The 72,089-nt window shown below is 43.7% G+C and overlaps 1 protein-coding gene across 1 annotated transcript; it reads right to left on the reverse strand.

Moving 5' to 3' along the window:
- Positions 1-26,771: 26,771 nt before the first annotated feature.
- LOC124221499 (glucose dehydrogenase [FAD, quinone]-like) lies at positions 26,772-29,696 on the reverse strand. Its single transcript, XM_046631590.2, has 7 exons — positions 29,573-29,696; positions 29,142-29,370; positions 28,909-29,037; positions 28,271-28,827; positions 27,679-28,141; positions 27,232-27,602; positions 26,772-27,132 (listed from the first exon to the last, which is right to left on the reverse strand). Exons 2-7 carry the CDS (start codon positions 29,347-29,349, stop codon positions 27,022-27,024), a joined length of 1,839 nt encoding a protein of 612 aa, XP_046487546.1. The 5' UTR covers positions 29,350-29,370; positions 29,573-29,696; the 3' UTR covers positions 26,772-27,021.
- Between the last annotated feature and the right edge of the window lie 42,393 nt (positions 29,697-72,089).

A 72,089-nucleotide genomic window follows, 5' to 3' on the forward strand; every position in this document is an offset into this window, starting at 1 on the left:
GTCGTAAGGTTACACGGAGGTGCGTGTATACCTATACGTATATACGAGCCCTTCTTTATTACCTGCAGCCTCGCCATAGATCTATATTTTCGATCACCCCCATTTTTCAGCCCCCTCGTAGCTTCTTCGCTCTGCCGGGCCATTCTCGTCGTTTCCTCTCGGATCCTCTTCTCTCCTCTCCTCTCTCCGTTTACCCAAGATTACACTACGTATTTACTTAGATTTGAAGCGAGACAGTGCTCTTACTGATCAGCCGTTCGCCTAGATACACATAAAACACTCGTGTATATCTTTAAGGATCTTTCCAATATTACTTCTACCGTTAGGTATAGATCCGCTTGCTCGAGATGCTTCGTGGAAAAAAAGTTCGTACTCGTATATCGTAGTACTCGTATATCGTAATATAACGTATACCTTAATATCGTTTTTGACAAGCTCTCGAAGCAGCCGGGATCGTAAGGTGAGACGAATTTTTCAACATTGACTCTATCGAAGTGTTCGTAAAAATTTTTTTCTTACCAAGTTCAGACGGTCTCGAAAGCTATCAATTGTCAATAAAGGTCAAAATTGTCGTCGATAATAATCAATGGACGGTAAAAAAAAAAATTCGTAGCTTGCGGTATTTTCTTTCAATTATACAATTTTTCGTCCGTAAAAAAAAAAAAATAAATAAATAAATAAATCAAACAAAGAATGATAGCCAAAACTTCGGTAGTTCAGAAAATCTTCTTCTCCACCGAAAATACAGCAAAACTATCAACATTAGGGCCGTAGTAACATTTTCCTCTAATTTCGTAGGCTGGTTCAGAAATGATAACAAACCTTCCCTGTTCTACGGAGTGGGCTGAACGTGATTTGACATGCTTATCCTCAGGTGTTTACCTTTACGGGTCCGGAGAAATAACACTCTATAGGTAAACATTCGTCGACTATGTTGGACATGTCGCGGTTTATACACATACCAATATATATATATAATATATATGTGATGTTTAGTTCCAAACTCGAAACCCTTCTCATTAATACTAAATACAAATGTTGGCCTACCTAGCCTATATACTCAAAATGTTGCTGGACCGCCGTCTCGCTTTGGGTACATAAACTTTTTAGGATTCAAGCTGGAGAACTCGGCCAAATCGTGTAAACATATATCATGTGTGAAAACCGAAACCTGGGTAGATTCTCAGCGAATATATCAGGGTACGAAATATTGCATCGTGATAAATTTCGATCGCATTAAGTGTTACACTTACGATAAAATCACCGTAAGAATAGAAATACTTTCGTGCCTATCTCGTTCTTTGTTCCACGATTTAATTGGGTGTCCGTTTTCACATGATTTGGTCAAGAGTTTATGCATTCTTCTGTTCATACGTGTCAAAAGAATTTTATATAACGAAATTCAAGCACAAGACGACAGCTAGAATTAAACAAGTGGTTTCAGGCTGAGCGTGAGCCAGCCCTAGAATTTTCCGTTTCACACCGTAGGTTCAATGATCACGGGACAAAAAAATATTAATATCCAGTTCGAATTTTGAACTACAAATTCAGATCCGTGATTGACGACTCAAAAGCCCTTGGATACCATATTGCATGAAAATATGAAGATTTCTTTACTTTGAACCATTATAATGGATCCACCATTATAAGTTTTGTAATTGTGACCTTAGGTTCGTTATTGGAGACGAAAAAATCTTACGCGTACTGACTTTCACCAAAATTCGAACGTTATTAGATTTTTTTTTACACCATATTGGATTCGCTTGTTTGGATTTTTCAAATCTGATCTTAAATTCGTGATCAGCTTTCCAAAAACCTTGCCGTATCAATTTTCATTCAAAACTTAAAGGGAGCCAGTTTTGAAGAGAACAGAACAAAAAAAAAAGATTTGCCTCGTCTCGCCAGTTTCGAGTTTTCATTTATTGTCTCGAATAGTTTTTGTTGCTCGGGTGTTCGCGGACATTGCTTAGACATCGAAACGGTTACTCGAATGGACGTGGTGTGTATAGTCGATTCAAGCTTCTTTGTACACACGCGCTTAAACCTCCATTATGGAAGTTCAAATTGTCGCTTCTAAAGAGCAAGAGACAGGCAGAGACAGTGTAGCTTAAAGCACTTATCACACCGCGCTATCGACTCGTTGAAAAAACGGCTGGCAAAAGAAGGTGTCCTGTGATCCTTGAGATCCAGGAATTGTCCTCCGGCATCGAGCGACTCGTCGACTGTTTGTTTCGCACCCAGCACACGTAGCAGTCTAGTCGCCTCGCGTCAGAATTACGAGCTTGCACTCAATGGATCGCGTTATTCACTTGATCTCATTTCCAGCCGGCGGTGGCACGCGGTTATCAGATTCGGCAATGCCGCCGCAAAGAGGGTACTTCGCTGGCAATTTGATTACGGAGATGAAGATGAAGACAGTCGAGACTCGCGGGGCGAAATGTGATCCAAGAAGAAAATAAGGAGAGGACGATACCGCGTGGGGAAAATGGCTTCTCCACCTTTTACACAACGCGCACGTGAGTAAGCCGAGTCATAAATACGCTTTTTCGCGGTCTTTGGAGACCCCCCGAGAAGTACCGGGGAACGCACAAGGTTCACACTCTTCGTCAAAAAAGATAAAACGTCGCGTTGTTTTTAGCTGAAATTTTTACATCGTCGTTTTGCTCTGCTACCAAAAGCTCCAAAGGTCTTTACACCCATTTTCTTTTAGATACGTAGGTACGGCAATTTTATTATAGTTCAATTTCACGCTGAAAATGATACGTATGCAAGGTTGAACCTCGCTGAGTATTGAAAAGTATCCTCCAGTAAATGGCTGGCTTTAATATTGTGCGGTAGCTTTTTTCTTAGCTTTAAAAATTGATCAATGTTTCGAAATTTATACGAACATGATGTTACGGGGAATTCTAAATAACGAAAAAGAGTTTTTACACGGATGATCTCATCGAGACATATTCTAAGTCTGAAAAAATTAACGAAATGTTTACGGACGAGAGAAAACTGAGGCATCGCATCCTGCCGCGTTTCTTGTCGCCACACATCCGGGACTAAATTGAGGTGGCAAACTAGATTTTCTCCTAGTACGTAAAAGGCCGTCTCGTTTTGGCTCGTAAATTTTTTTTTTTCCTTTGGAGTAATATCCGAAGCGCTGAGTAAGTACGCCTGGTAAATGTGAAAGGAAATTAGAGTCAGGGACAAGGCAACAAGTATAGATCGGATCGAGGAGGGTGGATGACGCTTGAACTGTACGAGGCATTTCACCCTGAACTGACCTACGTCTGACCCTCACTATCGGCGATTTTATTTATTTTTAATTATGGCGTAGATTGAGCAAAAAAAAAAAAAATCATCTCTCACTTTTTTTTTTAAATTTATATTCAATTCGATGTTTCTCACTTCTCAATTACTTGTTTCACCCGAAGCTTCGAAATTAAAAGCCTGCCCACTTCCATGTTGGTCTAAAAATTTTCGTTTGTTAACGAAGAATTCATGAGCAAAAGTTCACATCAAACGATTGAGGCGGTTCGTTCGAAAATTCGGTTTTCGTGTTTTTCAGAGCAGTAAACATCAAACCCGTGGTCCAAAAAGTCTAAGATCCGGTGAAAGATGTTTCTTTTGTACACTCTGCACCATACTTGGAAATAAAAAAATTTGTCGATGTTGAGGGTCATACGTACGTGTCGGCTTGATGTAAAATGCCTCGTATATATCTCCAGACAGATAGTCGAAGGACGACGTCGTTGTCAATTAGGATCTTGCGTAGCGCGTAATACCGGTGAAAAAGAAAAAGACAAATCAGTCTCTCAATTAATTGGCTATTTTTATTACAACCACCGCCGTGTCGAAGATTCCAAGGTCCAAACAGCGGGGTTGCAATCGCCGGGTTACTTGCAGCGACTTTAGCAATTCTCGGTATCGAGAATGAAAAAGAAGCGAGAGAAGCACGGCGACGACGGCAACGAATTTTTTAATATCCGTGGGAATTGTTGAAAAACAAATGTATGGAACTGTTTAATCTTGGAATGAATATAAAATAATTTCGTTTTCTCATTTCTTACTACGTCATCTCCGAATACTCTTTGACAATAATTAGGGAAAGTATAAGAGAGTAGAGAATAAGAAGATATCAGATAATCGGTAATCGTTGATGAAGGTTCAGGCCGTCTGATTTTCATTCGAGTCTATCGATATTCACTTATTGTTCAGAGTTTTGATTATATAAACGAATCACTATTTTCCTTCTCACCAATATTGTTTCCCTATACATTAATATTCGCTAACTTTCCACGAAAGAAGAACCCACAGGAATTCTCGATGGTAAATTTTTTTTAACCAAAATATACATCAATTTGAATGTCAGACAACGTGAAAAATCTACTTTAGCAAAAATGAAACATCTGTCTGCAAAAAAAAAAAAAAAAATAAAAAAATATAAAAATGAAAAAACGTTGAAACAAAATCCGCATTGCCTAAATACGATATAGAATTGCTGGATATCACAATGAACTTATACCTTCGATTATCGTCAGCAATTTTTCACGATCCTTTTCGAAATTTCGTATTTGAAACAAAAAAAAAACAAATCGTAACAAAATCTGGCTAATTGCAAGTTTGAATTTTTCTACGCCATGGGACAATCTTTCGAACTCCAACGGGATGAGATTTTCCCGGATGCGAGGTAATTTGGGCATAACATATGTATATATATTCGTGGAGGGTTGGGGTCCGGCTTCATTGATTAGGGGCTGGTTGAAGGGGACGTTTATTATTTACCTCACCGCCCTAAAAATTCAGGGTAACCGGTATAAACGCGGCAGTAGCTGCAGTGTCTCGGAGAACGAGGGCGACGACAACGGGTTGGTATTTATAAATTCGTTTTCATAAATTTATTAAACGCTGCTATGCCGGCCGGGTTTCGCCCCAGCTTTTCTTCTGTCGTCCTGCTTTCGCGTGCAGGTGAGGGGGGCGGAGGAGGAGGACGATGAGGAGGGTGAAGAGGAGGGGGGGGGGGGGGGGGGGAGGGGAAGAGTTACGGCCCTGTTCTGTTTTCCCGTGTTTTCATGAATATTCCGGTGATTAACAGACTAATCCGAGAACCGGGCAATATTTGGCGGTAAATCCTCGGGGGGAAAAGGTGCGTTATATGTATATGTATAGTCGAGAGCTCACCAGAAACTCGTGTTGACCGTCCTTATACTTCGTTTGTCAAACACCGTGCGGCCTCTGACCAACCCTGCGGGCTGGTTAATTCTCACCCCGACTTCCCTACTCGGATGCCCCGGCGGTCGAGTGATGGATTGCGTTGAAGGCCGAGTCGGAGTCGAGAAACGAGAGGAAAACGAAAAAGGAAACGGTAATAATCATTCGGAAACCTCTCGTATCGCAAGGGAAGAGCAAATCGACCATTTTTTCGTATATCACGCATTGCCAATATTTCGCAGCGCTGAGGCGGAGGGGGAGGGGGTGGGACGAACTTTTTCACCGAGTCATCGCCAACCTCGAGTATTGTTGTTGTTGTTGTTATTATTATTATTATTATTATTATTGTTGTTATTACTGCTATTATGATACAATATGAGAATCGAGAAGGGATTGCACAGCTGATCTCCGAAGAGAGACTCGTGTATGTTATACATGTATATGTATGTATGTATATATATATATATATACAAATACCTCCTGATATACGTGTCAACGTCGCGTAAAGTAAATTCGCGTACACAGAGGGAGAAGTTTTCTTTTTTCTTTCTTTCCTTTCCTTTTTCTTTTCGATTGAGCCATACCGCGGGTATCGATTACAAGGCCTTGTCGGACGAGATGAGAAGCTGACGGGAGGACGAAAAGGGGAGAAAAAAAAAAATGTCATCTTCGCGTTCATCCGTTGGATTAGCGTGACGTTGAAAGGTCACGAAAAGCGAGCGGCGAGCTTTTGACGGGAAGAAAATGATAAAAATGATAATTTAATCAAACGAACAGGATCCGAGGTACTTGGAGGCCTAGGAAAAAATCACCCCCTTGCACCCACTCGCGGAAAAAAAAAAAAAGAAACGGAAGGATAGTCAATTACCTCTCGGCAAACCGGTGGGAGAGTCAAATCGATCCCGATCCTATGGCTCACTATATACAGCGATCAAAGAGGGATCATAAACGACGAATTTGTCGGATGGACAACTTTATTCTGAAATTCAAAAAACGATCGCCTATTGTTCGAAATTATTCGCGAAACGGGGAATCCGAGCATTTTCCAAAATATCGCGACGTGCGAGGTGGTTTAGTTTTTTTTTTATTTCTGTTTTTTCTTTTTCTTTTTTTCACCGCTGCACGTGTGTCGGTTGGCTATACGTACATCGTAGCTCAGTTGAGTAACCTGGGCGCTATTTATACGAGAGCGGCGAATTACATTTTACGCTCCGTGAGTGGAGCTTCAAAAGTTATACGAGGGAATATGCTTCCCTCGTAACTTAAAATTTGCCTCGAATTTTGGCCTCGACGTGGACGGGGAAAATGGAGAAAGGGGGTGCACGGCAAGGGGGGGTGGGAGGGGATGACTCGCTGAAATATACGAGGTGATTTTTTACTTGTTGTCCGTTGCGGCTGGGCCGGTTATAAGCGCGTCGTTTTTGCCTAGAATTTTCGAGTTTAGTACACTGCCGCGATTTCGAGATTGAATTTCTTCCAGTAATTTTTTCATTTCTCCACCTCTTATATTTTACACCATATTTCCCGACTCTCTCAACACTCGCTTTCTCGTTCGCTACCTCATATAACGTCCCCAGCTGTATGGTTTTCACCTCTTTCTTTCTTCTTTCTTTCTTTTTTTTTCTTTTTGACGGTATATATTATATATAATACACATTTTTTTTTCTTTTCCATCTTGGTTCCGCGGAAAGCTCGGGCTGTGATCCACCGTAAATCAACCCTGCACGTGACTCGCTTAGGATATGTGCGCAGTGTCCAGGGAACGAGGAAATACGAACTCGAACTGGGAATTTTTCAAAAACTATCCTCGATGCGGGTTCGAATCTGCACTCTACACGTACATATACATATTATTGTATGTTATTGTCGGTGTTTGATTATTATGAAGCTTGGAAGAACGGAACGTATCCGCAATATTCGGCGAGGCGAATTGAAGAAAAGAATCTTTAGTTACCGAGTAAAGAAACCGATTTTTGCCGGCAGAATTTTCCTAGAGAGAAAAGTATTTTACAAACACTATTTTTAATTTCGTATTCTTCAGTCTTTTCGATTTCCTAACTTCTTCATTCGTCGTAATTATCATTGCTTATATTCTTGTTCTTGAATTCCACCGAAAGTTTTTCTTCAATTACAAAATGACCCCAACAAAAAGAAATACGAATGTTTCGCTCGATTCTTCGACATCTTGAAATACCTAGCTGTATATGCACACATTATGCATGCGCACGCGAATCGCAGAGTCAAACTTTGCCACGCGAATTCGAACTGCAGCTGCCTCCGTACGATGAGATATGATCGAACGTATTCTATCAGAAAACCTTTCTCATTTTTATTTTTATTCATTCATTTTTACTCGACCGTCACGTGCGCTCTCGACGTTTATACATGTATTCTATCCGCCAAATCGATTCGGCCAAACCAGTCTCTGTCCCTCCACACCTATGCACTGCTGCACCCATCCTGCAATTCTAGTCATACGTTTCTCTCCTCCGTTTCGAGCCAAAAAGCATCCATTGTTTATTCCTCCGATGCGCCGAGCGAGCCTTCTTTTTCCTTTAGATATATCTGCTACGATATTCCAAGCGAATGCAATAATTTCGCGAGGTTTTGCTTTTATACAAGTTCAATATTAAAGAGAAAACGAATCGACGGTTTGTTTCCTTCCCTTCGATCGTCTTTGTATAATTAATATCTCGTTTCGTTCTTTCGAAATCTACTGCTTGCAATTTTCACTGCAGTTCTCCAAATACGGACTAAATAATTCTGGCACAAAGTACGTTGCCAATTCAACAAAAAAATCCATAAGTAACATTATGTTATCAGCCTACATTTATTCCGATTCTTCGGAAGTATAGTCCTCAAAATAATGAATATAAGAGCGATACTTGCAGTAATTCTCTGGCCGCCTGTTAATCATTTCGATGATTATATTCCACGATGTACCAACAATATAGAAAAAAGGCAAATACGAAGAGAACAAAAATACATTAGTAGTTTAAAAACAGGTTTTAACAGACGTGCGCGTGAATTCATCCGCATCGTTACTACAATTTGTTACCTTGTCAACAACTCAGAAGCGTAGGTGCAGGCTTCAGGCATCATTCCGAGTCTTACGATTAACGGTTATGCTCTTTAATTGCGGTCTTAGAACGAAACCTCGTTTGTCAAAATATATCATCGACTGAGCATCATCGAAGAGAAAAGAATCCAATTGTAAGTAAGAAGTAATTTTCCATTCTTTTTATTTCTTCTTCTTCTTTTTTCTTATTTTCATCAGCATCGAGTTAAACAGAGAGGCGGTTCCGTCACGTAAATAATTTCAACCTAATCACAGATCCGTTCCAACGGTGTGTAAATAAGACCTCGTACGTGGACCGTAAATACGATCTGGTACCCTTTAATTCCAAGTTCCGGAGTATCGCGAACCGACTATACATGTATATGTATCATGCTTGCGGGAAAAGAGAGGAAAAATCCGTAGCGTGTAAGTCGATCGTGATACGGAACTGGGGAGGTATAAATTAGAACGATAGAGAACTAGAACGGTGTTCCACGATTAACAATTGTTTATACCGTGAAGAACGCGCCCAGCGTTTCTTAATTTAGCTTGTCGTTATACGCATATGCTCAAACATTATGTCTGTACACAGTACACAGATTTATTCATGCGTTGTAAGTAAAGGTTACTCGAATTTAATATTTTTAATAAGTTATTTTTCGAAATTTTAGATATTGTTGATGGAGAAAAATTTATTCATCATTTTCCTGTGTCTTTCAACAACGGAAAGACAAATTTTTTCGTCACTTTCTTCCTTGGAAATATTTATCTTGATAATTAGGAAATTTGTGCGATTTTTTTTTCTTCCTCTAGGATATTACAACTCACAGTAATGCGATTGTATTTCATTAAAAAAAAAAAACTCAGCATTTATGATGTGACACATCGGGGTTGAAGAAGGTGAATTTTTAAGTTGGACTGGAGGTCAGAAACTATTATATTGCAAGAATTAAAAACGAATCGAATTGTATTAGGATTTACAAATTTCTGTTAGACTCGCAGCTTGCATTAGAAATTGCAAAGAAAACGCAAGCTCAACTAGTTCAAATGATGCAGGTAATTGTCACCGGTAAAAAATTTAACCTCAACAGATATCATTTCACAGGCTAGAGATATAGAATCGCACGTGTGATAAAATCTGTAAAGATCGAAGCTGAAGAAACTATTTTCCCGCATTTTATTCTTCCTACTTGTGAATGAAAAACATGAAAAAAAAAAAAAAAAAATACAGAAACAGTCAGATCGTCGTTCCGCGGGGAGGTTTTCTTTGCATTGCGAGGGGTATGAAATGCGAAACCTTATGTTTGAGTATATTTTTCGTTAAGGGTAGGAAAAGTGTTTGAGGGTAGGTGGTCCGAAAACCTCTTCCGCGTCACCAGATACCAGGGACGGGTAATTTAACTCAACACTGGCGTTGGCAAAAGGAACAAGGAACATGCATTCGCGGTTGTACAATTCGCGCTTGCGGTATCGTTTGTCAAAGGGCGTTTGGAGTGCCTGCGATTTTCGGAGGGTTGTTCACCGGCGCGCATCTGGATCGCATCTACCTTCCGGTTGGGCGCCTTGCGCCTCAACTTCCGCCTCCGTTGCATCCACCAGTCGAGATCAATTTGGTACCACTTTCCAGAGAGAGAGAGAGAGAAAGAGTTCTTCAAGGTCACTTGGCTTCATCCACCCCTTCGTTTACTGACCATGAAATTCACTCGTGATCACGGAGCTTTAAAAAGCTCAGGCAAATTCCGTGGGGGAAATATTGGAAACTATATTATAATAGAACCAGATGTGCAAAAGCTCCTCAAGCTATAGCTATCGGAGATCATTCCACTCCTTCGGTGTCCAGAAAAGAGCTTTCGAGAATCGGGAAGGTGAAATGTAGCGAGCCGAACTGGCCGGCGAACTTTCCCGCATACCTCCTGAGCTCCTGTTACTCTCGGATGTTCTCGTTTCCGGTCGGGCTTCCTCATGGGATCTCAGGAGCCGGACTGTGGGGAACAATTTGTGCGATGGGAATTTTGGCCTCGAGACTCTTGGGGATACGGTAAACGATCTCTGCGGTAAAGTTTTCGTCGGATAGTGTACGAGGTTGTTAAACATTGCGGTAATTGGGAGGCGGGATTGAAGTTCCGGATTTGAAAGGTTCCAAAAATGCTGAACTCCGAATTATTCGGTGGAAAAACTTGAAGTAAAGAAATCAAACTTTGAGGAAACAACGAAGATTCGAATGGCCGGAAACCCGACGTCTTAAAATTCCGAAAATTCAAGTTGCGATAGAGTAAAATTCTGAAAATTAAAATATACTCACAGAGGACAGTTTACTCAACGAGAGGATGTAAAGAATGAGAAAAACCGGAAATCAGAATGACCAGGGTTCCAAACGTAAGAATATCGAAAATCCAAAACAACGGAAGATGAAAGTGGTGAAATTTCACCAAGCCAGAAATTCCCAGAACTGAAAACCTTCGATCATTCAGAATTGCAATGTTTCAGATTATTAAATTTTCTCATTTTCCCACTTTCGCAATTTTGCCTTTTCGGAACCATGCACTTTCGGAAATTTGAGCGTTGGGTTTCGGACCATTCGAAACTTTGATATATCGTCAAAGTTTCATTTCTTTACTGTAAGTTTCGCCACCAAATAATTCGTAATTTGGCGCTTGCGGAACTTTTCAAATTTGGAATTTCAATCCCGCCCCTAAATAATAATCGACCAAACCCAAGCCCTACGTATAAATGAAAGGCTGTGAGATCAGCTGACGCTAATATTTGTCGGGATTTCAGTGTTAACAACAACACTTGAATTAATTAAACAACTCACCGCGGACGATTTTTACCGCGTTCAACGATACACGAAGAGCGTGTGCAAGGGGGTGAAAATGGTCGAGAGTACGAAGTTTGTACGGCGCAGAGAGCTGGGCTGACAAAAGCACCGCGTCCCGATTGGAAAATTATTCACTCGTCAATTGGCTACGCGAAGCGAGAAAGAGAGAGAGAGAGAGAGAGAGAGAGAGAGAGAGAGAGAGAAAAGAAAAAGAGAGAAAACGTGTGAACGAGAAAACAGAACGAAATGATGACTATTCGTTCTCATATCTTTAATTGAACTCTCGACCCTGCAGCAGCGCTCCGCATCTACTGCACCTCCAGGGCTGCTGCAATGGAACCTCTGGACACAATCGATGGGCGAGTTGTACACAAATTCAAACCCGGGACCCGCCAACACAAACACACATCGGTGCGATATTGCGTTCGCGATATTGCAACGCAAGCTTCCCCATATATCTTGAGGATTGCACACGGAGTGCTGCTGCTGCTGTTGCTGGAGCCGTGAGGCGCGAATCCGCATACCTCTTATACCCTCTGCGAGTTACAACCACGCCACGGATGTTCTATCCCTCTCCCCCTCCCCCCACCCTCTCTCTCTCTCTCTCTCTCTCTCTCTCTCTCTCTCTCTCGAGGGATTGGATTTTAATTGAAGATAAACGTGATTATTGTACGGAAATGTTACTGAATCCTGTATTACCCTTCACGTAACCGCCAGCTCATGTATTATCTTGTCATTATATCATTGAAGCTCGCCGTGCAGCTTAATTGCATCGAAAATTATCGCGAGCCGTGCCGCCGGCGGTGCGAGCTTCTCCTTATTTTGGTTGCTGGATTTTTTTTTTAATACGATACAGAGTAGACGCTCAGTTCTATGTTCTCGTCAAAATTTGTTCGGCTGGTTTCAAATTACACGTTTGAAATGGGGGATGAAAAAAGAAACGGGGAAACTGAAACGAATGACTTCATAGACGAGAATGAAGCGAGCAGTTTCTCAAATGCGTTCATTGCGACTACAATGACTGTGACTTCATTTTGAAATGAAGGCAGTAGATCCGAGGGATAAAATGGATTCGCGTTTCGTAAATGCTCGTAGTGAAATTTCGGCGATATAATCATTCTATCCTGAATGGATGTTTGTGTAAAATTAATCTCCTTTGAACACTTCTGACAGATGATGAATGCCAGTTTCGTAATAGAACTTGAGAGAAAGGGTTTTCCATGGATCAATAGTAGCTTTTTACTTTGTTCATTGGCTTTTTTCTTTCGCGCTTCGTAAAACTCTAACTTCACGCATAGCAAAAAAGTTATTACCAAATCGAAAACGTTCAACCATAACCTCGTTGAACGCCCAAGGTGAAAAGTGCTGAAAAGCGTCTGAAATCAGACCTAAACCGTTTCATCTGGCTTAGATAACTCAAGTAGGTGTCAGGGTCGTTTTACCCGATCGGCATTACGGCGCGGGTATGGATGTATGCATGTATACATACATTTATGTATATACATACATTCCTAGATGCAAACGATGAAAGGATAGACATGAAAACGTTGGCTTGAAACTTTGCGCGGCAGCTTTCAGGCTTTCAAAAGTAAGATCAAGTAGCTGGCGAACGGCGGCGGAGTTCGGCAAAAAAGAAGGCAGGACGAGGGTCTCGATCGAACGGTTTATCAAGAGGGTGAAAGAGCTGAAAATTTGCTAAAAGTTTTACTCGAAATTTTCCGTTCACCTTGACCCGGGAGCTTTGCCTCTTCAAAGAACCGTTCGTTCCCTTAAAGCTGTGGTGTGAAGCATTGGCGAGTATTACAATACGCAACCTACAATTAGATCCAATTTTTTTTTTTTTTTCATTTTCCACGGTGGGCAGGAAGTTTCCGATCGTCATCATCGGGCTGCAACAGCTTAACTCGATCGGTAATGAATGATATATATATATCGTTGAAGTTACGGGGTTACATCGCGTATGCATGAGCTGCACGGCTGTCCCGGCATCTATGCACGGTGGTTAAGTTACAAGAGTGTTATTGCACCTTGGGGTGGGTTTTTGGAAAACTTGGCCGTTAGTTCACGGTTTCTTAATTACTGTGAATGAATTAACCCGCCGTACCGACGATCTTGTGGTAATTTTCACCCACCGAGCTAAGGAAAATCTCCGTCTTGGGGGACATGTAAACTCAGCGTCGACCATCGCTTCTGGATTAACTTCTTCAAAAACTTATATTTACCTGTCTGTTTATTTTTCGTTATTTGAATAGCCAAACACGATCCTGCATCCGCTTTTGAACCAAATTCCGCATGTCGTTCTCGGTACTTGGGAAAACTTTTCAACCGTATCGGTATAGCTGATCCACCACCGATCCCCCTTCCCTCCCAATGCCAACGGAAAATACGTCGGTTAGGCGAGGAATCTAGTAGATACCCATCAATATCACACCGTGTAACTGTCTAACAAAATATTTATCCACCAAAAGAAACTCGACGAGCAAAGTGATTCTTCAAACTTTTACAGAGCCAAGTGCTCGCCTTCCAACCGACTGCTGAACTTATTTGCGTGTAGAGCGCGTGAATTTTGGGAACGTAGATTCGATCGTAAACCTTTTTGCCCCGGTAATAGGACCAAAATAAGAACACACGTGTCTCGGTGTTCCGTTGAAGGGAACTCGGTGGCGGAATTCGCAAGGGTTAGTTTTTTAGTTAATAATTAATTGTAGTCGCTTGAAAAAAAATTTTTTCACTGGACTTGACGAACTGGAAAGTATTCTATAACACTTGGTGAGATCCGGTGAAGGTTCGAAAGCCATATAAGATTTGAATGAATCTTGAGAGATTTGATGGAATTTCCAGGATCAGTGCAGCTGGTACAACTGACTCTAACTAAGAGAAAATAATCCCTCGAGATTTTCTTGATCTCCCAATGTTGGTTAAAAGATCGTCCTTGATACCAACAACTACCGACAAGATGAGGGCTCGAGTTGAAAATCGATCGCGTCTCGCCCCGTGTTCTCAGGACGAGAGCTAGACTGTTCAAAGAGACTTGAATAGTGGTCCACGGGACATGAAGAGGGAAAGTTATGGAGGTACGATAGGAATCGTGGGCGCAGGTTCGCGTCGCCTAATCCTATCTGATTTTGGACTAGTCCCAGAGTAATTCGGGGGACGCGTAATACAGCTGGATTATCGCGTGGATGAGCACTCGGTTGAGAAAACGTTCTTGCAACCAGCCGAAGGACAAGCCTCGCCTCCCTCGCAGTTTTCACGAAAAATCGCAGTTGCTGATGGTCGAATAATTAGGAACAGGTAATTTTTATCCCGTCTGGTAATCCGCGGCCAGGCGAAGCCTCGATGACCCATTTCCGGAATGTACAGAAGCCGGCAACAAGCCACGAGGGAAGGATCATCCTCCCCTGGAAGAAAACTTTTTCCCGAGTTCACGGTGTAGCTTCGAATTTCTGGCTTAGAGTACTCGAGCTCACTCCCAGCTGGAGGTTGATGCTTAAGCCAGCTCGAGCGGGTGGAAACTCCGGAGAAGGAATTATTGAATACCAAGGACGCAGCCTGTGGTCTGGCCACCAAGCGTCCTCGTAAGCCACCGAATTGGATATGACTTTGTAAATTCAGCGGACGCCTTGCAGAATCCAACGGTCGGTTTTTTCCGCCAAATCGGTGGCGTGATCACCGGCCGTAAGAACCCTTCAACGATAACTCGTCGGCACAAGATTTGGCGCCGGGAACAAGACCGGCGGCGATTGAAACCCTGGGTGTGAATGGAGCGAACTTCTCGGATGAGTTGTGCTCGTGTACTAGGAAACTGGTCTAACAAGTCTTGTTACAGGCAATGTTGAGAACAATTGGTAGCTGTCTTACCACCGAGCGTCTCTCTCGTCTCTCAACTTACGCGCAACTAACTCAGGTCTGCAAGTTTGGTCGAGGCAGTCGAGTACACACGCCGGTTATTGGTACCGAAAAGTGTCAATTTTTGTCGAACAAGCCCTCCAGCCTCGTTTTCAGTCCGCAATACTTGCCATCTGCTCACTTCCAACGAATACAAGACTCGATTTGAACCGAAGATGTTGGAAAAGTCGAGATATGTAGAAGGAGAAGACGGTACCTACTTGTTTGGACTGGATGGAATATGAGGAAACTTTTGAGCCGCCAAAATACAACATCGAAACGCCTTAGGAGTTTAGCCTCAAGTTTTCGGAGCCGAATTTTCCATCGGGAAATTACAAGTGCTCGAGTTCTAAGAGAAGGTCGTAATTATCATCAACATTTTCCGAGGATCCCGAAAGCTCTCGCTTGTAACATCGTTGTGATTGACGCCGAGGGATGATCCTCGCCTCTTGGCAGCTTCATTGACGTTATCAACAATTACCATCGCTCTCTGTAGACGGGATAATTGTATTCGTAATTACCTCACGTAGTCTGGAATCTTACCAGTTACTAAGAATGCTCAGGACGCTGCTTAATGCCGACTGTTCGTCTTATCCTCCACAGCTGCGACTCCTTGTCTCGACGAGCTGAAGCTCGTGCCGAAAGTCTTGGAAAGTGGCTGCGGTAAATCTTCGTTAACGACCGTTAAATGAAGATATTATGTAAATATGCTGTATATTATATTCTATATTTCACACGGTGCTCGGGCTCGAATGAAATCGCGATGAAAACAACAGGGAGCATGAGAAAGAGCAACGCGTCTTGCCATTTCTCAGAAATAGCTAATTATAACGAACTTCGAGGACGTTTACTGTTCCAGCCGGCATCAACGCTCCGAATATCACGTTCGCTGTATGTTGTCTTGAATGACGATACGTACATATACCGTTCGTCATTGAATCGCTCGAAATGCTTATTACATCAAAAACGCTAAGCTCACTTCGGCGGAGCTTTGAGCTTGTGTTTCCTTTATTCAAGACGCAACCTTCGTGTACGCTTTATCCTCGCTGCGTACATCCTAGTGCAAAAACGTCGCGGTATTACTCGAAACGTTCCAAGTCGGTAACATCCTTGAGACGAATAAAGGCTTTCACCCTTCGCGTTTTATACTCCTACCTATCCCAACCCTACCCAAAAAGTTATTCAACCGAACGTTCACCAAGACTTGGAAGTATCTTGGACGCAGAATAATTGAAGGAAGAGAGAAATTGAAGAAAGCCATGGAAGTAAACGACAGTGCTGCAACTGAAAGACCCGAGGCGCCATTTCCCTGTGGAAGTCATTACATCAGTGAGTAGGCAATTCAAGTTGTGGTTGCAAATTACACTTCCACTATTACCCTCTGTAAGAGCAATATTCTTTGATAGACATCGTTCAGCCGGGCCGCAAACTGTGCGTCAAACGGTTCAGGGTGCTCGAACACTTGTTCCCAGAGGTAATAAAGCCGACGCGTGTCACGGCGGCGGAGCTTTTATGAAATGATTAAACTACAAAATTGTTATATTCCCTGTATGCGACGGCTGGTTGTTTACGGGTGTACGTAAAAATCTCCAGAGGATTCGTTAAACCGTCACTCCTCAAACTCACGCCCGCAAGTATTAATTATAAAATAAACCAAGTTCGGGATCCGAATGAAAACGGTAAAACGGATCGAGATTTATACCGTTGTATCGCACGTCCCGTTGATCTCTCAAATCCGGGAACAGGAGGCATTCGTGAGGTTATATCGAAGGCGTGATGGCTGCAGCAGAGAGCGTCGCTGGTGGGTGCGAAGTTGAGCTGTAATAATAACAACTCGCGTATGTACGCGTAGCCGGGGCCTCAGGTGTCTGCATCATGGGCATGTGCACCGCAGGTAGGTAGGTACATAACCGGTACATATGCATGTCCGCAGTGCAGTCTTCGACGCACATATGCGGGCGAGTGTCACGTCGGTAGTCCTTGCACATGTGCATAAAGTGTACTGCAGGGATATGCAAGGTAGAAGTTTGCCGCATGTATGGATATCATGGAGACGCGGTGCAGGGCGCGGTAACTAACCAGGATATTGGATACTCCGCTATCACAGTAAACCTTCACCCTCGCACCAAGGTGCGGATGACGACGTAATTATCTCCAGTAATTAATGCCCGCCATCCATGTGCATTCAAGTTCGCGTGCTTGATGCGCGGCTGCGATGTAATCGTTGCTTCGTACTTTTCTCCGTCGATGTGTTTCCTCGAGCAGCGCTCGGTCGATTCACATTTCACTCGCTGTTGGTTGAAAATTAAGTGGATGAAGTCAGGCGGGAATCCCGTACTTGAAAAGTTCCAAAAATACCGAATTCCGAATTCTTCGGTGGAGAAACTTCACGTAAAATAATCAAACTTTGACGAAATATCAGAGTTTCGAATGATTCGAAACCGAACGCTCAAGGTCCCGAAAGACTGTAACTGAGACAAGTCAAACTTACGAAAGTGTAAAAATGAGAAAATTTGAAAATTTGAAACATCGAAATTCCGAATGATCCAAGATTTTCAGTTCCATGAATTTCTGGCTCGGTGAAATTTCACCGCTTCGAAAATTACCAGACATTTTTATCCTCTTATACTCACTGTTGCAAGTTCTATACGATAATCAATCTTTGTTTCAGCGTTGCTCTGATCTTTACATTCTTCAGAAGATTCGTCAACAGCTTCGACTTGGCTTATTTAAAGTCTTTACCACATCCTCGGGCGAACATCCACGGTCTTGCTGACTTTACGCCAACGGTGAGTAAAATTTTTCATCTATTGACATTACGTCGGCTTTAATTAGTCAAGTGATCGTCCATATTTCGACGAGTGTGACACTCGGGTCTCTTCTCGGTTCACTGGCTAATCACCAAGCGACTTGATACATCGGTATAATGCGTGAAGAAGAATTTGCCTGAAATCTGCGTCCGAAAACCATCTGCCACTTTTCCTTCATTAAATTTATGACAAATGTATTTGTTCACGAGTTATTGCAGTAGAAAAACCGAATGAACCACTCGTACAGCTCGATGAAAAATCGCTCCACGGACATCGTTGGTTTATGAATGAGAGTTTTTTTTATTTAATAATTACGTACAGACGTACAGTATACAACGCATGTCGAGTATGGGCGCCTCGGTTGAGCTGCATTCTCGTAAATCAATTAGCCGCTCGTAAAGCGTTAGGATTTGTGTTTTTATTTCAGGACTAACCGACTATATAACCGAATGTCGAGAGTGAGAAGTTTTATCGCTCTAACCAGAGTGTATTCATCACTCGTATATTTGCTTAATTTCTTCTTCGTCTTCTCATTGGCTCTCTTTTTCTTCCCCTCGATCTCCTCTCTTTATCTTTTTAATACCTTGTTGTATCTTTTTATTCCCCGTGTATAACCAACATCGTTAGCGAATAAGGCACGTTTCAACCTCATCGCGCCGCGAGGCTTTCTTGGAATTATTATTTCCCTCTTCTTCACGTCCTCGGCTCGGCATTTCTACCCTTTTCTCCAGTCTAACCGCGTATTCCGGATCGTATCCGCACCGCCAGAAAGAAGCAAGACTATCCGCTGGTCGTCATCGAGCAATCGTGACCCGATAAAAAACCCTCCGATTTCTCTTTTAATCATTATTCTTTTAATTTAACTTCCAATCGATTGCGGAAGATCGGAATTAACCGGCCGGTTAACGATCGGCCGACTAGCGATGCGATTTAACCCGCAGCCCACGGGGTGAAATATGTTTTTATAAACCGCAACGCGGGTTTGTTGTTCAACGCGTTGATCACGGATATAGATCCCGGGACTTTATCTCTCGCTGTATTTCATATCTGACCATTGTTGCCGGTACAATCGCCATCGGATCATTGAACTCCCGGTCTTTCCGAGTTTTGTTTCAGCTCGTGATTAATTAAAATGGCAAAACACTCTGCCACGTGCCGTCAACAACTGCACTCTATAAATTTATACCGGTACCCCTCGTTTATTATATCCATCTATAGTACACCCACTGCAGTTTCGGCCTCATTTATTACCAACCGATAGCGCGTACAATGGGTATAAATAAAAATCAATAAATCGTGCGGAATGTTCTTTACTGCCACCGACTTTTTTTCCTCTCTGTTTTTTATTTCACTTTCTTTTATTTTTCTGTTTTATTCCTCCAGCCTTTTATTCTAGCGCAAAATGCAATTGCACACGATATCGGCTCCGCTCGAACCACCCTCCGAGTTTTACATCCGTACCCCGCAGCATCGCGAGGCACGTCGAACGGACGGATAGGATAATACGCTTCGGAACAAATATAATTACCTTCTTCTTCAGCGGTTCGCCGCTTTTCCGGTTTCCCGACAGTCGCTGCTCGTACTTGGCTAATTTTTATTTATTTTTTTTTCTCTCTTTATCTCTTGCCTTTCTTTTATATTTTTCTTCTCCGTTCGTTCGTCGCAAGGAGGGGGAGGGAGGGGAGATCCAATATCTCTGAAACTGAGCCGCCGCCGCAGGTATAGGTATATTAAATTAAGTTCGTCTCTCGGAAATCATTTGGATTCCTTTCACGTCTAGCCCGCCGTTCGGTTACATCCCTAAAAGCGAACTTTATCCTTAACGTTACCCCACCTCCTCCGACGCTTTTCTCACATCCCTTGAGTCTCCTAATTTTGTCGGTTATGTATTAAAAGCTGCGAATAGAATTTAATCTTTCTAAATGTGCGGCAAAAGAATGATTCGCGAGAGTGATAAGAATCGTCGCCGTTTAATGTACCTACTCTTCGTATGAAAAATGCATGCACGTGTCGTAGCGAAGAGTTATCGCCTTGATATTTGAAAGTCGGTTCGTTGATCGAGTTTCGGATCAGCTGCGTGATACTTATACATATACGCGTGAATTTTATCACCCTCGTCGCATGCATATTTATGCGCGAGACTGAAGACGGTATAATTTTTTAAATACATTCAATCTCACCTGTCAAGTGCCGGGCTTATGCGAAACACGCCGTTCCCGGTACTATGGATTATGAACACCCCTGATCGTACTTGTGCGTCCTCAAGGATCCTCGAGCCTCGGCGTTCCGAGAGTCTCGCATTATATTTCTGTGAGGTCTTCTAAAATTGAAAAATTTCATGGAAATATTTCGTAATAATAATGGCACATGCCCGCTGTTTAACCCGAATTTGGGTCCACCTTCGCAAGTCGATCCCTGCCCACCTATTATGCTCACGTCATTTTCCAGAAGGGGTTGAAAAAAGTCTGAAAATCGTACGTTTTCCCTTATTACATCTACTGGGTACATAGATTCCCGGGAAATGAAATTCGGGACACTCAATCTGGACAGTTCGATTCTTCCTGAACTCTAATTAATAAATCTGCTCCTGATGGGTACAGCTGTTGAACCAAAAAAACGGCCGGCAGTATCCTGCGGGATAATAACCAAAGCTCTCTATTTCGATCCGACAAAAAATCGTCTATTCTTCGAATATCGCGTCGCTGCCAATAGATTTCGCTGACTCAATCATTTCCAACACAAACGAAACGTCTCCTCTTTCGGTTTCGCTGCCAAACCCAACATGACGTATAAGGTAAAAAATGATAAAAGGGTGAAGGTACGAAGACTGCTCGAGGATTCCTCAAGGATTCGCGAATCTGAAGTGATCCTGGGCAGCGATAGGGCGGCATAATGATACCCGGATCTGAATAAATAAGGGTGACTAAATAATATCGAGCGGGGTTCCTCGACATCGCGTCTTCAGCCTTGGTCTGATCGCTATAGCTATGAAACACTCGCCAATTCATTCCGCCGGCTCGTTCATTTAACACGTTCGGATTCACTCCGCGGAGCCAATCGCGGTTAGAATCCGTCCCGCGATTCTACTTGGCTTGCTTTTAGGGGGCTTATCCTGCTTTACATTAAACGGATTTGATTTTAATAAATCCAGATGGAATTCCCGTGTCCCATTCAGTTCCTCCGACTTCGCTTGCTTTCCCCTTCCCATTCCCATTTCCATTCCCATTCCCCTTTCCCGTGGGATTGACGCGCGTATCCACTACCTAGCAGATATCCAATCTGTCTCGCTTCGAACTGGGATATCGATTCCACGACGCTAATCGCTCCGGACAAACAAAGCTGAGCGATGCTGAGACAGTCTATCGCTTTCTTATTCTGACCGCGCAAGTCAGCGCGAGACTCACTCTTAGAACCGAAACTTTCAGCAGCGTGCCAAGTCTTCTCGGAATCAGTTACACGCGATATACTTTGAACAGTTTCGTACCTACGTGTCATGTGAGCGATTTTTTCAAACGTTTTTTGCGCGGTCTCTTCAAGCTTAATTATCGTAATTTCATCCCTGCGCAATGTGAGTACCTCGTTATTCAGCGTTCGAAATTCAACCCCGGTTTCTCAGACTTGTACCGTGCAGACGATCTTGAAAGTCACTGAAGAATTTCGGAAGGAATTCAAGCTGCACGGATGGTCATTTTCGTCCATGGAACGCGGATCGGTAAGGACATTACCAGCTGTCAAAAGTATCCTCAGAAAAGATACGGTAGTTTTCCTTTTTTCAAAGAAGATACAGGCCGAAAAAATCGCTGTTCACTTTTCTCCTGAACCGCCATGCCAGGATCCTAAAAGCTTTTACCACTACTCTCCTCAATCTTCTCGGCGACTGACTAATACCGCGGTGATTAGAATTTTTTACCGGCCGACGTTTATACGTACCCGAAACGGAGAGAAAAACTGATGCAAAATTGGTCCTCGAGCCGCGGCAACGAGGCGACGCTGCGGATTGGAGAAACCGGAAAAAGGACAGCAAAGGACACGGACCAAAGGACTGACAGCTGGTCGGATGACGGGGAATCGGACGAGGAAAAGGGCTTGGCTGTTTGTCTCGGGGAGTGGCTCGATTACGATGTCCACTGAGCGAGGAAGAGACGATATATATGTACGCCATTCGGATCCTCCCAGGACCTTCCTTCCTTCCAGCTCCGAGGCGGGATTATTTGCTCAAAATACTGCAAACGGAGACACTTCATTCACCCCGATTGTCACGAGGCTTTCTTACCTGATCGATACCTGTGCCATCCGGAGCAGACGGGCAGGTTACCGGGACTACTATCCAAACCCGATAACGGAAACAGACTAAACGTGGGTTACTTAGAACCGTCAGGGAAGTACAGATAGCTGGATTAATCCATTGTTCGCCATCCATCCGCACCCTGCACACAGAATCGGTTGGATGGAATTGTTTCGCATTTTTTTTTTCAGCATATATGGAAAAGCCGGGAAGTGTCGGAAGATTTAAACCATGGTCCAATTTTGAGTGCTGTAGATTGAGAGAAAGAAATAAAAGTAAAAAATAACACGACAACATTTTTATACCGTGGAGGATCAAATTAATTAATGGTTTGTACAGAGAAATGCTTGCGATTCTGAAACATCGAATTTCGTTGAAGCGGGATAAAAAAAGAAGTCCAGAACTTTTGTTGTGAGAAAGTTAAAAAATTCGAAAAATTTTGAAATTTCCGTTCTTGTGACTGAGATGAAAATTAATGAGCATGATTTAGCAAGGCTTCCGCAACGTTTCGTTCAACTTCAACCACGCGGTGAGTTGGGTTTCAATTCGGGCAAATGAGTGATAGTATTCAGGAGATCCGAGGCTGCCTAAGCCGGGGAAATTTCGGGTGCTGGTTCGGTGAACGTCATAAGATCAATTATGAGAACGAGAATGTGCTGCAGGACTGAGGCAGATTCGGGCGTTCGGTTCGTTGAACGAGCGTTAATTAAATTTGTTAAATGACGCGGACTGGTGCCGGTTTTCCTGCAGACACCGCGGGGAATAATTGTAAAACGTAACGATATCAAACACGCCGAATGACTTTTCCAGCGGGACTCGAAGCTCGGATTAGCGTTCGAATCAATTTAAACTCTTTCCCCCTGCCCAAATTGGTCCTTCGTAAAACAATTTGTAACGCCGTTTGATTCCGAAACGAAATCACTTCCCGATTCGCCGCGTATATTCCACCCTCGATATTCTTCCAGTGAATATATGTATATCGGCAGACATCCTCGCTAACAATTGCAGCGCATTATTTTCGCGTTGTTTGACTCGTTTTAGTATAATTAGATATTTGGCAAAAAAATCGAACCAGCGACTCGGTCTCGGTCTTCGCATGGGTTTTTTTCCCTCCATTCCTCTGGTTCCCGATTTCATCGAATTGATTAGATATATCGCGTTATACAGATTCTAGAAAGAAAATCGCTTATATTGCGTTTGTCTCGAAGTCGTTCGCGTTTTATCGACCAACTTTCGAACCGGCTACGAAGTTTCGTTCAACAAATTCGACTAATTTGAAATCCCGTTCACCGATCCTTCGCGAAGAAACAAACCACGCATAGCGCAGACATTGATAGATCGAGAGGGTAATCGAGACTTTTCTAGGCTCGATCAATTTTCATCCTGACATCTCGAGGAGATCTTGACCGGTCAATTACGTCGCTCGAAACCGTCAGCAATATATTTCCCCCCAAAGAGCCTTTGACAAAATTGTATGTATATATACAGCATATACATATACATATACATATATATATTTATATATGTATCTGCCGGGGTCTGAAACGCCGGGCAGAAAAAGCGAAGCTCGGTGAAAAAGGAGAGCTGGAAAGTGGCTGCAGTGAGAAGCGAGTTCTGTTTACGGTGACTAACACAGCTACTAACACGGCCACTAATATTTTATGGCCAACTTCATAGGAGGGAGGAAGAGAGAGAGAGAGAGAGAGAGAGAGTGAGCGCGTATGAAGAGATGAAAGGTTTTGGTGGAGGAGCAAAGAAAAGCTGTTTATACGATGCTGTTTCTTTTGTCACGAAAAGCACGTCGTCTTCTCGGGGCTCAAAGAGCACCCGGCATCCCTGCGAGTCCGGCGAACCAGCTCGCTCCGCTTTTTCTCCCATTCAATTCTCTCCCTGTGCGAAGCACGCCAAACCCGACATTACATTTTCCAACTGCTGTGTTCCCCGTTATTTTTCAGCTTCTACTATTCTTCTTTTCTTACGCTGCAGAGCTGCTCGCTGCACTGAAACGCGTTTTCCTTACTTCCACACTTCTTTCGAGAAATTCTCGCTCCTCTTATATTCACATTTTCCTTACCGCTTAAGGAAAGCTACGTACACCTGGCAAAGAATTTCCCAGTGCACGCGCCCCGGCGGAAAGAGGCCTCTATTTACGGTCTGGGACTCGCTCTATCGGAATCCCTGAACTCTTGACGGGAATCCGATTCTGCGGTAAAGCCAGGTCGGGATGGAGCGTGAACAAATCTCCAACCTAATTCGGTAATTCTGGAACAAGGGTGAATTTTACTACCCTCAAACTGCATAACGGATGGAAACTGAATCGGTACAGTGGTAAGACGCGTCGTTTATCCTCATCATGTTCACGAGATGTGAAAGAAATGGCGAGTAAACTGAACTTCGAACGCACTTGCTAAGGATTTTTCACGTCGGGATATGGTTGCTGAAAATGGCTGGTACAGGATCGGATCGGAAATTGAATTCGCGAACGTGTCGAAAGAGGTGAAAAGCCAATAATAAGCCAAAATAATGAAAAAAAAAAATAAAAATAACGCATCGTTTTTGACGAAGCAATTTAAGGTCCGCTCTGAGCAAGCGATCGATCGAGTATAATTCGAGGAATGCAAACATATCGTCGTATCACCATCGACGTGATATTTATCAAAAGTCAACCTCACGCCGCCATCATTTAAACCGTAGTGAAATACCTACGGATTCAACTCTAAATTGCAAGTGCGGTTTTGCGCCCGTTGAGCACGAGTCCGCGGGGTTGGTCACAGTACGAATCGTACGTGGATATGTGCGGTTCGGTTCACGCACACGTGAGCAGCTCGGCCGAATTGAGGAGTATTCGCGCGTAGGTGGAACAGAGGGCGAAGGTGCGGAGGATCGAGGCCCCGGCAAGTTGTACGACAAGGGAATAGCGGGCGTCCGTTCGTCCGTGTGCATGGTCGGTATGTCGTACGTCGGTGTTCAGGCTGAAACCGTCGATTCAATAGGGGACGAATTCAGATATTGCCAATGAGCGTGAGAAACCGTCGCGTCGAAGGTGGAGCGGCTCGAACCGCCTGGCTGTGCGGTTATTTCCTTCCACCAGCTATTCCTAGGCGACGACCGAATGCGATCAGAGTCAGGCTCGATTGGAGTTGAGATAAGCTGTTTGGATATCAAGGACAGGGAAAGTATCGTTCGTATGGACAATGACGGTGGACAGAGACGAAACAACGTTTCTGCTGGACGATGGGAATCAACGATTTTGGAGAAAGGTTTTCTTATTAGAACGTTCTCAAAGTGATTGAACTCTTCTCGTTAAATCGTAACTCGCAAATTCCTTCGGCACGAATTTTCCGCAGTTTTCTTCACTAGTTGGTTATTATGATTTTATCGAATTTCATCGATAGGCGTAGGAATAATTCTGCAAAGTGTATGTAAAGAAAATTTTGCGTTATTCCACTTTGCTGAATGACGTGGAACGCTGGAGCTGTACGGCAAACAATACGGGGTATAATTGAAGTTGTACAATCGGCTTACAGGGGAATTAGAAACTGTCTGAATAAGAGTTTATTTAAAGCATTCGAGTCGGTGTTGTATTCAAGTATTTTTTCCCCCTTAGTTAATGCTCGCAAAGAAGTGAGTACCTGTTTAGCAAAGTTATGATATAAACGTGAGTCCAGCCACGTCTGTTATTTCTTTACTTCTTGACGTCGCGTCGGTCCTTGTGTAATAAAATTTTAGCAAGTTGGTTATATTCCGTCGTGATAGGCGAAACCGCGAGTGAAACGAAGACGCGTTGTGTACTATACAGCGATACAAATATCAAAGTTACGTTTTTATGCGAGGGAATAAATCCTGGGGTGGATGGAAAGACAAATAATACTATTTAAGGGTGAAAGTTTAGGCGACCCCGTGTCTGGGGGTAGGACTGTTGGCCCCTCAAGTTGTTTCTTATGTTTTACATAAATAGTTTCCCTCCATTCTTTGGCGCAATGCCTCCTCGCCGCCACTTTGAGAATAAATGTCTTATTTATGCCGAGATATACCTTATATACCTCGATAGTTTTTATATCTTCGTACGTCCACCTTCCTCTTATTTCAGATCCCACGCCTTCTCTGCGTACAAGCTGGCAACATTTTCACCGGGTCCCAGCTATTTTCTCTCAAAAATTCAAACAACTCGCGCATAAAACCGTCGGGATGAATGAAAAAGCTCAGCCTTTTTGCTCGGGACGCCTCGACCACATCGCATCAGGATTGTTGAGGCTGTTCATTTTTCAAGAGCAGCCGTGTCACGATTTGCAAACTCCCCACTGAGAAAGATTTTTTATCATGGATTCGTCTACATCCTGGTCACGAATTGCTCTGGAATAATTTATCAAGATATTTGATACAATAAAAACGTTCTATGAACATTTCTGAAGATTTCCTTGGAATTTTTAACTAACTAAAAAAACTTGTGGGTTCGCCATTTTCTTATTACATTATTGTTACACGTCTTCGTCTTCGATCATCCCGCATCGATAATTGTCTTTCTGTATTAAAAGGTAAATCATGCACCACCAAACCTTGAAATAAGACTACCAAGCACCACCAAACGACTCTCAAGCGATGCCAAAAATAAAAGTTTAATAATCCAAGGTTGAGGGGCGAGTTTCACTTAGCTTAAAACCTTCTTGGCTGGAATTATTGACCCACAACTGAGAAAGAATCCAAATTTTGCAATTTGATTTTATTCATATTTTCATAATTATCTTTAATTTTCATAGGTATAATAACATTCTCCACTACAGATGGTGAAATTGACCTTGTTGAGTCACATTGAATCATTGGCATGTAATAAACATTGCAGTGATAAGTGAAGAGAGGATCGAAATGAAATTTGCGTTAGCCGGTTTGACAAGGAAAGAAATATTCATCGGCTTATTTTTCATTGCTAACTAACAAGAATATGTTTTCAAGTTGGAACAGACATCTAGAGCTTCAGGTTCTTCGAGCAATCGGTCGAATACATAGCTTTCTTGATAAAATCGGCAGCACGTTCTCCAATCATGATGGTTGGCGCCCCAACATTGGCCGAGGTCACCTTTGATAAGAATTGTAATTGTATTTCTCGTTATCACATATTTCCACGTCACAAGTCTCGAACAATTATAATCTGTACATCTACGACCGAAATGTTTACCTGAGGCATAATGGAGGCATCTGCAACTCGAAGACCGGTTATACCATGAACTCGTAACTGGGAGTCAACCACTGCTAACGGGTCGGATGATGGTCCCATCTTACAGCTACCAACCTGGTGAAACTGAGGAACAGTATCTTGTCGCACTGCACAGGCCCAATACTCAGAGCTGGGAAAAGTGAAGTTGGAGCAAGCCTCGATTACTGTGGCGGCCATGGTGAAGTTTTGAGCTTTGAAGGCCTCAGTATCCGCCAATCTCAAGATATGTTCTATGCCTTGAAGAAGACCATTCACGTCCCTATCATCGTCTAAGTAATTGGCCCATATAATTGGGTCCTGAAAAGGATTGTTCGAAGCTAGGCTGATTCGTCCTGAAACACAAGGTGTCGATGTTGGTAAAATTACAATGATATGTACGTGTTCCTTTCTTTTCCTACGTCACAGTACCTCTACTCTTGACGTGCGTGTATGTCGTTGTAAAAGTGATGGTTTGTTTTCCCGTGCTCTGCAAAGCATCGATTTCACCCGGTGCACAGTTCGTGGGGCTAATAGTGGGGTAGATCTGGATGTCCGGGTGGTCGTCCGTCGTTTCGTTACTCGCCAATGCGCTCGTGATCTCGATAGGTGTAGCACTGGACAAGGGACCTGTCTGAAAAGCCAAATACTCAGTGGCGGTGGCCCAGTTGTTATAGTAGACGTCGGGCTCGTTCACGGTAAATGGGATAGAGAAGCCCGGTTGGTCATGAAGATTCATTCCGACGCCAGGCAAGTCCTTGACAACATCGATGCCAAACGATGTCAGATGATCCTTCGGCCCGATGCCGGAATGGAGTAAAATATGTGGTGTCTTGATAGCACCTGAAGACAGGATGACTTCTCGGTTTACCTTCACCGTCTTCAGATCCCCGTTCTGCGGAAAATTCAAAAGTGCAGTGAAATTCGTGAATTTCACAAGAACTCAAGTCGCGACCTTGACATCCACCAAGTTGGTCTTTGGAATTGCATATCTATGATACTCAGGATCGCATGATGATATTACCTTGTAATACTCGACACCGACCGCTCGATCATTCTCAACGACGACCTTAGTCACGTAAGAGTTCAGAGACACGTCGAGATTCTTGCGATTTCTAGCCGGCCACAAAAATGCCCTTGCGCTACTACGTCTAACTCCTTTTTTTTGTGTTGCCTGCGGGATCGAGAAACCGGTTCTTTTCTCGCCGTTCAGGTCGTTGCTTACGCCAAACCCTGACTGAATGGCTGCTTGTAATATGGTGTAACCAAGGGGATGTTGGTAGGGAAATCTCTCGACCGAAAGCGGTCCACCTGTCGCATGGTACTCGCTTCCGACCCGATCGATTTCACCGTTGTCTTCCGACTTTAGGAAAAACGGTAGCACGTCCTTGTACGACCATCCCTCATTGCCCATTGCAGCCCAGTTGTCGAAGTCGGTAGGATTGCCTCGCGCGTATGTCATTCCCGTGATGACTGTGCTACCCCCGAGAGATCTCCCCCCTGACCAGGAGCAGGAGCCATTTGTAGACATGCAGCAATTGGTCTCGTTTGACGTGTCATAATTCCAATCGATTTCGGATCCTGAAGACATTGCGTTCATCTTATTCTCGAATTGTTGTCATCAGCTGTTGGAAGAGTCAGTTGTGTTCGTTATTCTCTTACCTATCAAATCCAGAGTAAGGCTAGGAATTTGCGTGACTGCTGACTCGTCGTCACCAGCTTCCAGAACCAGGACTGTTACGTTTTGCACTTCGCTCAGTCTGGCGGCCACCACGGAACCCGCACCTCCACCTATTGTAAAAAAGCCGCAATTGTCCCAATATTTTATCGGGTCGACATACGATTTACTTTTTCGAACATCGAAACAAGCTTCCACGTATCGTCAACTAACTCACCGCCAATTACAATGTAGTCGTACACGTCGGCAGGTTCTTTTATTGATGTGATTCGCTCGCATATACCGGAAACCTTTTCATCGACTCGCGTGAACTCATCCAGAAGGGACATGAAAACCAATATTGCCGAAGCATTGCAGAGGCTTTGAAAAGTCGGTCCCGGTAGGGACACGTTGCAGGTACTCGGCGGGCTGAAGCTGTACGTCATCGTTGCCAGAGTAATAATGATCTATGTAAAGATCAGGAGTATGTCAAAACTTTGAAACGTTCTGTGATACAGTATTTCAAACCTGAAAGTCCCGAGAACTCAATGAAAATTTACTGCTACAATTGAATTACGGTACAGAATGTTCATTCGTCGGCGTATATATAAGGTCGAGTTGACTATAAAGCGAAAAAGAATATAACGGAATAGAGTCAAAATGACTTACTTCTTCGAGATTCGATAACACTTGAATGCCTGGAATATTAGTTGCGAACTTTCAAGTGGACGTTAGAAGCGGAGCAGAATGATGTCTGCTTCGCGATTACCTCTAGACTAGCTGAAATCTTTCATCGTAACACCAAATTATATAACTACTCATCGTTGTCAACTGAGCTACCGAACATACGTCAACTCAGATCGTTTGACGTCGAATTACGTGATAGGCATGTTTAAAAGGTTTTCGGATTGTCAGCGGAATTACACCTTACGATTCAACGACACTTGAACACACAACAATTTTGGCTGAATAAACAACTTGCGCAATACTGGAGTCGATAACAAGGTACTCAGTATCTCACAATTTAATTATAAACGAAGGTCGAACTTCAGCGAATGAAAATAGTAAATATGAAATGTTTGAATTATGTTTGATATGTTTATTCTGGCTTTGAATTGAAAATTGAATGTCTCAAATTGGATTATGGGAGGAGTTTTATCGTACGGTTCAATGATTCCTGAACACACGATGATGTCACCTAAATAAACGACTTCCATAATACTGGAAATGATTCCCAAATAATGAGAATATTATTTCAAATTGTAATTAATTATAAACGAAGGCCAAATTTCATGTAATGAAACTAATAAATATGAAATTTTTGAAACATAGTAGGCTGACTTACAGATCAGAAGAGACATTTTTACCAAATCCCAAAAGTTTCATATTTATTATTTTTATTTTTCTCCATTGCTTGGGCTATGAGCTAGGTAGTAAGTGCCGGAAAAGACGAAAAATAGAAGCAGAAGTTGAAAAAAAAAAGATGAAGAAGAAGGAGAAGAGCGAAGCTGGAAGAAAGTTAAGAATTCCTTCAGAGCCAGATGCACTCGGAATAACTCCTCTCAAGATCCGTCTTGGGTAATGGTTCCACCTGCAACGGATGGATTCGACAAGTCTAACGAAGGTGTCCCAGCGCCGGCACTGACAACGAAAGTACCCGAGTTGTACCTTACCGATTTTCATCATCGTTCAAGGGGTAAAACCACGCCAACGAATAACAGATGCAACCTATGAGGCTAAAAGTTGATATAGGGAATAACGTTCAATTGGTTATATCAAAAAATTGAACAGCATTATCGAAAAACTCTAAAAAATTGATTTTCCCGGGTGATTAAACTGCAGGGGAAGTTTTCACCGCTAAATCAGCAGTCTGAAAAAATACACATCCAATGTTTTTTGTTGTTCACCTCGGGCACTTCTTTAGCGAGCTTAATGATATGGACCTGCGATCATCATCAGCTTTTCCATTTTCCAGAAGTCGTACTGCAGAAATTTCGCGTATTACAATTTTCCCCAGAAACACGTGTTCCTGTTTTTTCCAAGTCGCCTCACACAACATCGAAGCGAAAATTCATCGTCGCGACGCAGTTGAGTATAAGGATATGTGCAGTAGGCGTCAAACGTCGCGTGACTTAGCGACAGGTGAAGAAGATTTTTCGCGGTTACCTCCTGAAGAGGATGGGGGATGATGATGTCGATATTTCATCGTTTCACCGCGATATTGAAACGGTGCTCGGTGAAACGCTACGGGATTGAATTTGTCGTCAGAATGGTTTTCTTCGCGACTTAACGCCTCTCGCGACTCGCCTCTTGCGTCCTTTCCCGAAACCCGCGAGGTGTCACAAATAGATACCGAACTCGTAGTTACGTTCAAAATCGTACCCGATACGGCACAATACAAATTCCAGACATCCGTTTCCATCCTGAAACTTTTCACGTACGGCTTCACTTTGGGTATCAAGACTTTGCCATATGCCCGAATCACGTTATTGACGCTATTAGCAGTGACCTGATTCGGAAACGGGAATTTGAATTGATGTATGAAAAATACGACACCAAATGCACGTATGAAAATGCTCTTTGCATACAGCGCACTTTAGCCTTATAAACCCAGTAGAGACCATTTTAAGTGTTTATCATAATTCTTCAATACCGGGCAGTTTTTTCGAATTGAAAAAGGATCATCGAAAGACCCGGATGGATAGACTATTTTTTTCCGACTCAACCAAAATAACATTTTTTATTTGATGAGCAGGATAAAAGTGGTATATTATTCCCTGAGATATGCGGGAAATATGAGGCCATATTTTTATACTGACGTATAACATCTTAGCACTCGGTACGTGGAATTTGGTAGGACTAATTTCGCGAATGCGACGGAAACGTGTAACAGAAACGCCACACAGGAATAAAATTCGATTATTCCCTCGTTACATAACGTACTATTATTGAAATTCCAGGACAAAAAACCTTTTCTTAAAAAGAGACGGGGTTGAAAAGTACGAAAGGATTCGGCATCGGGCTGGAAAGGGTTGGAAAAATTCGGCTTTAGGATCCGCGGCAGTCCGAGAGTGGAAAAGCCGGCTGGAATGTGGGTCGGACGATGCCGCATAGCGGGAGCGTAACGCGTTCAAACAATAAAAAGAGCGTGTGCGAGCACTCGTACGTTCCTCGTCGTAAAAGTTTTCGCGTTGGCCGATGGCGGGAGAAAACGAGGCGACCCTAACCGGACGATACGGGCCGGATTACGTGAGCCACCGACGTTGACCTGTGCCGTGCTAATAGGAAGATCCCCGCGTTGCCCGGGGAAAGGAAGGAAGGAAGGAAGGAAGGAAGGAAGGAAGGGGTCGAAAGAGGGATGAAGCGGGAGATGCTCACCGGCGATATCGTTTGATTATGCAGCCGAGCAAATTGCGCCACCCGGTTCCCGCCCGCGACGGATAATTTCGGGACTTTTTGGTCACGACCCTTATAATGCGCCCGGCTAATTACTCCCTTGGAAAATATTCGGCCCCACCCCTGCGATGAACGGATATTCGTTTATTGCCACGGTCGGAGCGGAGGCTAATAGAAATCGAACCGCGACGTCGTTTCGCGTTATGAGGCCGCTCGTCAGTTGCTTACCTTGATATCAAGTTACGTTTTGAGCGCGGATTTGCGCGTGCGAGACAATTTTTTGTTCCAATTTTTTCGAATTTAAATACGTTACGAGTGATTTATTTGACGTGGGAAAGAAGCTTCACTGCGTGGAGATTGCTCAGTAGTCGGTAGGGATGAATTCGTTTTTTCATCCGATAATTGTCAGAGGTAACTTCAGATGAGATAAGTCATTAATGTTTTCCGAAAGGCAGAGTTATTGTTCTGTTTTTATTTTTTGTATTTTATTATGCGAATTGCAGTCGTAATTATGACGTGATCGTTGCGAGGATTAATTTACAGAGAAAAAAGTTGTAGATTCTGTACGTAATTGGGGTTGTTCGAGCTCAGCGGTTACGGATAATTAAATAACACGCTAGGGACGTGGATAAAAAACGATTACGAGATGAGTTTATGGAGAAGGTGAAGGAGGGGAAAAATGAGAGGAAGAAAAACAGAGGTAAAGCAAAGAAATGATATAATTGAAATAACAACGAACAATAATATAATATCGTGAAAGTCGAAGTGAGGAGGAGAAAAGATTCCAACATCTGTCTGTCTGACACGAAAAGTAATACCGTACAGCTGCACGTTTTCCCTCGGTGAGTTTGTGATTAAATTATTTCGAAACCGATCGTCGAGCTGCCCGATGCATGAAAATTTTGCATTTTCAGCATTAGAAATTGGTTACTAAATTATAAGCAACGCTTCGAGGAAGATTGTCAAAGTGATCGATATAAAGGCTGTCCCAGTTCTAACTCAATCGTTGTTTCCTAATTGATTTACATCTTGTCTCCAGAATCGTGTTATCCGAAGATTCGTTACTCGTAATTTACTCGGATAATTTCATCGCCGTTGTATAATTTTTACTAACGCGATTTATTATGCCGTGAATATTTTGCGTCATAAAGATTTTATTTCGCTTATTCTCTTTATCCAATTCTTTTGCGTATGACTAACTCGTGACACGGTTACAGCAATTATGGTTTAAAGGAGGAAGGAAACGCGGAAAGGGAGGAAAAGGCAGGGGTGGAAAATCGCGGGCAACCGAATAACGCCATTTGTCAGGGATCCAATTAGCACCACGATTTTCCGACATCGCAATTATGTCGAAACACGGCTCTCGGAGTTAAAGGACTGCCGGGCACGAATCATGATTTATGCAGGTTGATTACAGGTGTTAGCCGCGTTTAGGGAGTCGCGTGACATTCAATTGAAAAAGCCCTCACGCTACCGGCCGACGATTATATTCACTCCCTGCGAATTTATTTCCCTCACTTGCCTCTTCTTTCATTGTTACAATTCACCATATTTACGACAATTTCAGGAGCATGCGAAACTTACTGTCACGAAGTATGATAAGAATTATCTTAAGAGCGGCGGTACACGTATAAATAGGTATAGAGTAATTGTAAGATAATGTCGAAAGGGACGCGGCTGCAACGACGAGGCGCGAATTCAAGTTTTCCTCAAGGATGTTAAATTCTTCGCACAAAAGTGCCACCCGAGTGTACACTGTGCATGTATATTGTATATACGTATAGCTGGTGGGTGTATAAGTTTGCAGAAATGCAAGAGTTAGGTTGTTATTAGACAGTCACTGTTTCGCCCCGTCCGCGCAAAGAGGGGCGGCGTTCACCTTTTACGACGCCCATTAATTCCGGCCCTTCTGTTCTCCCGGGTTCCTCGCGTTGCCAACTCGTTATCCTATAACTCATTGTCATCGCGACGTTGTTTCGGTGAGGTAAGGAAGAGAAGAAGAAGAAGAAGAAGAAGAAAGAAAAGAAACAATCAAACAGCTGCGAAGGGTGTAAAGGTGAGACAAAGAGAGAGAAAAAAAAAAAAAACCGCCGGAACCGGGTGCAAAACAGAAATGGAAGGAAAAGAGAATGCATAAGATTTTTCACCGACCGTCGCGTTAATAAGCTCGTTGGAAAAACGGGCTGGATAACGGCCGATTTTTTAGCCAAGGTACTCGCGTCGAGAAAAATTTGTCGTGCGTGTACCCGAAGGACTCTCTCTCTCTCTCTCTCTCCTTATTTCTTTCTCTGTGGAGCTCCTGAAAATTTGAGGAGCCTTCTCGGGTTCTTGTCAACGAGATATTTGGTCCCTGCATTCCGAGTTTGGGAAACCGGGGGGAAAGCGAAGAAGAGAGAGAGAGAGAGAGAGAGAGAGAGAGAGCTATGGGCGAGGGACGGCGAGTATTCGCATTTTAGAATATAATCCTGCCGGTTTACTCGTTCCTGTTTCATTTTTTATTCTTTTTTCTTTTTTTTTTCATTTTGTTGAGGATCATTTAGCCTCTCGCACGACATGATTTTATGCCCCACAACTCCGGGAAACTGCTGTCACATCCGACAAGTTGAGGTAAATATTTAATATAGGCCGCACATGCGGAAAATCCCGTAGATGCGATGCTTTCTTTCCGCGTTTCGTTTATATCGCCGTGCCGCACGGAGATGAAAAGGGGATCCGGCTTTACTTTCGCCTTATGCCTTGTACCTTCGGAGATATATCATGTACGCGTCCCTGCGAGGATTTTGTAGAGGTGGTTGTTTTTTTTTTTTTTTTTTTTCTCTTTTTTTCTTTTCTACCGGCCAGCTGCGAAAGGCTCAGCTTACGCTTGCTTTTTACCTTATAGGTACGTAAGGCCCATTGAACCGTGCTTACACAATATATTTATAAACAAAGTTAAGAAATGCAAATTTTCCGGCCCCATTTTTCCCGCGCATGATACCGCAGACGTCAAAAATCGCGGATAGAACTCCGGTGCCGAAATCCCGGGGATCGTTTACACCGACAGTGTTTTTGTCCGGCTGCAGTTATACGGATGGCCGTTGCGGGGGGAAAAGCGCGTGGAAAAAAATAAAAAAACTCTACTAGCATCAGGAATCCTGGGATAAAAATTGAACAAAAAAATTGGACGGAGAAACGACTTACGTGGGAGTGAAAGACGGTTGAAATTACTCTGTATAACCGACGAAGGACGGAAGCTTTCCACGCGAGAATCGCGAAGAGTGGCAAAACAAAGAAACGCCGAGATGGGGGGCCATCTGAAAAATAAATAAGGGGATTCCCCCGTCCTCCATTTCCGGCGCCTAGTTCCGCCCTCGAACGGACGTCGACCAAATTTCGTCCTAAGGGCCAGGCCCATAAATAAGGTCACTGATGCCCGTATAGAACAGGTGGATGCCTGGCCAACCTTCACCGCAAACTTTTTCCTCCCGTTGACCTACTCGCGATATTTTTCATCTCCCCAGAATCCTGGAACTGTACTCTCTGATCCTTCGGAGAACCCGCGCTGTAATTGATGCAGAAAATTAGAACGGCGATACACGGACCGTGGGATCGAGTGATCGGGCAATGTTCACCAAGTTGTCATAAATTGATTTCACCCGAATTCGGTAAGCCGGAACGAAAATGAATATTCAATCGACTATGATCGTTGTGGCTGTTGTTTGTCGCACAGGATGATTTAGGTCACGGTACAGGTAAATTTATAACCTTAATTAGCATGGCGAGAAAAACCGAATAATATATTGAACAGAGACTAGGGTGAGATGAGGAAAAATAAAGCGATTTCGAAAATTTTGGTTCAACCTTGTAGTCAAGATTATTGTTATTCTTGAAAAAATAATTATCATCACCAACAAATGGCAACAAAAAATCTAACGAACTTACCAGAATTTTGACCATTTTGGAGCAATACAAAACGAAGCATTAATATCCATTCGATCTTTTACAATTTCACTACTTCTTGCAGTTTGAAAATTTCATTTCGTAATTATAAAATGATTCTCAGAGCTTGGGAATACAACAATTGTACAAAATATACACTCAACGTAAGAACGTATCGTAATGAGACTAAAAATTCGTATCGCTTTTTGACTAATCAATCTCTGTAATCAAATGATCTGAGCTGCAACCAAGTCAAATTGAATATGACACCAGTTGTGTAACCGAGTCGGTAACAGGCGTAAATTATGTCTGTTATCTGCAGAACCGGAAGGATAACATTCTCCATCTCCGTCCCTGAGAGAGTGGTGTGCGCTGGATCGGAACGGACTGGATATGGATCGGATTAAGCCAGGCTAATTCCTTTAATTGCCAATTAGTAGACGTCTTAGACTTTTTAACGTGCGGATAGTTGACTACGGTTACAGAGATCGATCGCGCTAATACGATTTCCGCTGGGATCACGATTCGCCAATCGCCAATCCCTTCCCGACGCATTTCTCGCCGCGGAAGAAGGTGAAATTTTTAGGAACGATACCGCTAAATCAATCAATTTCTCCTCGAGCCGGGCGCGTCGGGCGTGACGTTAATCTAATTTCGCGGCTTAAGCCCAGAAGTGACCGTTGGCCGAATCGATCCTATTCGAATTCCAGGTATACTTGCTCGGACTTTGAGGAAATTCCGAATTCCTCACGTGTCTGACCACCGACTGCAGAATTCCCGGGACGGGACGAACTCCCCGGAAATGGACCCCCGATCCGCAAGCTCTGGCTACACCCACGTGACCTCCCTTCGCTCCCGCGTAACGATACTGATCGGAAATAGAAATTTCGATATCTCTCTGGATGCGGCACGGATCGATTTATACCCCCAACTATCTCATCCACGACTTGAATTCATGCCACGGAATTCTAAGGTTATACACGTTACATGCTGGGACGTTAGCTGTATCTATACACTTTTACACAATTCGCAAAATGAAACATCGATTTTAATAAAAGTGTACACCGGATGGGGGTTCTAAAAAATTCTGAGGCTCTTTTCCCTAGAAATAAAGAGTGAAAAAAAAAAAATAAAAAATCATTTATCTCTCACACATCGCGATCGTTCCATGAATTTTGCTTTAAGGCGAGTTTGGTACGCCAGAGTCTATAACCAAGTCCCAGGTCACTGGTTAGGGGTGATTTGCACCTCATCGATATCAGAGCGTAGGGATCTTATACGTCGGGGATTCGCTCGCGGCGAAGCAGACAGTTGAATGTTTGCCCGAAAGCCAGCAGAGCCAATTCGGAGAATGCTCGTAGGATATATATATACATATATATAGGATGAGGTAGTTACAGCCCGTTGGGTGTAAGGTAGTATAGGTATGCGGATATGTACATAAGCCAAGTTTCGAAGTTATATGGAGAAATTATTCGTTGGTTTCTCGGATATTAAGAAACTTACCGGAAATTGTTTGCGTCACTCAGCAATTTTCAGCAATATCCACGAGTAAGTGGAGAGAGAAGGTTTGTAGCGATCGGTATACACCGAGAAACGCTACGGGGTGTACCAAAAGAACAAAAGAGAGAGAGAAAAAAAAAAAAAAAAACGAAATTGGGAGATAAAAAATCGGGCGAAAAATTCGTTATTATTTTATTTTTGTTTTTTTTTTTTTGTTTTTTTTCCACTTCGTTAAAATCCTCAATTTCCCTTTGTTGAGGAATTTCACCTTGCTGGAGCTTGCGGGCGTGCGAATGGAGTGAAACATCCGCACGTCGGTTGGCGTGCGGATATCCATTCTAGTGGCGAAGATTTAATCAGCGGTCAGTCGTCCACGTCAAACGTTCCCTGGAGTTGATTGTTATTAAAGAGAGAGCCTCCGCTTTGACGCGTTTCAGAAACGAACTTTTACCAATCGGCCCCGGGATCCCCAATCAACAGTCCCTGCCTCGTTTCACGGAAAACGAAGAAACTCCCTGGTGCAATGCGTTGCGTATGCGAATATCGGCGAATTTGCAATTCGCGTATAACGCGGGTATTCGATACAAATTGCGGATGCGAAGCGCGCCCGAAAATTCCTCTCCCCTTCCTTGTGCAAACTTTTCAACCGGGGATATTAACGCGCTTGCCAGGGAATCACCGCTAAAAGCTCGCAAAGAGACATTGGCGAATGTTTGCGGTTCCGTAAAACATCGGATGTCAACGAAGTTGCGCCCCAAAGATATTTCCCAATATCCGCCACTTGCCAGGATCACGAATCCTCCCGCAAAATACACGTCGTCTTATGCAGGTAAAAAACCCAATCAACGTTGGGCGGAAGTTCGAGTACCGGAAAGGAAACAAACTGCGCCATTAGTTAATGTGTTATATATATTTTTGTGGATGCGAATTTTCCTCGTCGATTCCAGAAACACGAGACACCCGCTTGAGTTGCATAGAAATATATGTATTTTTTTTTTATTTCAAACGAAAAGTTGAAGCAGAAATACGTAAGAAGAATCGCTAATCGAACGGCGTATGATACAACCGTAAAACCAATTGTTATCAGTCGAAGTGAGTATATTGGGGAGAAAAGAAAGCAAAACGAAGAAGTGAGGACGTGACTTCGCTGTAAGTCTTATCCGAGGAGCAGCGGCCGCGTGATATCTGGTTCACGGATTATGACTATTTTAACCACTCCACTGAATGCCGGGGTAACGAGTACGTGACAAAATTCTCCCCGGCTGGTCGAGTGGGTCGAATGGCCGAGAGTCGAGGGAGACGTTTCTGCCGGTAGGAAGAGAGAAAATTGTTAAAAATTGCGCAAGAGATTCGGTCTTGACGAGCGAGCAAGTGGGATTTAATTAAGGACGAGAGAAACGTCTTAATTTGTCGCTTTCTCCGTCGCGTCATATTTTATTCTTCACTTTTTGCATTTTGTATTTATTTCTAGTCGGTCATAGAATATGCATGAGCTGAAAGTAAAAACAAAATAAGTTAGGCTCTTTGCGGAATAAAGGAAACGACGACTCGGCGAAGTAAAGCTTCCTCCTCTCTTATACGGTCGAGGGAATGATACTCCAGACATTTGGGCGTAAATCGAGACCCGCGTTGGTTACAACGGTACGCTTTCGAATATATTATTCAAAGCAGCGGTCGTAAGCGCGAGGATTTTCATGCGTCGCGCAGCGTCTTTTATTAATTATTTACTAAAAGGCCAAGCAGTGCTGTTTTGCCGCTCGTTCCAGTTCGGTTTCACGAGAAAAATATTTTGCGAAGCACTCGGCTAGTCGGTTGAAATAAAGTTAAAAAAAAGAGCTTTGAAGTCATTTTTTGCGTCGTCGCAGCGTCTGGATTCGCGAAAGTAAACGTTTGCTAAAGTATAAAATCGGTATCGGTTAAGAGCGATGCTCGGATTCGAGAAAGGTCGGAAGAAAAGCGCATCGGCAGACGCGGAATCCCGGAAAGCTCGGGTGCTTTCGGACGCTTCCAATTGTCGGGGATATCCAGAAGGTACATCTACGGCCGAAGGCAGCGAACGGTTGAAAATTGAGAGGAGAAGTCGGGAAGCGGAGAGAGCAGCTGACCGGCGTCCATTCTTTCGGAGTAATGCGGAGCAGCTTAGGGCGGCGACCCTCTTTCCCGCCCTCCCCGCAGTCGCGAAGCCGGCTCTTCCAGCCACTCCGGAGTCCTCGTTCAGCGCCCCTCTTGGCCCCTTTTTGCCCCTTTTTGCCCCTTTTAGCCGCCCCCGTTGGCGCTCGGGAACGAGATGGTCTCTTATTTACGGCAAATGACTCTAATAATCTGGGCCACTAAGCCCGCCGCTTAAGCTGACCGATGGTAATGTTGCTTACCGTGACTCCAGGACGCCCCGACGCCCGGCGTCCATCGGCCGATCCAAATGAGCGGAACCCGCGCCAATACGGCCGGTTTACTCGGCGCTATTATCCCCGATCGTTCGTTGCTTCGTTTCAAACTGTTTTCCAACTGCGGTGGAAGTGTTTGTCATCGCCGCGTCAAAGCGCGGCAATGATTGCCGATCGGCGAAACCTCCGCGCTGATCAGAGTTTTGCCAACGGCTGTTGTTTTCCATCGAGACATACGCGCGGATCACCGCATCATCGTTCCGCACGTCCGCCACTTGACCACGGCGTCACAAACCTGACTCCTCTCGTCCCTTTGTGCCATTAGCTGGATGACCGGTGTTGATGCGGTACGTTTGGATGACGAATGGTATTGAATAATGCTTGTGGAATTTACTTCGAAATTTACGTGCATCACGGTCCACCTGTTATCGATGATCGTCGGTTTTACTCCCGGCGTGCAATCAGGCCGTGAAACTTTTCAATCAACGCGATGCGGCTTCATAAACCGACTGTTTCGGCTCCGTTGAACACGGTGCTTGCGACTGTTTCCACTACCGCAACGTTTCATCGATCAGACGAGGGATTAATCCCAGACGCATGGTTATGGTTTTTAATTATCATAATAGAAAGATGTCTCTGTTCCAGTCACCGAAACCTTTCCAGTTTAACGCGGTAGTCGACGAGGTCTAACGAAAATGCAAAACCGACTTTATTCCGGGGCAATTTCTTACAGCCAAGAAGTCAATTGGGGTAAAAGCGGGTCAATTTGTCACCTGGGGATCTGAAAAGTGGCCGATGGTTAATCTTTATCCGTTGCAATAAGTAACCGCGGAGAGTTGGGCAAGGGGCAGGGGGGATATTCCCAAAGCGGTGATCGGTGTAGAGGAATTTATAAGGGGGGGTAGGGGGCGGAAATAAAGTCGGCCGTTGTCGCGAGTCCGTGAGGTTATAAGTACACTTAACAGAGGGTTAAACGAGGTTCAAGTCATTGTGCTTAGCCCGAGCGAATGGGCGTGACACCCAGCGGCACTATTATGTATTTACCACAAGCTAAGCGACGGACCGGAAGGTTGTCCCTTAATTAAGGCGCGACGCGGTACCTACCTTGGTAAATATTCGAGCTCTCCGTCTCTCCCCCCCCCTGTCGCCTATTTATGCCCGCCGCCAACTTCCCCTTTTGCCAGCCCCGACACTCAAACCCCTTGACCCAAGCTCAGGGGATCTTTGTTCCCTGTTTTCAGTCCTGCACCCTTGCGCCCGACGGTTAAGCAAGCGTCGACGGAGTTTCCTTTCTTTCATTTTTCATTTCTCCTTACCAAACAAAGATGTTCCTGTGTACCGAACCGCTGACCTCGTGCCCCGCTGCAACCTCGCCTCCAGCTTTTTTCCCAGTCGAATGAAAGGCGCGGCAGCCCTGCGAAATTTTCTCTTTGTAAGCGGTACAAAATCCCCGGGATATATATTTTTTTTTTAAAAGCTGTGCTTTTCGGGGTAACTGCTTTCCGATTCCATCTCGAATCGAAATGACAAATTTTTGAGAACATTTCGGTTTCCAGCCGCACCTGCCGCCGGGCAATCTCCGTAATATCTCATCGTTTTTTCGGCGAAATTTTCTGAAATCACCTCAACGGCGCACTCGCTACTTCGATGTTAATAAAAAAGATGGACGCCTCTTTACAGGGCCGCGAAGGACGACCGCTTTGACTTTGCTTTGTGCATTTAGCCGAGCCCCGCCTTTTAAAGATTCTCACTTTGAAATGATTACATTTCAAAAGAGAGGTAGACTGATGTAATAAGCCCGCGTTATTAAAATTTTCATCGAGACAGACGATCAGCGTTTGGGAAAATAGCCTCCTCCCAAGGTGCGTCGGCCTCGCGTTCGCAGCCCCGGGAACGAGAGCTTTCGAGAAATTCAACTCGCGGTAACTACGGGTACCACTGAATTTTCTGCACCAGAGTATTATTCGTTTTCGTTACGTTAGTCGGAACAAGAGGGGTGAAGCATCCTGCAGACTGACGACTAACGGCGTCACGTTCTGATTTTAATAAGAGCCGGTATAGCACTGGACCGTGCTGTAAACGTAGCGCCTAACCAATATTCCTGAAAGCTCTTGTCGAATCATTATTGGAAGGGAATAAAAAGAGAGAGGCGGAAAGAGAATATAAAAAAAAAAAAGAATGACCAAATGCCGCACGAGCGGCTGACGAGAAAAAAATTTCACGCTTACATACATAGCTGTACATATATAATCCTTACAGAGAAGGGCTTGTACAGGTTCGTCGACGAGGTGCTGAGCGGTGGCTATTCAGAGTGGCTGAATTACCGAGGAAGGCCATGGATGTATTTTACGCTCGTCGAAGAGCGTCGAAGATAATTCGTGTATAAGAGAGAGAGAGGGAGGGGGAGGGGGGAGGGGATGGAGGGGATTGCTTAGAAGTCGGAGCCAGAATGGATAACCCAGTTTCGAACGACCCGCAGCTTACACGTATAATACGTATATATATATAGTACACCTAGAACTTTCCAGAGTTCACATTTGTGCAAAACGTTATGTTATTAGACCCCCGTGCTAAACTTCACCGGCACCCCACTTAAATTGAAATATTGAAGGGCTGCCCCGGACATTAGCATCAGTTTCCACCGTAACGGAGTGCTGTTAAAACTTTCTCGCCTTTTTCACCTCAAAAAACAACGAAAAGCTTTGTATTTATACCGCTGATACGCGATCCGCAACTTTTCACTTTTCCCACGGACCGCAACCACAGACTGAAAATTTCCCCTACAAAAGAATTAAGCTCCGTCGCTGTCGGCCGTTAAGGGTGAACGGGCTCCAACGTCTCAGTAAAAACTTGGAAAGAGAGAGAAGTCTGTCTGTCTGTAATATCACAAGGAACATTATTAGTATCAATGAAGGTGAACACAAACTAAGCAACGTCGTTACTGTGTAATTGAAATCAGTCTGAGAAAATTCGAATAACGCAAGCTTGTGTAAGACATCGATAACTCGAGAAGAGCTTCAGTAATTGGAACGTTTTTTTTTTTTTTTATCTTTTTTCGCCATTTATCCAAGAGCAAGAACTTCTGTCACCAGTTGCGAGATAACCAATCGTTCATCTTGTACCAAAACGTTGAGTTTGTCACGATAAGGGATGAAGAAACGATCAGGGTCGCAATTCGTAGCGCGCATTGAACTAATCCTGTTGCCTTGTGGTTGTCAAGTTCCTCCAGGCGCAGATGGACACGCACGGCTTTCACCCTGAACACGTTGTGGGGAGGCCGCTTCAACGTCGCGAGAACCATGCGCGTCTCTGCAAGCTCCGCGAGAACATCCACCTCCATTAATCATTGTCCTCTATGATTACGTGAACCACATACATTATTGCGTTGTGCCAGGTGATTGTCATTCATATTGCCTTACGCCACTGGAGGCACGTTCTAAGCCAGTCAGTCTCTTGTCTCGGTCTTCTGAACCGTAAGAGGCAAGAAAATACAAACTGCGCATAGCGGATGCCGCATCGTTCGTAAAACGCGGAAATTGCTGTAAGCTTTCTGTGGCGACAAGTTGGAATTCACAATTTGCAACGGTTATATTTAATCAAGGAACATTTTCATCGAGTGTTAGCGCGACTTGCTCGTGGAGCTTTCGAGAATCGGATCCATTTGACATAGTGATGAATCTTGTTACGACACTCGATTTTTTCATGCTCTGAAAAGCATTTAATTCTGTGGTTCGAGTGTTCTTTAATTCTGATTGCTGAGCTTGCGCAACGACTTTCATGCCCTTAAGTGCTCGTCCACGTTACGAAAACAGATTGTGGAAGGCATTTTTTCGCATTTTTGAACGCATTTCTGAGTTCAAAGTTCGCAATTTTACTTTCATGCGTACGGTCGGGGACGAGTCGGCTTGCGAAGCGACAGGTGTTGCTTTAGCCAGTATTTCTTGGTTCACACGTGAGGCTGACACTTGAAGACAGTTTCCCCTGAACAAGGCCAATTAATTTACAACCCTGTAGTGGTGGTGGTGGAAGCGCTGATCGAGTGCTCAAGAGCGAGGGACAACTTTGGGAAAGATCGCGAAGCCGTAGCGAGTTGGAGGAGACGGATATTTCACCCTGATGAAATCTTTGACACAAACACAGAGGCACACGGGCACACAAGGGTTGCGGTGTAGGAGATGCGATGGCACGCGCGATGCCGTTGAATCGTTCCGATAAAAATACACTTCCATTTTCTATTTCCGCATTTCCATTTGCAGATTGGATCGCGATGCAATGTTCCAAATTCAAACCGCCAGCACCAATTTTATTTCACAACCGCGGAGAATACCGTTCTCGATCCCCTCAACCCTACACTCATCTTCAGCCTACATACCGCGGTGTCAAACCTTCTCTATGTACCTTTATACACTGGACACTGGCTTGGTCAGAAAAAGTGAAAAAACACCCACGGGATTTCTGGAATGTAAACGGTTCGAAGTTGCAAACCATGTGACTCTGTTTCATGTAAGAATTTTTATTTTTTCTTTCTTCGTTTTCAATCAGCCTAATCGCCTTCAGCGTTCACTCTGCGAAAGAGTAAAACACCGTTCAAGGACATTAATTTCGTAAATCACATTGTAATAAAGTTCATTTGAATCAGCGCTTGTGTTACGGTTGAAAAGACGAAAAAGCGAGAGAGTGAAATTGGGTCGAAATAAGGGGAGCGGGGCAGAAGAAACCGAAGTTCTAATCGCTCGATCGTAAGTTGTACACGAAGGAAGACGTCCGTAAATTCGGGTCGACGTCGAAGAAGCGCGACACTCCCGCAACCGGAGGGAAAAGTTGGTATAGAGTGGAAGACGAAGGTGAAGAAGATAAAATAAAGTTGGAGCGCCGGAGTTCCGGATTTGGACACCGAGGATGCCGCGATCACTCCGCATCGTAATCCTGGCACTCCTTGGTTCGTTGGCTACGATTAAGGATTTATGGGGCGTACAGTCGAGTCTGGAATTGTGCAGAAACAAGTATGTGACGAAACGCAGGTTTCAACGAGCCACTTGAGTCGATCATAATTTGTAGGTACATGTGAGTAAAAAATTCCTGGTGATCAAAAATGTTGAAGTAACGAACATCTATTGTTAACGCATCGTTGCGATAACAATCACATTGTTTCCCAATTTTTTTATCGGAAAATCTTTATTGATTATACGACTTCGACAAATACTGGATCGTTTTCTTCGTTAATAAATTCCTAACGAATGTTCTGAGTTAGATTTTGAACAGTTTATTTCGGATGATCATATTTTTTTTTTTTTATTTCACCAATTACGGAGGTGAAGAAAAGAGTCAACGAACTGTGCTGATTTTAGGGTGAAAAGATTGTTGAACAACGTTGTTTCTGTAATAATAAGCTCCATTTTTTGATTCGACACTTTTCTCGACCTGACTGTACTTCCCATTAATCCTGAAGGAACTCCTTGAAGAGAGAGAATTGTTGGATAGTCCTCCGATAAGCGGGGACACTTCTGATCCTTAACGAATCTTTTCCTAAACCCTGTAGCAGTGCTTCGTGGCTCTCGATTCCAACGAAAACGATACACGAATCAAGTATTTTCGACTTTGGCCTTCACAAGTACGTTGGGGGTGTTTTAGGTCCTTCCCTGAGCAAGGCGCGATCTCGATGGTTGGGATGCGATTAAGACCACATGGTGACGTCACTGGAGAGGAATTCACCCGTCTGATCCCCTTGACAGTGACCTACGGAGGTCAAACCCGGGCCAAGGAGGCTTTTCTTGGGGTGCGTCGGGCTTTCGATCAACCGGCAAGCCCTCGGTTGGAGCACGAGCTTAAGGTCGTTAGGATCGAGCGCATTGTTATTAGCTCTGTCGGATCATTAACTATTCTTTGGACCCGGTCGAGGGGCTTCGCCGGGGTCGAAGGGTGGGTTCCTAATATTCTCGGATTGATTAGCTGGGTAAAACGTCGCGTGAATTCAGAGACCGTTTGCAGGTTGGGGTTCCTTCGATCCAGAAGGACGTAAAAAGATTTCTAATTTCTTCTTAACCTGTCGCCTCGCGCCAATGTTTCAGATTCGTAATTCATTAGCGGTCATTTCAGTTTGTCGAAAAACAAACCTCGAACGGTGATCGGTGGTATTGAAAATTAGGGATTCTAGCAATACTTGTGCTGCTTTTGAGCGTGGTAAACATGGATCTACACCTGAAAATGAGCCTCTTTAATTTTTTTTCATTCCTATTAAAATTACTTACCCTTCATAGGGTGCAGTACCGTTATTGGTAAATAGCGGTAAATAGTCTTCTCGACCTGAGGGCTTTCATCTTCAGACGCTCCAACGAACATAACTTGTATACACCTGTCTACGAACCAGCCAAGCGTAAATTATGAAAGAGAAAGTTTCAATTCTGCCTTTTTTTTTGGGAGGTTTTTTTTTTTTTTGTGACTCGAACAAATTTTACATCTTCCTTTTATACTCGAAATATCAAGAACATACCCCTGAATTTTACTTTGGGAAAAAGAGTTCGCTCATTTCATCATCCATCGTTATTTTTGTTCCAACTTTTTTCGCGCGAAATACTGGATCCGAAGGAGATACTTCAAAGCGAATTATACCACGAAACTTTCGAGGAGTCTGATGTAACAGTTCTGAATCCATCAGACTTAAAACCCTGTGTGCCCTGCTTGTGAAATTCATGATCTTCCCGACTTCGTTCACTGTACATGAGCAATTGGGGTCAATTATTGTTCCGCAGCATCGAGACGCGCCGTGCTTCCTCAATTAGGGAAGAGAGCGGAACACGAACAACGTTATAAGTTCCGTCCTGGCTAAGTGCCACTCAATGATACAATTCAAAAGAATTTCGTTCAAATTGTTACCTTAAAGACGGTCTGAATCCAACAATAATGAACAATTGAATAAAGTACGACGTAAACGTTTCGCTTCAACGTTTTGATGGAAGTCGCATTCGACATCCGAATGGGAATAATAGCTAATGCTTTCATCCTCATTAGACGAACTGAAAATAAAAGGTGTCAAACACCTTTCAACTTTCCAAAACAACCGCAAGCCCGAAGTCCTCTCGTTACTTATCGAAATGCACTTTGCGCCAGGATCCACAGCTAAACTCTCTCAGCGCCAAGGAATTTCCCAATCGGATCAGCAGCGTTTGTCTAAATATTAGGCAACCTGGACATAGACGGCATAGCTCAGAAGCTATGCAGCCTGATCGGAGCGTTCGAGTTCGCGTTTCCGATAACTTCGGCAACTCTGAACCGCGTTCAACGAGTCCTTCAGACATTCAGCCACTCTCGCTTGAACTCCATGCAAAGTCCCTCAACAAGTCGTTAATGTCGTTGAGGATATCTAAGTGTGTATACCTAACTACATTCGCGTTGCGTTACATTTCGACGTGAACGCGGTGATAGCATCCGGAGCGAAGGACGAGGGCCCCTCTTCATTTGATCTCTCACTTTTTCCGTCTCTTATTACTCCGGCTATTTTCCTCGATCAGCCCGCTCCTCATATTCTGATTTTCATTCGGCTCTACGTTCGAAAGGTTTTCACGGCTCGGCGGAAACCCGAACGTCCGTATCGCCATGATTGGTAATTTCAGCGGAACCAACTCGCTCCCGTAATTGCTCCACCTTCTTTACGACGCTCTGTAGCTTCGCTTTGGCTTTTCCCCTCGACCAAATGTATCCCGGGATTAGACACGTTGATACTAAAACCGTACGTGCAGACTGGGATCTCGCTTTCCAGTCATCCGCCTTTCGTATCCGTGCGTGTTGCTCTTATACATCGATTTCGTCAAAGTTTGTATCGACGCTGTTGCGACACATTTTCCTCTTCGAAGTGTTTTCAATCACAGGTACAGACAGAATTGCATAAACAGTATTTCTCGTCCATGACGCGGACTTGGAATCAGCTGTTCAATATTTTAACTATCAAATTTCGTTTTTAATTAGCAAAAAAACCTGAAAGACTTTCTTCTATTCTCTAAACGGAGGCAATTTCCACTGTAAAAATATTTACGAATTTAACGAATAATCCGTCAGCTCGGCGAGACGTATTTGTTCCTTATTTTTCCACCCAGTCAACTTTAACGTGGCCTGAACAAGACGTAGGTGAATTGCGTAGTACATATATACAGACATATGTCGAGGGTTATACATATACATATACACACATATATATATATACACTATACATGTGCTCAACCGTGCATCTAGTTTACTGTTTATTTGCCCCGCTCAAATACGTTACTGGATACATACGCGGTCCTCGCTGCTTTCGTCGTGCCGGTAAAGTGGTCGTTACTTCCGGTCGTTGCGTGGTTGTAATACAAAAAACTCCTTGATCCACGTACAAAATTCGCTGTGCAGAACGTCAAAGGGCGTTTCCCCCTCGTTTTATGCATTCAATAATAATGAAAAAAAAAAACGGCAAATAAAATAAAATAAAATAAAAAATAAGATAAAAGCAACTTTAACGTGGGGAAAAAAAAATTCTTTTTTAGCTTTTTCATCTCGATTATCGGAGCTTCTTTACTCGATGAGTACGTGCGAACCAAGGTTTATTATAGAAATTTTTATCAGTTTGCGAGCCGATGGAAAAACCTCGGCAGTATATATATCGCAATTTGTATTCAAATTACGGTAGCTTTCCCTGCAAATACACAATGTTATCAATAGACGAATCGTAAATATCTACGAAACATGTATTTTCCCCGTATTTGCCGAGGGCGGCGACGTGATGTCATAATTTCTGGTCGATGTCCAGCTGGATTTATGCATATCGCAACAAGTTTAGACCATCGATTTACGGCCGAAGGATGACGCATCGAGGGCGTTGGTATAATACGGAGCTGGTAAAACGAGATGCATTCGTCTTGCGAAAGGATATTCCTATTTCCTATCCCGGGCCATGAGGGGTAATATCCAACAAGCCCGGTGGCGTACACACGCTTCTGTGTAAGGACGTGCTTTATCATCCGCGTAAGAAGGTCCATTGCTTATGGATATTCAATAAATTTCCAAGCAGGTCCGAAGCCGATACACACCGGAGTGGATACCGGCTGGAGGCACCTAACTTGCGCCAATAAGACCCGTAGACACTCCCGGAATATTCATGGCCGAGGCATAGCTGCCGGATCGTTGGAATAAGGTGCTTGCATATTTCACCGCCGCCTCAATTTTACTCTCACTCAAAATTAGTCGACGTATAATTCTTCGACCCAAATCCCCCGCGACCCTCCAGTATGCGGGTAGGTATAATAGATTCGTGGAAGCAGGTGTCGTTCGAAATTCCTTATTACAGGTACCCACGCACAGCCTTGCTCTCTCGGACGCCGTCAGGCCTGATTTTCATCGCTCATTAATCACCGAGGACCCGATTCAGCCTCGTGCAAACAAATCTGGAAAGCTCCTTCGCCGCGGTTTCGCAAGCTTCGATCAGGATTCGGATCGTGAACCGCTTTATCTGACCCCTCGAAACTATATGACTCCGTGTCTCGTAACAGTCGAATTTTAAATGGCCCCATAAATGTCCCTCGCTTCGCTGAACCGCGGTCGTTATTATCCCAGATTTCGTGCGGTTCTTGATTTATTGAGAAACTGGTTACGCCTTATAGACTCTATTCCATACGCCAATGGAAAGTTTCGTACGGATCTTATATTCCGAAGGTTTCAGGCGCGGTGTTGTGCTACGTTTCACCTTCCTACGGTCGGAACCGAATCGAGCGTCGTTGGTAATCGGGGAATCGGGAATTCCGCGATGTCTAAGAGTATCGCGAAACAATCTTTCACCTCGAAGCGACAGGAAAAAGGGCAGGAAAATCGAAATCTCGACTGTTTCCGAACGGATATGAAATATGCGGTTTCGAATCGAACAATCCGCGCAACACGCGAGTAGCCCCCGCTGATTTATGGATTCGCAAAAGCTGTTCGGCGATACGCTCGCGAGTAAGACCGCGGCCAGGATGCACGTGGAGCCACCTAATGGAACGAAGTATGTTCGCGATATCGCTCTCCGGACTCGAGTGACGCGATCGCGGCTTTCAGCCTCCGCTTTGGATTAATCGCGATGTTTGATCCGAACGGTGCTACCGGATGCTTACCGGATGCCGGTGATCCCAGACGCGGAAGATCGCTGAGACCGCGACGCACGTCACCTGCTCAACATGCTTTGTGCCACTCGCTTCGCCGCCGTTCCCTTGGCCACCCTCGCCGAATCCCGTTTCCGAAATACCAGCAACCACCGGGCGCTGTATTGTTCGCGTGTCTCAAACCCCGTGATACCGAAACCTCGTTACGGTGATCCTCGGAAAAGCTGAGAACGCTTCACCGCCGCGGAATGTCGCCGGTGTGGGCGATCCTGGAAGCAACGTCAACTCCTTGCTCAAATTAATTTAGTCTCCGTCGTCCGTTTCACAGGAATACGGGGACAAATTCTTTTACTTACGAAAATCTTTCAAGACTCGGAACGAATTTTATTCGTTATCTCGAACAATTCGTTCGTCAAACTGAGCGGTTGAAAGTTTTTTTAATAGATTTCGTGCGAATTGCAATGCGTGAATTTTACTCCTGCTCGTAAAAATTTTAACGCGGTTTTAGCACGAACGTTTACGGACTAAAATTGAATGAGGAATATTTGCGGGTCTTTTTCGTTAGAAGGCACGACATTTTGCACGAATGTTAATTTTAACAGGGTATTTTATGATCCTCGTAAAATGTTACAATTTTTGGTACAAGCTCGAAAACGAATTTCGAATCGAACTTGCTTCTGTCAAAAGCGAAACTGTATGCGCACAATGAGACGTGGCGTGAAAAAAAGTATTCAAATCGATGAACCGATGCAGCAGAATATCTGGCCGATAATCAGGAAAGAGGTTCCGACGATCGTATAATGAGACAAAGGATAGACGTTGATTTTATGGTCGTCCGTCTGAAACATGAAGATGGAAAGAAAACAATCCGGACCGAGTCCGGGTATTTGAATAAAGAGTAGATTTGAATTCGACTTAAGATTTCTGCTCCGAACAGATCGATCCGCGGGATGCAGCGGCAGATGGACGAGTATAACTCGACCCGGTCTTACTTTCGACGCGGTATAAATCAGGGTTGAAAATTCCGTTCGCGAACTGTGTCGGCCGGGGATGAAGAAATTCCAATTGCAAATGCGCGCTGCAAGCTTCGAGCAGTTGGGGGTGGGAAAGTATATCCGCGGTAGTTGGAAGAGCCGGTTAATAAGAATGCGGAATCTGAACACGGAATGAAAGTGCTCAACGATTGGTTCGGCCGCACCCGGTATATAAGGTGATCCCATTGGTCCGTGAATTATGAGGAGCGCAGTGTTGTCGGAATTGTATTCGCCTCCAGGGCGGCGTTTCTCTCGGCGACGAACTTTATTGCTTTCCTATGCTAACTAAACCCCCACGAACGGGCCGCTCCTGACTTACGGAGTACCTCCAGACCCCGGAAATGCATTTCCACTTCGCGGTGGCGCCCCGGAATTAGCTCGCTTTTCACAACCTTTTTCACTCGCCTCCCGAGCATCCCTCAAAACGCCCGTGCGAAAGCTTGTTTCCGATTCCCGAGATGCGAAACGACCAAACGCAAATTTAAAACTCATCGAATGCAAACTGTGTTTGATAAAATATATATATATAAAAAAAAAAAAAACACATTTTGGTGGCTCGTTTGTTTTCAGATCAAAAATATACCGTCGTTTGTGATATATTCGATCAGGATCAAAGCACTTGTCAGTATTTTTCTTATTTCACTCGAGAGCAGAATGTCTAGAAGAAAAATAAACAATTTCTCCTTATATTGCATCTAGAAATTATCAGAGGCTTCAATCGCAATGAAAGTGGTTGTAAAAAATCATTGTAAATTATTCCGAATCGGTAAATATTTGTACTACTGCCAGGACTGTATTGCTTCCGTTACTTTTTTCTTCTCCTATCGGCAAATTTTCATCTCAAACAAGATCGATGCTCATTAATTACCTTCGGCATAAATTCAACCCCGTATCCGACTTCCGAGCCGTACAGCGGGTGGTTGAGTGGCATCAAGGTTGGTTAATTCGAACGAATTTGGAGAGGTAGGGAGTCCGTCGTTGGCGAAGATAGGTGGACATTTTCCCCTTTCAGAGCCGAACATCGACCTTCCAGCGGGATATTGGCTGGTTGGCGATCCAGGGCGCGTTGAGGAAGCAAATAAAGGCTGTTGTCACTGTCACGCCCGAAGGTAAACGAACGAGGACTTGCGGAGGCGTCCACCTGGAACCCGCTGCGAGGTTCAAAAAACAGAGTGAACCGACCAATTTCTTCGCCCACGTCTGCCAACCGCAGGCCAAGCCGAGGGTCCGCCTTTTTCTCCTAGTTTTCCCCCGCCAGTGAGAATAAGAAGAAAAAAGGAAAAAGTAAATGAAAAAGAGAGAAAGAAAGAGAGAAAATCCAAGAGAGGAGCGGCAACTAGCTGCGATTTTAGGAAAAGAACGTCGCGCGGTCTCCGTCGACGTCTACGTCACCTCCGTCGCTCGGCTCTGCTGTCTGACAAACGATCTCGAGGTGAGAAATCTCGCTGTTTGCTCGCCGATGAATCGTATTAGGTGGATATACGCATACGCACACGTAGATATATACGTATGTATATACCTATACCTTCCGGGTGTATTTCGCTCGCCGTTTCTCGATCATGGATCAACTATCCGACCTTTACGAGTCCCCGAGCGCCTCTATACCTTATCGCTGATACCCAATATCTCTTTTTCTTTTTCTTCCCCACCTATTTCTTGTATTTTCCGTCTGTATCGGCAGAAATACCCTAATGACGACTATTCCCCTTCTTTATGCCTATTCTTATCGCCCCGAACGACGAACCTTTTCTCGCCTTTGCCGCGGCTCCGTCCTTCTTTACCAAACTACCTCACGCCAACAAATTCACGCCTTGTTTGCCGGACAAATTCCCCATTTTACGGCACGTACGATATCTCTCTAACGATGTTTCTTCTCTTCTTCTCTCTCCCCTCTCTTTCCCTCTTTCCAAAACGTTCACTGTCAGAGCTTGCGGTGACAGTCTCATCAAGTTTCGCGGATAACCATAGATTCCAAAGCTTCGATTGGTTTCACGGGTTTCAGAGGCGATCGATATCTCGAAAAATTGTGACTGGAGCTGGCACGCTGTAGAGAAAAGAGGAAAAAATTTATAAAAATAATTTCAAAAAACCGTAACCATCGGTCAAATATTGTCTGTGCACAGTTCCTGGACTACCGGATTTTTAGTTACGTTGAAAAGGACACTTTCCGCGGTGCCAGGGGTGAAAATTCGGCCGTAAACTTTACGAAGACTTTTCATATAGGTTATAACCGAGCTTCTAAATATCGATGTAAAGTTTCATACGCAGATAGAGAGAGAAAAGGATGAAAGAAATGGTACCATTAGAGGCCCCAGAGCAAGGTGATGGATGGAGTTGGTTATGCTGCCTATGAAAAAGTTTTGACTCAGCTTCGAAGAGTCCTAAAAAGGTTATAAAATTTCGACAACAATATATAAACCGCGATGATAAAAACGCGAACGCGGTATAAATTTTACTGCAATCTTCCCACGGGATGTGGTATACCTATATCCGGAGCGTAAGATCACTTCCGGATGAGGAAGTTCGACCGCGTCAAATGTCGCGGCTCCTGCTTTTGAATCTGCTCGGAAGGTTCTCTGCGGGACTCAGTTTCTCACCGCACGCGACGCATTGTGGGTATAGGTAGCTGCTACAACAGTCCTAGGTTTGTTTAGGATAATTGGAGTGTCACCTTGTCGTCCGGCTGATAGTATCCACCGGGATCCATCGTCGCCTCTCATCCCTTCGGAACCGCTTCCGCACCTTTACGTGTCACAGGTAAAATGTCTCTCGCCTTCGATATTAACCACTTTGCGCTCTTGATTGCCCGACATTAACAGGTTCTTCTCTTGTCGCGATGCGCGTTGTGCGAACAGAAAAATGGAAGTCGAGTTCGAGAACCTTCATTCGCTACAATCAGAGACTTGCAGTTGCTAATTTGCTCCGAGTGACGTGAACATTGAATATCACTCGACGAAATGGAAATATTTTTTACTTTTCAAGCCTGATATTTGAGGAACGTAAGAGAATTTTATTTCAGTGACAATGGTTGGACGGTTTTCAATTCCGAGTTCTGACCACTGGCTTCATAACATTTGCCTTTCTTTTCTTTTTCAGAACAAAGCCAGGCAGTCGTTTCTGAAATTTTCGGGAGAGCGGAGTGAGAGTTTTTTTTTTCGGTTGACTGTACGGAGTGGTTTTGAACGCCGAATGAAATTGTAGAGAGTTTTGGACAAGGTGCGGAGAGTCAGTCTCCGCATGTAGGCACCTTGGCAGGTAAAGTTAAACCGACGGTCAAAGCGAGGTCCTCATTTAATCAAGTTTGGAGCAATTTCCATGCCCGCTTGGTCGCTGAACACCTTAATGTCATTGCGAAGTCGTTTTGACGTCTAAGCCACGTCACTGAAACCCGAGTAAACAGGGTCGAACGAAAATGACGATCGCTTGAATTCAAAGATGGTTTAGGCGAACCAATTTTTTCAGTAAAAAATGTTTGCGGCAGGTTGATACGTTGAAATGGAATATAAGCCTCCGTTTAACTGTCACAATTGCGAAGGAGGAAATGCAAATTGTATGTAATTTACGGTACGGTATACCTACGAGTAGTTTAGAAAATACAATGAAAAGTCCGAAACAAACTGAAGACAGATCGTGGACTTAAAAGCTGGACAAGTTTGCGCTTATACATTAATCAGCTTCGTCGAGTATAATTGAATAGCGCACGGTGAACGAACGCAATTTCCGCAAACAACGGACACATTGTTCCATTCTCCTGCATTTCGTATCGGATAATAAAGCGACGATACAGCCTTCCAAAATATATATGTATACACCTGAAAATATAGGTTGTTGGTAAAATTGAAATTCAGCCGAAGGTGCTAAGCACCGAAAATAATAGGAATATACTCGAACCGGTATCGTTGAATGCATCGTGTGTTTCATCCTCATCAATATTGTCCGCGTCGTGTTACGGAACTGATCAGAAATGTGTACCTATACGTGCAGAAAACTGAAACGAAGGCAGCCGATCGCATTCTCCCGCGGCGTCAATTTCCTATCTCATAGAATTTTCTTCCTCTTTTTTTTCCCCTCCACCGTCCGCGTCTATTTTCATCCTTTTTTTCTTCTTTGCTCCGACGATAGACACGATAGACATTTTTTAACTGGGATCCAGATTAGAGGTTCCATTTTCTGAGCCAATGGTGCCACTGCATCACCCGCTCATCCTACCATCCTTCTGGCCCGATAATGCCCTTCCCTTTCCTCCGCCTTTCCTGCCCTTTTCCCTTTTCCTCTCCCGCCCACGCGTACAAGCATTTCGCCGAGCGTGGGTCGCTCTTTCCCTATTTCGCAGGCCGGGCGCTTATATTTTCTCCATTTTCAATTTGACGTCACGATGGGATATATATTGCCGCGTATAGAACGGGACAATTTATCCTGCCGTGTCTCGGAAGCCCCCGCCTCGTGCTAATCTTCTGTTTTTCGGGATCCATCAGTGGACTTGACTCCTTTCGTCGCGCTACATAACTCCGCCGTTCTTTTCACCGTATGCAGAAAGGGACGAAAAATTTTCTATTATAACACACAAACGCTCGCGTTTCTTATCGTGACAGCCGCATTTTACGCTCCGAAGAACCCCGGTCATTCCTCACTTTGAATATTTTTCAAAGGGTCGAAAACAAAACACCCTGTGTTACGGTGATTAGAATTCCCCTCGCAGCTTTTAAACCGCGCTAATTCCTTTCTTCGGATATATTTCGCCCCGGGATGCCCGATGACACCGAATTCTCTCCCCCCTCTCCACGACAAATGCACCACCGGTATAAAAGTTTCCCCCGCCGAGAACGAAGCCCAGGATTCGATTACCCTCTCGGAGAGAGCTCTATTATTCACCGCGTCTATTCAGACAGGCTTTACAGCTCGCAGGAAATAAAAACGAGGAAAAATCGCCCCCGATTTCACCCCCCGCACCGACCCGACCACCTCACCTCCTCCTCTTCCTCCGAAAAGCACCATCGCCATCCGCGGTTAGAATACCGCGAAGGTGTGGCAGAAAGAACCGAGAAGAAGGAGATGGAGGGACGACGGTAAACGAGAAACGGGGACGAGCTGCATCCAGAAATAATCAATTCGAACTAACCCTGCAACCTCGGCACTCGTTACCTTCCTTTTTCCTTCTTTTTTCGCTCTCTCTGCCTCTCTCTCTTTCTCTCTCTTCACTCCTTGTACTTATTTTCCCTCACTTTTATCCCTCTATCCGACCAACCAACTCGGACGGAAATCCAAATCCGCGCGAACTGAGACCCTGTAACGTACGAGCCTCTTGCGACGGCCTCGAATTCACGACCAACTACGTTCTGTACCTGAAACGAGTAACTGACGGTGAAAGTGGAATCTGTTTTCACAGCGAATTGCGCTATTTCAGTTTTCAGACGCCTGGATTCAGTGATAGAATAGAGGAAAAATGGCCAAACTTGAGACATCGCGAATGAAATCGTGGGATTAGAATTTTTTCAAAATGTGTCCCATAATTTCATCGGTTTTATCAATTGATTTGAAATTACACGCTATTTGTAAAATTCCGTGCCAGTTATCGCTGGATTCCGATAAAGAATATGAATTTACCGATTTCCTTAAGAAAACCATTTTATACTCGTAAGATTACAAACTTTTCGGTGAGACTGGGCCGAGTTTTATTCATCAATCAAAGGCAGTGAACAGCGATCATGGTTCGAATTTGATTTCCGTTTGAGTCGGCTCAAAAGACTAGGCCTTTAACGTCAAGAATACGATAAATGGAAAAAATTTTATGCGAATAGAAAGTCGGGGGATGAAGGGGGCTGCGCAAACGGAAAAGAGGCACGAAACCCGTAAATAGGGTATTCGCATCTTCCTAGTCAGGATCTTGTACACCGTGTTGGTAAATTCGCTGAGGAACGGGCATGTCATCCGGCATTAACCCAGTTTTTGTCCTTGCTCGAGGACGAACTGCTTCCCGTCCCGAGTGACCGAGGGGTGAGTGAGGCCTGATATATAGACGGTATACATTAAGGCGTGTTTGTGTTTTCTATTAAGATAATCAGGGCGTGCCGTGGCATACGGAGCAAGGATACGATCCCGGGCTTTGGGAGGATAACAACGCGGAGATACTTGCCGGGCGAAAAAGACACTCAGCAGCAGCCTGCGACTATCCCAGATTCAAAACTGTTCGCCGATTTTGAGGGTTATGTATGCCGGGTAATTAGAACGCTGAATTATCGCTTTTTACCGCTTCGCGGTGGATGAATATGCGGTAGAAACACTCTTGCCATCGTTGTCTTTCGCCAGAAACAGAAATCGATGATTAGCCAGGAATGGAAATCGTCGTATCGTCGAAATAGAATCGCAAGCGTGTAGCGACGGCGGCCATTACTTGGTTATTTCACGCTTACTATTCGGATCTAAAGAATCAATTCCGCGCTTATTCGCGCTTTCGAATAATTTCGTTTCATCGCTGAGAATTCACTCCCGGTAATTCACCGCGATATGCGTCTGGGTCTATTTGTAAAATGTGCACCCTCTGAGGGAAACTGAATTTCAAAGAGGTTCGCTCCGATCTATCCGAGCAATTCGTCACGCCAGCCAAAATCCGATGGCAGAAGCCGGTTAAGATTTTACCCGCATTCGTCAGCCCGAGTCTTTGAAGGGTTAAAAGAGGAGTGAATTGCCGGATTTCGCTCGCGGGATGCTTCAGGGTGGATATAGATGTCCGTAAGAAGCTCATACTCAGAGCGGATCGATCCCGTATTATTCGACAAACCGATCGCTTCGAGTTGCATCTCAATTTTTTTTTAAAGATTCTGCGAATTTTTACGTGCAAATAGAATACCACCAATAAAAATTCGTTCTACATTAATGCGTGACAAACGTAATGAGCGAATTGAAATTTAATATTCCTTCTAACCGCAGTGACATTCTTCCAAAGTCTTTGCGCAAACTCTGTACCGTCTTTTTCGAATTATCTTTGAGAGAATAAGCGAAGAGTGTAGTGTTCGAAAACGGGAAAGCAATTCTGGTCTTGGATTTAGGTATTCCCAGAACTCGTTCCCGGTCCGTGACGCCTTCGCTCACCGACTCGGTTGTTCCCGTGCGAACTTTGCGTGCGCCGACCATTGGGCGAGGGATCCGAAGACCCAGAGATCCGAGGGCGGGACCTCTTTAAGACCATTCTCGCTCTCTGAGGGATTTGCGGAGCAGAACGATCTCGGAACAGAAACATCTAAATACGAAGCGGTGTATACAGTTATACGCCGAATTCGCGGAGACATAAGGTTATATCCCCTAAATATCACACGGGAGATTAGGTGCCTTAAGACTTCCGGTGCCCCTCGTAGCATCTCCCCTTCTCCCAGAAGCTTTGTTCCTGTATTTATCGTCTTAACCTCAACCCTTCCTCAGCCTTCCTGTGGGAAGACCCGCTTCACTCCTACCTTATTTCGTCTCCAGCTTCGCCCCCCCCCTCCCCCTCCCCCTTCCCCTCCCCCGACCCCTGAACGATGTGCCAGAGGTTTCGAGAGGCGTGAATTCGTCCGCAATGTTGAGAAAAGCTCGTTTTAACACCGAACCAGGACGAGGCCATGATGCTTCCATCAATTATAGTATACAGGCGTTCTTCGAATTCTGTGGATCACGGTCAAGATGTATGGTTAACTTAATTATTGAGGTGTAGTCTGCTCAACGGTTTCGAAAAACTTGGTCACCCAACAATTACGACCAATGGAATCACGAATGGAAATTGTGAAAATTGTACTATTTTCGAAGAGTTAACGAGGTGATACGGTCACGTGTTTGAAATTTGAGTGAATTTAAATAAGGTACCTGAAGTAATATTAGATCATTTTTTCAAGAAAATTTTTACCAGTAACTTTCAGACTTTAGTATACAAAATATCGTTTACTCTTTAGCCAGTTTTGTAACACAGGTGTAAAGCTTTATTCCCAAGACCGGCAGAAAGGTTGCGAAAAAGGGTGAAAATCTACTCTTGGATGAACGAGATATTGACAAGCGACTGTTGAAACTCGTTGAATTGAAAAAAAAAAAAATAGTTCACTCTAGCCGACTTCCGGGCGATAAATCTGAAAGCTCGGTTCTGCCCTGGGCTTAATTAGCTGGCAGCCGTCGAGGGTGCAGTGCCGCGTATTTACCGGGTAAAGGAGTTTAAGGACAAGCTGACGAGAAGTGTTAGGGAGATGCGGAGGGTGGCTATTAATTAAATGACGAACCTGTGAACCTGGATGAGGGGATCCCGGGGGAATAACCGGGCAGCCACTTGAACCGTTAGGCAGTATAAATTAATATGTTACGGTATACCGAGGAAACCCAAGCGTGCTATACACCCACCACTTGTGAAGTGAAAAGCTCGCGCCTCCCCCTTCAAAGAAGGCGCGTAGGCGTTGCGAGGGAGGGATGAGAGGGAAGAGAGATGTAAGCAGTAGCGTAATAAAGTAGGGCTCATTTATTTATGCTCCGGGAGCCGCGGGGTCCCTTAACAACGTACGCACATAGCCGTTGCAGGCGAAAAGAGGGAACCGAAAAAGCAAAAACAAATGGGGGGGGGGGGGGGGGGGAAACGGGGGGAAAACAAGAAAGTAACAAAGAAACGCGTTTCTCTACAGAAAGAGCGAATATTTCGACGCGGCGTGGAATAAATAGAACGAAAAGAAAGGCTCAACGCCCCGGGGTGAGAAAAGTTATAAAGTTGATGCCTAAGTTTTACAGTTGAATTAAAATCAGCTGCTGTAGGTATTAACCCCGTCTGCGCATTACCGCATTCGTATACTGTACACCAGGGTGTTTGAGAAAAAAATTATTTGCGATCTTACACCGTGGCATCCCCTAAAAAGTTTGTCTAGGTTAAAAGAAAGGTTCCGATGAGAGCAAGATGAGCGTTCTACGTAGTGTGGAAGACCGCACTCATTTGATTTTTCACATTTATACATTTTTGTAAATTCATCAAGTATGGATAACAAGATGTTTGTTTATTGCTTACATCAATCGTAATACCAATTTACGTCACAAAGAAGATTCACACTTGTAATAACAAGTCTACAGTTTTCAATCAAGTCTTTTGGTCTCCAAGCGCGATCTTCCACATAACGTAAAATGCTCATCTCTTCACAGAATCTGTCTTTTAACCTGGAGAAACTTTTTAGGGGATGCCACGGTGGAAAATCTTGAATTATTTTCTTCCGGGAAACTTTAATATACATCCTATTTCCAAACTAGGAGAGGCTGCGACACACCGTTCTCTACCTGACTTCAGACTTTTTCTTTTAGCGAATCATTTCTGGAAAATGCTCCCGACTTTTCCCGTCACCCGAAACAAAACTGCCACTTACATAATTGACAATTTTAGAATAAGAGAATCAGCCCAGGTCGGATAAAAGGAAACATCGATATACTTGATTGAAAATTCAGTTCTGTTTTATTAAAAAATGAGGACAAATTATACGTACGTTTTACATAATATAGTAGACAAAGAAGCAAAAGGGGGGATTGAATTTGAGATGGTCAGAGGTATAAGACGTGAGTTGAGTCAGGATGATATTCCCTGATATACCGCATGACTATACGCCTATATTCAACGATCGTATATACGAGGAGACAGATATTCACGTCGGATTTCGAAAACACTCGAGAGATACGGTATATGTAATATAATATACAGGTATTTGTATAATACGAATTCCTACGCAAACGGATGATATATTTATCAGACGATCCTAAGCCCGGCGAAGATACGGAGTCTAGCTATATCACCGATGTCAAAATTTTCACATTCTCATTTTTCACTTTCATTCCTTGTCCAAACAGTCGTGTGAGCTTTTTTCAAAGCTCGATGTTTATTTCGTCAAACGTCTAGCGCGTCATTCTTTTGTCAGGCGAATACCATAAGCACATCTTTTCTTATTCTGAGCCTAAATTCAAACTTTCTCTCTCTCTCTCTCTCTCTCTTGGATTGGTGAGTACCTGTCAGTTTAACTTTCTGTCGCTCTCCTGTTTCTGCCCATTTTCTGCTTTTCCCTGCCCGTTTTCGGGCTCTGCTTCCAGGTTTTTTTCCTCTCCCGTCGCTCACGCAAAATTTGAGCTAAAAATCGTCGTTGCTCTCTCTTTTGAGCTACGGGATGAGGCAATAAACTGAAGACTGGTATCCTATAACCTAACATTCTCGACTGGAACGACTTGGCAGTTGACGGACGGACGATTTGCTGTTTATAATACCTACGCTACCTTCCCTCTTCCCATTGGACGACCGCTAGGGAATCTCTCGGAAACAATACACTGTAACTGGCATCAATCTTCATTTTCCTAACCTCAATATTTGGGTTACTCATTGGCACGCTTTCTGCTCACCTGTCAATCCCGCCTTTTCTCCGTTGTGTACTGGTGGCGCCATCTGTCGGGATTCATTCTTCATTTCATGGGCAATTATCGATACGAGCTCTGTCGATAATCGGATCATTCACTTATCATCTGGGACTTCAAAGACTCAAATTATCTACTTGCGAACTCGCTGATCGATTGATTAAATACTTCTCATTTGCATCACCATGGCCCCAACCTGTGCGATCTGCGATGTCGCCATCAAGCGCAAAGAGCCTTTTGCCTCCTGTACGGGTGTTTGTTCACGTGACTTTCACCTCTCATGCATTAAATCTGCACATAATTTCGACCCCACGGAATTTGGCTCTTCATCATTTAAATGTGAACAATGCATGCGACGTCGGTCAACATTACTCGAGCGTTCGCCCACATCATCACCTGATCATCTGAACCTGGAGCTTCCCATCTCGATGCAAGCAGCTGCAGCGCCAACTATTGCAACTGAAATGGCCACCACTGCGACTGCAGCGTCTTCTGCTGCACCTCGCTTCACTATTGATGATGTGATGTTCCAGCTACAGGCTAATGCGGCGGCCCTAGACTCTAAACTCGATAGAAAAATCGATAAGCTCAAAATCGACCTCACTACTGCCTTTGATGCCAAACTCGACCAAAAAATCGAAACCTTGAAACATGATATGATGCAGCGGTATGACGATATTCAAGGCACAGTGGCTGGAGTTATCCAAACAATTTCCACCATTCGTGAGGATGTTGCTGGCCTATCAGCTGGTCAGAGCACCATCTTGTCGAGAGTTGCGGGTGTTGAATGCCAAGCTCTCGTATCGGCTGAGGAAATCTCCTCAATAAAACAACGACAAGTCGAAGATACATCTGCAATTAAGCAAGATTTGGCCTCCTTTATTGCCTCGAATGCATCCTTGTCACGGGCATCTGTTGCACCAGCTTCATCTACGACAACGGAATTTGTTGTTCGTGGTCTACCATTGGAGCTCTCCCTATCCGACTCTGAGATTGTGAATGCCATCTTCTCCACTCTGGGTGTCTCTCAGCTCTTAGGTGACGTTCTTGATTCACGCGTCATGAAACCCAAAACGGGCCAGCCTAATGATACTCACGTTCGTAACTCCACTTCGAGCGCTCTGTCCAAGAGATCGCTGGTGGTTCGCCTGAAATCATCGGTAACTCGTGACTTCGTCCTAGAAAAGGTGTCAGCTAGAAGGGTCCTTACCGTCCGTGATATCTTCTCTATGAACCGTGATGACCGCATCTACATTAGCGAATTGCTTCCAACAAACATCCATAAGCTTCTACTGTTAGCCAAATCCAAAGCTCGTGAATTCAACCTAAGCCATGTGTGGGCTAATCGGGGTGTTGTCAAGGTTCGGAAAGAAGGCTGTCCTGATATTATAATTCTCCAGTCCGAGTCGGATCTCAATCGACTAACCTGACTGCCGCGATGTACTAAGCCGACTTTGCCGAATATGATAATGCAACCATCTATGTCACATCTCAAGGTTGCGTCCTTTAATGCTAATTCGCTCCTTGGCCATTTTCCGTTCTTTATTGCGCATGTTGCTCTTAACTTTTATCACATCATATCTATTTCGGAAACGTGGCTTCATGATAATATTTCAGACGATCTTGTACAACTGCCAGACTATTTTCTCTTACGCAATGATCGAGTTGGCAAAAGGGGTGGTGGGGTTGCCTGCTACATTCACAAATCGTTACGCTTTAAATTACTGGCGCTCTCAACCCCTGATTTCTCTAATGCTCCAGAATATCTGATCTTCGAGACTCGCAATACCCAGGACCGCTCAGTTCTGTTTGCCACTATATATCGACGCCCAAAAGGCTTCTTATTTCACAATTTTGAGCACATATTCTCTTCTATTGCCATAAACTACCAAAACATTATCTTAACTGGCGACTTTAACTGTAATCTACTACAGTATAATTTTGAATCAAGCTCACTTCGTGAATTTGCCAGCACACAAGCTCTTCATATTGTGGAGGCTGGAGCGACCTTTCACACAAGTACCTCTCACTCTCTACTTGATCTTTTCCTAGTTGATTCTTCCTCTAAGGTCCTTTCTTTTAATAAATCCTCGGCTCCTTTCATCGCTGGTCATGATTTACTTGAGCTCACTTACAATTTTCAACCCGATCCTCGCCCAGCACATATGATTGCCCGCAGAGACCTAAAACACTTTGTTGTGACAGATTATCTGGCATCGCTGTCATCTTCTCTGTCCCGACTAAATGCTCCGTCCTTTTCTACTCTTTCCTCACCTAATCACTTTGATAATATGGTCCGTGGTGTTTCGTCTGCCATCGCTCAGGCTTTTGATACCCATGCTCCGCTGAAGCAATGGACCACAAACAGAAGGATGGCGCCATGGCTAACCGATTCACTACGATCGAAAATTAAGTATAGAAACTCGCTTTATAACCGAGCTAGGCGTACGGGTGATTTACTGTCCATGGCCGTCTACCGTCAATATCGCAATGCCCTTTGTAGTGAACTACGTATCGCTAGAGATAATTTCTACTGCTCCCGCATCTCGTCGATCTCTGATCCGTCTGGAATTTGGAGGGAGCTGTCGTCTCTCGGTCTCACTAAAGCTAGGGGATCTTCTCCTTTTTCCTTTTTTTCTCCTGATAGCCTGAATCAGTTTTATTCCGCTGTCTCAACCTCTGATATTCCCTATCCGGACTCTCTATCTTCCCTATGTCTACCCCCACTGTCTCCCTCTCAACCTGTGTTCGAGTTTGCCGAGATAACCGCTGATTCATTGTCATCAGTTTTGAGTGTTCCCCACTCTTCCTCATTATCCCAGGGCCCCGACTTACTCTCTAACTATGCAATTAGTAAAGCTGTCCCGCTTCTGTTTAACAGCCTTCTGGATTTGTTCAATGCAAGCCTCCGTCTGTCACATTTCCCGTCATCATGGAAACGTGCCTTCATTCGCCCAATACTTAAAACTGTTCCTCCGTCGTCTCCATCTGACACAAGACCAGTCGCAAACCTCTGTGAGCTCTCTAAAGCCCTGGAGCGAATTGTTTTCGGTCAGATTACTGACTTTTTCCACGCCAATGATCTTGCTGATCCCTTTCAATCTGGCTTCAGGAAGGGTTATAGCACGTTAACTACTTTGCTTAAGCTTAATCAAGACATCAGACAGGCAGTTGATGACAGAAAAATAACGGTGCTTGTTCTCTTTGATTTTAGCAAAGCGTTTGACATGGTTCCACATCGTCTACTCCTACGTAAACTTCGTCTCTTGGGTTGCTCGGATGGAGTGCTTGCCTGGTTTTTCTCATATTTATCTAAACGATCGCAAGCAGTTGTTGATGACAGGGGAGCTGTTTCCTCCTGGTGCCCCACTAATATGGGTGTTCCACAGGGATCAGTTCTTGGTCCTCTTCTTTTTTCAATCTTCATCCGTGATATTGGCATTGGTCTGAACTATACCCAATACCTCACCTATGCGGATGATACACAGATTTATCTCACCTGCTACCCCAGTGACCTGGCTCGTGCTCTATCCGATCTGACTCTTGACGTGAATTATATCTTTGATTATGCTGTGGCGAATGGACTCAGGTTAAACCTTGCGAAGTCAAAGGTTATGATTTTGGGCAGTGGTGCTTACATAAATCAAATTGATTTTTCGACTCTCCCTCGCATTCGAGTCAGGGAAAATGAGCTTCCCTATGTCTCGCACGCTCGCAACCTGGGCATCATTATGCAATCAAATCTTTCGTGGCACAGGCATATTATGCACATTTCGGCCAAGGTGAACTTTACTCTTTTTCGCCTAAAATATAATAAGAACCTTCTATCGAAGAAATTGCGCATCACGCTTATAACTGCACTTGTTTTTCCACTTATCGATTATTGTTGCCTTGCCTATATTGATTTAACCGGTGAACAGAACCTGATATTGGAACGATTAATCAATAACTGCATTCGCTTCATTTTTAACGTACGTCGTGACATCCATATCTCCCCATATCGCAACAGCTTATCTTGGCTTACGGTTTCAAATCGCAGAAATTATTTTATGGGCATCCTTATTTTCAAGCTCCTCAAACTAGATGTCCCTTCCTACATCCATGACCTCTTCTCTCTTGCTCCCATATCTACTCGTCCAACTCGTCTCCATTCTACACCAACATTCTCTATCCCCCTACATCGTACCTCCACACTACGCAATTCTTTCGTTCTCTCTGCTTCCTATTTCTGGCATTCCCTTCCTCCTAGCATCACAACTCTGCAGTGTCTCCCCACCTTTAAAAGAGATCTGCGGACGCATTTGCTGGCTTCCCAGCTCTAATATATTTGGTTTCTTTCATTGCATGCGGTTAAATTGGCTTGCTTGCCACTCTCCTTTTCTTTTCTTTTCTTTCTTTTTATTATTATTTCTTTTTCTTTGCACTATTTGTATGCTTTATTTGTGCTATATTTATACTTTATTTGTGTTTATATTCGCTCGCGGTCTCTCCGCGTCTGGACTCTATACTCTGTATGCTTCTTCTTAGTTTTCTTAGTTTTCTTAGTTTTAAGCCTAGGTTAAGTCTTATTACTTTATATTTAATCTGTTTTCATGTACCCATTGCCCACGGAGTTTTTTCTCCAGGGCATAATAAAACTTATTCATTCATTCATTCTCTCTCTCTATTTCCATTCTATTTATCCCCCACCCAGCGACAATAAATACATTCAGTGCTGTGGTGTGATATAACATAATACAAGGAACAAGAAATCTTTCGTCTGTTAATTTACATATTACGTTCCTACCGAGCTTCTTCTTATTTCTTTTTCTCTAATTTTTCTCCATCAAGTTCTTATATTATCAACTTATTGAATTAAATTCTTTTACAAACAGACTTTTTCGACAGAGTCGAGTGATTAATCGAATACGATGTATCACTGAGCACGGGTAAAAGCTGAAGAAAAATATTCACTAACTGTCGCATAATATCTGTCGTATCAAGTATAACACCCAACGATTTCGCGTAGGTATATAACGATAATTGAAGCGTCGCTATTCGTAGCTGTCCAACGGTGTAAAAGTTCTTCTCGAAAGCGTGATTTGTAATATAATACGAACAAGTTCCTCCCCCTTCACTTTTATAACAGCCGTCCTTACTCGGGGAAATTTTCAACGTGAAGTAAAAGAAAATAACGTTTCAATTGACGCAGAGGCGCGAAACTTCCGCGTAAAATTACGTGAAAAATTAGGAAAATGATGGTAGAAAAATAAAGAAGAAAAAAGAGAAACCTAGAAATTACGGGAATCGCTGGGTCGGGTCGACAGGTGGAAATTGCTGTGAAATATGTTATATACGCATGTATGCATGTGTGCATACGTATGTACACACGCATATGCCGTTTCGCGCATTAGTGACACACGAGATAGCCCAACCACGTGGTATTCGCTTCGGCGAGCACGTGTCGGCCGAATTACTTATTCGTAGGGAGGCCGTTAGTTTTCGCACAAACGCTGGTATATTTGTCATCTTGCCTGCAGGGTGACTACACAACCCTGTGTAGGAGGGAATTGCACCGCTGTGCAGTGAGTAATTAATTAGCGTCTGGTGCAGGGTTTCTCCACGCGGCGTTGTTATCATTGGATTTCATAAATTATGTACCTACCTGCTGCAGAATTATACCTACAACCTGAAATCGTTGATGAATTTCGAATTTCGTTAGTAAGGCTTTTATTTTGCGAGAATGAAAAAGCAACGGAACGCGTGTACGATCAAATCACCTCGTTGTGTCGTGTGACGAGCTAATCTTTGTGCGAGTAAAAAATTATCGTGTAGGAGGTACGGATAGAGATTTGGTGAGAAAAATAGAGTGGTCAAAGTTGATGGGAAATAAGAGGTGAAAAAAATTAAACACACGCGATTAAAACGAGGATGGAGTGGAAAAAATGGGCAATCATAATGCGATAAAAAGAAAATAGTAACAACGAATATGACGATAACGACAATAAATCAACCCTGCAGCCTCGAGATGATGACTCACTCAACAGAGAGAGAGAGAGAGAGAGAGGGAGAGAGCGATTGATTGCCAAGCGCGCAATTTGACGAGATGATTCGGAATAGACGCACACAAAGAGAGAGGAAGAGAGAGAGCGGAGACTTGAGTGGTATGAATCTCTTATATTTAATAGCGGTTATAATATTATGCTGCAGGCGGCGCCGCCGGGCTTGTAAGCAATAACTTACTGCCCCGTAATCGACAGATTATCCGATTTGAATAAACGCGATGTATCGATGCGCCCGATGAATTTCTTCGTCTTCTTATTTTGTTCTTTTCCTTCCTCCTTACCTTGGGACTTGTATTATATCATATAAGCAAGCCCAAGAAGCCACTTGAAAAAAATGGCCATTCTCTTGACTGCGCCGTACACTCGGTATAAGGTACCTACATATATATTCATAAAACTATCGTCGACTTTATCACACTTTCCGGAAGAGAAGAGAAGGAATACTGATTTCCTTGCTTCTTTTCTCTCCCAAATTTCTTGGCTTATTTCTACAGCTAAGAAAGGAAATATAGAGGGGGGGAAAAAAAAAGAAAAAAAACGGAAATGAAGCTGGACGGATGAACGGATGAAGGCGATGAACCTTTGGAAACAGTATACATACAATTTGCTATCATCTCATGAAATTCATTTCAATCTACCAATTTTAGATTTATTTACTACCGATGAGAAGTTTTTGATCATTTTGACAAAACGTACATGTCGAAAATTCAGGTCACGAAAGCCTGAAAATTTTTTTATCGAGAACGAGTGATAAACAACTGATTTCGAATACAAAGCTTGAAAATTGCTAAAGAGCCTAATTATTTCGGGAGCGAAAACGTCAAATGGATATTAATACGCGTACGGGTGACGTATGCACGCGTTGTGGTCTATTCAACGAAGCTCGATTTAAATGGCGATGACACTTCCGGAATTCCTGGCCGTGACACGTGTCGCCCTTCCCGTCAAATCCGAATGTCACGGGGTGGCACTTTGCCCCGGCAAACCGACTCTGCATGCCCCGCGTCCATTCCACCGAATGAAGAGAAATGAACTCAATTATTGCGCTCTGCTGGCTCGATGAAAATCCACAACAATAAGGACATCCGACTCCTTGAAAATATGATGAATGTCTTCGTTTTTGCACGCGGCATCTACAACTGATCGAGATTCATTAATTGTACCTAATTCTGACCTGACGTAAGAATTTTCTGACGCCGACGAATGACGATTATTAATTAACGAAAAATAAGGGACGCGTTACGTAAAAAATATAATTAAATCTTGGCGAATCGGAAAGATTTTCAAATCGTGTGATGTTGAAATATTATATTTATGTCAGTCATCTGTCTGTCGTGAATAATGCAAGAGCATTTTTGCAGTCCAGTCAAATAAATCGTACAAGTGATTCAAGAATAAATTATATACCAATCGTCGTTATCGGTTTTTTTTTCAAACTCGTTAACAAACTAAAATATTCAGTCCGTACATGTACAAGATTCGTTACGAGTTGTAAATGGAAAGTATGGAAACTTTTTGTGTTTTCGAAAAACTACATCACACAATTTGTGAACAATCATTTGTTTATTGGAAACGGATATGATTTATATTTCATAAAAATCGGAACAACGATAAAATATTTTTTGCGTAGAATGTATGCAGTAGAAATAAAACGATAACTCTCAAAATATTTTGAATAATTGAATTCTATTAGCTGAAAATGCCAGTTTTTAACTACATTGCACGCCGGGAGAATACATTTTTCTGCCAATTAAATAATAATTATTGAATTCGCTTCGACTGTGCCTTTAGAAGCTTTGTTTCGCATTCACAGCGTCGAACAATGTGATCTCTGTTTAAAAATGTGAACAACAATTAAACTTTCTTCGAATCCAATTTGTAGTTATCAGAATTTTCACCCTGCAAATAGAATGCGATTGTTCCAACCAAAGTTCATCGTATCAACTTTAGTTACGCTTTTCAACGACCTCTCCGATAAAGTTTATTTCATTCCAGAACTAAATTGACCATGCATTCAACGAAAAACAAAATCGTTGAATCATTTGACGGTGATTTCTTTTTTTTTTTTTTTTTTTAACTAAAATACGACAGGAAAATCGATGAATTACGACCGGACATCTCGCGTAAGAATAAGATGGAACAAGGAATAAATTCGACTTGAGAATTAGCCAGCCGCAACGACTGGAAATTCTTGGACGCAAGCGGAATCCCCGCTGCTGGCGTCCGTCGATATGTTAAAACGAGTTGAAATCTCCGTAAGTTGCAGCACCGATTCTGCAAGTCGAATGATCCGCGGATAATAAACCGAAGTGAACGAGTGTCGAGCCAGCTGCGGATCCAGTCGAGTCCGGGCAAAGTCCGAAAGCTTAAAATAAGGCGAGCTTTCGCTGCAGCGGCGCGTACATACTTCCGGTATGATAAGTTACTGCAGCGGAAGACAGCGAGGCGCGAACAAATGACCGAGCTGTGTGTCGTATTTAACTGTAACTGCGAGACGCGAGGCTACGTTTTCAAGTTTCTCCTTTTGTTCCAAGAGCCCCTTGTTTGCCTCGCGTATACCGACCCGCGAGCTTTTACCTTGATGATGCATACGTGTGCAGTTAAAGCCCAAGAGATGCGCTGCGGAGCCTGCAGGATATTCTTTTGTACTTCGGTCACGCGACTTGAAAAGCAAATAGGCGAGCGACGGAGAACGGAAAATCTCGACTTTATCTAGGTTCTAACACGCGCCGGTCATCTTAAGCTGTTCGTATCGTGCTACGCGGAAATTTCAAGCGTATTAATAGATCCTGGTGAATTGCAGAGGGGCCGATCGGTGAATCCAGCGACGCTAATTATTCTGCGTAAACAAAGTCACGGACTCACGAAGCTCGCTCAGTCCGTCAAAAGACGTGCCGTGTTATTAAGAGAATACTGTCAGTCTTTATCGACTGATTAAGACGTCACATATTTTTAATGTTTATAAATAAATTATCGAAGCCTGCGTAGCGCTGATGCGAAAAAGCCGCGGTTAGCACAATTCTACATGAAATGCCGAACAAAATTTGCCAAAACTTTTTAATTTTACACTAGAATAACTTCAGGAAATGTATTACTGTAACAGAACTATTCAATTTTGTAAACACATTTCTTGGCATTATTGTTGCGTGAAAAAAAAAAAAAAAAAAAATTTTAAAATATTAGTATCCGGCATAATTGATTCAGAATTGCGCTAACTGCGATATTTTTACGTCAGTGATGCGCAAGACTGACTGTGGCACCCTCTGAACACCGACGTGCATCACGATTAGTCTAGTCACAAGTTGAATCATTTAAAAGTTTTCATTTTTAACCATAACAAAAAAATAAAATAACCACAAAATCGATTATTCTTTTCGATCACAATCGCCTTGCACCTCGTACTATATATTTCTTTTTTTTTCTTTTTATACCCAACAAACAGACTAACCATAGTATGACAATATTAGACAGTCATTTGTGCAGCCAAATTTTCTTCTGATCCAAAAAATATTCAAACTTTTATTGTGAGAATTAAAATCAAAGTACAGTTATCGAGTAACTAGGGAAAATGAAATTTATCAGGGTAATCAGTCTAGGTTCTGACCGGACTTGAAGGTGAGTTGAGAGACGCGACGAGAGATAAACGTGCAGCAAGGTAGAATCCGGGAGAGATTGATGAGGCGAAATGCGATCGGTCACGAGCAACGCGGATTAGAACAATAAATAATAAAACACGGACGTAGAAGCGAGCCGAGGTATAAAGCCGAGGTAAACTGCCCGATGCGCCGGCCGAATCTAGCGGAAAGCCGTTGCTGATCCACGCGGCATTTCCGACTGCAGAGTGACCTTATTGTCGGCTGTTTGTCATTCCCTCGGCATTCGAAATACGTGATGAGCCGAGGGTGGGAAATTTTACCGATTTACGTTGAACCGGGATTTCGGTTTAAAATGCGCATGTCGGGCCGGACGACCAGGAACAACTTTTTTCGGGCCGTTGTGACGTGGAAATCAACTCTACTTTTCGCCGCCTCTCCGATTGCGCGGAATTTTTTCAAACACGAGATTTGAGAATTTTATCCTATTCGATGAGTTTATTTCGCCGAAAATTTAATTTTTTCGTGACTTGAATTTTTTCAATAAACGCTTTCGGTAATCGCTCCATAACCCACGTGGCTCGGAACATTTCGTATTTACATTTCTTTGAAGTCACTTTTATTGGGTTTCAGCATCGTGGAATCGTTGTTAAGTTGTTTATTTTGTTTCTTCTTAACAATTCCCGGGTCTTATATCGACGATTTTGACGGAGAAAATTATGAGATCTCTTTTATTTTGTATAATTCTATGATTTACAATCGATCGGGTCATTCTTCGTTTATGTTTCGGGATAATTTCTGTCCAGTAAAACACTCTGCATAAAAAAAAAA

The sequence above is a fragment of the Neodiprion pinetum genome, chromosome 1 (genome assembly GCF_021155775.2).
Source record: "Neodiprion pinetum isolate iyNeoPine1 chromosome 1, iyNeoPine1.2, whole genome shotgun sequence".
Lineage (NCBI taxonomy): Eukaryota > Metazoa > Arthropoda > Insecta > Hymenoptera > Diprionidae > Neodiprion > Neodiprion pinetum.

Bases quoted from the DNA above. Each gene is read 5' to 3' on its own strand.
- LOC124221499 (XM_046631590.2), bottom strand. From the start codon at position 29,349: ATGACGTACAGCTTCAGCCCGCCGAGTACCTGCAACGTGTCCCTACCG. The intron at 28,142-28,270 runs GTAATATCATCA...AATTTTCCGCAG, and splicing joins TCGGTGTCGAGTATTACAAG to AACGGGGATCTGAAGACGGT. The intron at 27,603-27,678 runs GTACTGTGACGT...CTTGTGTTTCAG, and splicing joins CACGCACGTCAAGAGTAGAG to GACGAATCAGCCTAGCTTCG.